The 51061-nt window shown below is 43.6% G+C and overlaps 1 protein-coding gene across 1 annotated transcript; it reads left to right on the top strand.

Annotated features, from left to right (window-relative positions):
* Window positions 1-402: 402 nt before the first annotated feature.
* GPR155 (G protein-coupled receptor 155) lies at window positions 403-50071 on the top strand. Its single transcript, XM_075529313.1, has 16 exons — window positions 403-574; window positions 5919-6415; window positions 17195-17594; window positions 23999-24164; window positions 25257-25412; window positions 26080-26163; window positions 26792-26909; window positions 30606-30690; window positions 30791-30881; window positions 31575-31785; window positions 34905-35009; window positions 36492-36628; window positions 38759-38854; window positions 42275-42339; window positions 46047-46184; window positions 48152-50071. Exons 2-16 carry the CDS (start codon window positions 5950-5952, stop codon window positions 48450-48452), a joined length of 2619 nt encoding a protein of 872 aa, XP_075385428.1. The 5' UTR covers window positions 403-574; window positions 5919-5949; the 3' UTR covers window positions 48453-50071.
* Window positions 50072-51061: the final 990 nt, after the last annotated feature.

Here is a 51061-nt window from a genome sequence, read left to right on the forward strand (position 1 = left end):
TCCTTCACACTTTTAAATTGTGTAGTAGAAAAGGACTAGGAACTGGGGGATCACAAGAGTTGGGGGTTGGAGAGGGAAAAAACCGAGAGGCCTTGGCGTCTAAATCTCTAGCGAGGAAGGTAATATTTGGTTGGGTCGGTCGGCGGAGAGCCGCCATTCCGTGGGAGCCCCCGACCGGAAGTCCCGCCGCTGGAGGCTCGCAGCTCGGCGGCCCGCGGCCCGGGGCGGGGTCCTGGGCGGGGCCAGGGCCTGGACCAGTAGCCGGTCGAGTTTAGGGGTGGAGTCTAGGACGCGCTGGGCGGGGCCTGGGACCCAGCAGCCTGGGGCTGGAGGTCGTGGGCGGGGCGGGGGCGGGGGGGGGGCGGGGCTGCCCGGCCGGCTCGGGGCGGGGCTGCCCAGGTCGCCTCTTGCCAGCCCCTGACTCTGAGTGAACGGTCCTGGGCCGCTGTGTCTGGCATCCGGCGAGGCTCGGCGAGGAGGGCTGCGGGCGGGAGATGACGGGGATTTCCTCCCTGCCCGACCCTCTGCGAGCGCCGACTCCCTCCTCGCAGCTTCGGGGCTGCGGAAGTGGCAGGTGAGAGGATCCCCTGGGACGCAGACTTGCGGGCTCTCGGCTCGGCCGTGTGGGCACCGCGTATCGCCGATAGTGGAGCACAGGCGTGTGCGCAGGAGGGCAGGAGGGCATGACCCTGCCTGGAGGCCCACGGCCTGCGCCTGCCCGTCTCCCCTTTGCAGCGCCCACCTTTGGGCCGTACGGGGCCACCCGGGAGAGCGCACGCAGGGGCAGGAGACGCTTCCCCCGGCTCTGACAGCAGTGCCGAGCGCAGTGTGGGGCTGGTGTCCACTCTGTCACTCTGGGGCTTTGCCCTGTGTCTCAAGAGTGGCTTCAGTGTCTGTCCCTCCCGGGAGCATTAGCACAGGTACTGGAGCGTTGCGCCAAAATTTCACCCCCACCGCGTTTTAATAAGCCTGGGAAGATGAAGCGACCATGTTTTCCTCGTCTCTGGCTCTTTCCACTCCCACTCTGGCTCCCCGGCGTTGGATGACTGCTACTCTCAGTGCAGTCTTGTTTGCCTACAGACGCCGTGCACCCCTTATGGTGGAGGGCCAAAGTCTGTCTCTGATGGCAATGGTAAGATACAGTGTTCAACACTACTCCCCCTGGGATTCCTGGTGGACCGTGCGCGGCGGATGCTGAAGAGTACTTTAATAGGGCCACACTGTAGCACGCTTTTGCCACGGTATAGAGGTGTGTGGGCATTTCAGGAGTAGACGCCTTTAAGAACTCGAAGCGTTCTCTTTTGAAGGTAACCCCAAACCTCCCACCTTCCCATTTCCCTTACTGTAGTTATTTACGAATTCAGGGGTTCCCTGGTGGTGGCCAATCAATGTGATGTTTCCCAAGCAGGCCTTTCCCCAGTTCCTGCCTCAGGGAGAGGTCTTTTACAACTTGTAAGAGATCAACTCGTTTGTTCTATAATGGGCCTTGTTTTTCATGTTTTTTTTTTTAACTTCCCATGGTGTGGTTCCTGTGCATTTAAAAACAATACTTAAGAAAGCGTATTTTGCCCCTCTTTAGAAAGATTGCTGTAGTTAGGTGCCACTGAGTCGGTTCCAAGGCACAGCCATGCTGCGCACAGCAGAATGAATCAGTGCCCTGTCCTGCTCCATCTTCTCAGTGGTTCTGAGGTTTGAGCTTATTGCTGCAGCCGCTGTGTCAATCCATCTTGTCCTGGGACTTCCTTCTTTTTGTCTCTGCCTCTCTACTTTACTGAGCATGTTGTCCTTCTCTGGCCACTGGTCACTCCTGCCAACAGGTCCAAAGTATATGAGATCACCTCCTTGCCTCGAAGGGGCACTCTTGTCTGTGCTTCTTTAAAAGATGAGGATGCAAAGACATTTTTGTCAGTCCTTTCTGGCTATTGATCTTGACTTCCCTGCAGTGGTTGTTTCTTGGTGCTGTGTTGGACTCCCAGGGGCCCCTGTGACAGAGTAGAACTGCCCCGTCTAGAATTTTCTTGGCTGTGATCTTTCCTGAAGCAGGTTGCTTGGTTTTCCAAAGTGCCACTGGTTGGGTGCAAGCTGCCAACCTTTGGAATAGCAGCTGAGCACTGTCTTAGTTTTTCTTTTAAATCAAGACCTTAATTGGAATTTAATTCTGGGCATTCTTACAACTATTTGACTATCACCTTCAGTGGGAAAAAAAATGCCTGGAGCCTATCAATATACTACCACTAAAAACCCACGACTATTGGATCGACTCTTACCCTTAGTGACACTCAGAGTTCTCTGCAGAAGCTGCCGTTGGGTTTGTACCACCCACCTGAGTGAGCAGTCCAATGTTTACTCAGCCGTGTCCCCAGGGCTTCATATTGATCTGCAGCTCATGGCCATGGACTCTATTCCAAATCATAGTGGGGCCACATAGGGTTTCCATGGGATTTCAAAGGCTGTAAACCTTTATAGGATCAGTTAGCCTCAACCTGCTCCTGCAGAAAGGCTGGTAGGTTTGAACCACCGCCCTTGCTGTGCAGTGTTTACCTCACAGCGCCAGCCAGGATCATAGTAGGAATTCTGAACACTCCAGGTGAAGAAACACAGTCAACTTTAAAAGATGTCAGAAAAAGGTCCCCGTTTATCCTCTTACCCTTTAACCACCAACCCACTGACTGTCCATAGCAACCCTATTCCATTTCTCAGCAATAAATTGTTAGGGAGCAGACAGCCTCCTTTTTCTCCCACAGAGGGGCTGGTGGGTTTGAACTGCTGACCTCGCTTTTAATAGTGCAATTCTTACCCATCAACACCTTTGATCCGTATCTCTTATGGGATCCAAACGTTTAACACTTTTGCTTTAAATTGTTTACCAGCTTCTTACTTTGGTATGTGTACTTGTCCTAACCAGTAACTTTCCCAGGATATAATTTGATTCTTAGTTGGTAAACTTCAATTATGTGACTATTGTAGGTTTCATATATTGACCACTCCTGTCTAATCCTGGCAGAAAATCACTTGCCCTAATCCAGACTAATTGTAAGGTGTCTTAATGGGTCTATATCTGCCAGGGTGACACAGAGCAAATTCTCCCTTACACACACCCATGTCTCAGTTCTTGATGGTCTCTTTAAATGTGATGAGGGTGTTTGAGAACCTAACTTGGGCACTGACACTTTCAGAAAGCACGAGGTGTTTTTCTTTTTGCTATGGTTATCCCAGAGTCATCGGGGGAAACTGGCAATTTGTACCATATGAATTTCAAGTTATTCATGAAAGCAGACTTGGTGTAGAGCTGTCCAAACCGTATTATGTTCAGATGGTCATCCCAGAGTAATCACAGAGAAACTGGTAGTTATTACCACATTAATTTCAAATCTTTATAAAAGCTGATTTGGCATCGAGTTGTTCAAACCTTATGCTGATTGTGTCCTTGGCAGCAAGAGGGGAATCGGATAAATGTTCACATAAAGAATCTGTTCCCTGCTTTAAATTTTTCTGAACATCTTTAGAACATTTGAACACATTTTGTGTTCCTGAGCCTGTTGCTATTAAAAAGAAAAAATGTAGACTACGTTCTCATTCAGAAAGCTAAAAAAAAAAAAAAGATTTCTGCCATGAACTAGTAATTAAAAGAATATTGATCCACTCAAGGGCAAGAGGCTTGTTGCTTTAAGTGTGTCCTGTGTGCCACAGACACTGTCCTAGGTGTTAGGGATTCAGCAGTGAGCAAAGCTGTGCAAACTCCTTGCTTCTCTGGCACTTAAGTTCAGGGAAGGAGACAGACACGAATTGATGTTCCCTCTAATGCCTACTAGGCCTGCAAACTGAGAAGAGTAACCACCAAGAGGTTATTTCTTGCTACTTAACTTTGTGCTACTGGAGAAAGAATCCTGACCTGAACTCCATGCAGCCAGGGAAGCCTTACCTGAAGAAGTGACTCCTAAACTCTCTGATCTGGAGCCTGAATGGGTGTTGACTATCTGAGAAGAGAACATTCTAAAGTGAAAGGCATGTGCAAAGTCCCTGTGGCACAAAGGAACTAATAGGGCACTGGGAAACTATCAATGTCAAGGGAACTATGGGAAGGTTGGTGGAGTGCTATCATTTCTTCTTTTGTCCTCTATCTTATACATCTTCTATCCTAACTTCTTGTTGTTATTGTTGGTAGGTGCAATCAGGTCAATTCTGACTCAAAACAACCCCACGCACAACAAAATGAAACACTTCCCTCTCCTTCAGCCTCCTCACAGTGGTTATGTTTACACCCATCATGCAGCCGCTGTGTCAGTCCATCTCCTTGAGGGCCTTCCTCTCTTTTGCTGCCCTCCCGCTTTACCAGGCATGAGCATGATGTCCTTTCCAGGGGCCGGTCTCTCCTGATAACATGTCCAGAGTGCGTGAGGCAAAGCCTAGCCATCTTCATTTCTCAAGGAGCATTCCAGTTATACTTCTTCCAACGTTGTAGTTAACTTTTTAAAAAAATTAAATCATTTTATTGGCGACTCTTACAGATATTGTTAAGTGGTTAACCAAAACAAAAAACCAAACTCACTGCCATCAAGTTGTCTGACTCACAAAGTAGAACTGCCTCATGGGTTTCTGAGAGTGTAACTCTTTACCAGAATAGAAAGCTTCCTCTTTATCCCAAGGGGTAGTTTCAAACTGCTGGCCTCGTGGATCACAGCCCAACACATCCCCACGCCACCACCAGGGCTCCTCTAGTCAATGATTTCCGTGTGCTAACTGTGCTTCCACTGTTTCGACTTGAATCAGTCAAGCGCCTCTGATTATCTCCACTTCATAGATGAGAAAAATGAGGTGAAGCACAGTTCTGTTCTTGATTGTGTTAATCTGGCTGGACTAGAGAAACAAATTCATAGACACTCATATGTGTATAAGAAAGAGCTTTAGATGCAAGAGCAATTGAATGTTGAGAAAACATCCCAGCACAATCCAGAACAAGTTCATAAGTCCAATACCAATCGATAAATTCCTCTTCAGACTCATGCAGCATGCAATGACGTCGAATGCAGGAAGATCACAGGCTAGTGGGTGGAAAGTCTTGTGGATCCAGTGGCAGCAGAAGCATCTCAAGTGCTGGCAGGGGTCTCCAGGTGACTCCTTCAGCTCCAGGGCTGTAGCATAGCTCCATGTGTCTTCTCCACAGGAATGTCTCACAGGGAGTGTGCAAGTGTCCTGCCTCCGGTGAGCTATATATCTCCTTAGCTCCCCCAAATGAGGTCATCAAGCTGCGACCTGATCCACAGGCTAAGCTCCACCCCATTCACTCTTTAGTCTCAAATTCACAGCAGACTATGTAAGTACCACACTGGCTAAGAGTTGATACGTGGACCAAGTCTGAGGAGGACCCGCTGGTCCCAGTGTAGTCGGTCACCTGGAAACTTCTGGAGTTTCCCAGTCATCTGGATGCACAAGGGCATTTCCACAGAGATGCACAAGGGCCGCATGCACTTATTCACTGCCGCAGCGCAGTCACGGATCCCTGGAGCAGACGATGGCCATCACCCAGCTGTTAATATTTGCGGTTCTCGGTCTGCTCATGACTGATACCTGTAGCAGCAGGAACTCCATTTTGAACTCCCCTATCTTCGAAAGTAAACTTAGCTTCCTCCTCTTTTTCGGCATTGAATTTTTCCTTGGTGGTACTGGAAGTATGTATGTATATTTATTTGGCCAAATGAAGGCAAATACATGTATCCTTTCAACTAGAATTCTTCTTATTGATTGTCTCTGTCATGTGGAGTCTTTCTTTCTTTCTTTCTTTTCTGTCCAGAGATTTGGTTGGAGTTGAAGGGCGAGAGAAAATGAATACCTTTCTGGTGTCTGCCGATGTATTTGTTTCAACTAGAATTTTTCTTATTTATTGTCGCACTGAATCTATCTTTTTTTTTCCTTTCCAGAGATTTGGTTGGAGTTGGAGGGTGAGAGAAAATGAATTCCTTTCCCGCTGTACCTGCCGAGAACCTCACCAGAACGCTCAATATGTCTAAGACTTTGTCTGAGGCCGTGGCGCCTGGGCTGAATTCCACCAACAGCCTCCCTTCAATGTCAGTAACAAGGCTTTTTCCCGCCTTGCTCGAGTGCTTTGGCATAGTCCTTTGTGGCTACATAGCGGGAAGGGCCCATGTCATAACGTCCACACAGGCCAAAGGACTGGGAAATTTTGTCTCCAGATTTGCACTTCCGGCTTTATTATTCAAAAACATGGTTGTACTGAAGTTCTCCAATGTGGATTGGTCTTTCCTGTACAGCATCCTGATTGCCAAAGCGTCTGTATTTTTCATTGTGTGTGTTTTGACCTTATTGGTTGCCAGTCCTGATAGCCGATTTAGCAAAGCCGGACTTTTCCCTATTTTCGCTACACAAAGTAATGACTTTGCATTGGGATACCCCATAGGTAAGTAATTCCTGACTTCTTATTTTTCAAGGTCTGAGAACGTTTAAGTCTTTTAAGAGGTAGCAAAATTTAAGCCTTCCAATAACTTAAGATTTAGTCGGTTTGGTGACTTATTCAGACCCTTCTGTAGCTAATAGATCGTGTATTTTTTCCCCTAAATTAGGATGCATTATGTTTTTCTAAAATGTCAGGGTCTGCAAACTCTTCAAACATAATCCTCACGTCAACATCACTTTCATTGAGACAATTGTGACTCATAGTGACTCTATGGGACAGAGTCGCACTGCCTCTGTGGGTTTCTAAGGCTGTAAGTTTGTACTGGAGCAGACAGCCTCTTCTTTCTCCCGCCGAGAACTTGCTGGATTCCAACTGCGGCATTGTGGCTAGCTAGCAGCTCAGTGTGTACCCCACTCTACCCCCAGAGAGCCTCCAAACATGTGATAGCTACCGTAAATGATCGTACTCTTAAAAAGTTGTGAGTCATTTTTCTAGTAGCATTCTTTTTTTTGCATTTGTCATGTATGGAAACCAAAAACCAAACTTACTGCCATCAAGTTGATTCCATTTCACCGTGACCTTGTAGGTCAGGGTAGAACTGCCCTGTGAGTTTCCAAGACTGTAAATCTTCACTCAACTACAAAGCTTTCTCACTCAGAGCTGCTGCTGGTTTTGAACTGCTGACTTTGCAGGTAGCAGCCTGACACCTAACCACTACACCACTGGGGTACCTGCCACATATGACGAAAGTTTAATTTCCAGAAGAGATCAGATTCTGATTCAAATTGTATAGAAAAGATAAGCATGCAAGTTCCCCCTGCTATCTGACCATAGAACATTCATATGAAACTTTTCATAAGCCAATATGGCGAGAGTACAGCAAAGAGCCATTTCTCATTGATTTCCATGGGGATTTTTTTGAGCATTCCTACACCCCAAAATTACCCTAGCAAGTCATCCCAATAGCCTGTCAAAGAACCCCTGACACACAGTGTCCGCAGGCACAGTTCAGAGCTGGCTTGCTTCTTGCTGAGGTGCTGAGTGGTGCTCCCTGGGGCATGGGCCACCTCATTCACTGCTTGCTGCAAATCAAATGCCACATACTCCTTTGTCCTGTTTCTAAAAGAAAAAACCGTTGGTGAAAATAGGTACGAATGCAGGTCTTAGCTAAAAGCGGAGTGGTGGTGTAAAGCAACCTTCTGAAAGGCAAGGAGTTACCTGTATGCCTGTATAAAAACAACAAGAAAAAAACAATAAACCCCTGCTCTTGTGTCTGTTCTGACTCTTAGTGAGCTGTACTCTGTGGGTTTTTCAATACAAGAATCTCACCAAAGCACATCACCAGGCTTATCTACCATGGCACCAAGGGGTGGATTTAAGCAGCCAGCCTTTCCATTGGTAGCAGGGGGAAAAAACATTAGCCCCACCCAGAGACTTTGTAGAAAAATAATCATTACTGTTGGAATGCTAGAGCCCTGATGGCATAGTGGTTACCCACCCATTAGGCTGCTAACAGCAAGGTTTGCGGTTTGGAACCACCAGCTGCTCCGCAGAACAAAAAGGAGGTTCTCTACTCCCATAAAGAGTTACGGTCTCAGAAATGCACAGGGACAGTTCTACCCTGTTCTATAGGGTCACTGTAAGTCACAGTTGACTTGATGGCAGTGAGTCTGGACTGGGGTTGGAAGCCTGGAGACTATGGTTGTCAGATACCTGTCAAGTCTGGAAATGAACCCACCCAGAACCCACTCAGGATTCTACCCTTCAACCAAACATGCGAACAATAATAATATGCAGAACAATAAGCTGTACAACGGTGAAAGGGTGGCATTTGTCCAAAAATTTAGCTCAGAAAGACAGCAAGGGCCAGGGAAGGAGGAACGGACACTGGGGACCTTAGGAAGGAGTGGGAAGATTATTGGTCCATTGTGGGCATTGCAAACAATGTCACCAAACAAAATGGATGCCAGCTGTTGATTGGAAAACTAATTTGGTCTGAACGCTCGCACCCCAACCATAATGAAAGTTTAAAATAAAAGTAGTCATTCTTACACATTCAAGAGTACAAGTTGATCAGCTATTTTTCCCTCCCTTATTTTTTTTACTATCTGGATTAATATGTATATATGTGTAATATACATGTATAAAACAAACAAAATACCTACTACTGTTGATTCAATTCTGTCTCATAGCATGACTTTATGGGACTTCAGGACCTTATAGAACATAAGTCTGCTAGGGTTTCCGTGGTAGTAAAAAGCCTCACCCACTGCACCCCTGGTGTACATGTATGTACATAGTATTTTTACATGAATATGCATTTTTACTTTATTGTTTCCCAGTTTTTGATGCCTTTGTTTGAACCTACTTTCTTATTTAAGATTGAATAAACCCACTAGGATCAAGTCAATGCCAGCTCATAACAACCTTAGAGGACAGAGTAGGACTGCTCCTGTGAGCTTGAGACGATAGCTTTTGTCCGGAGCAGACAGCCTCATCTGCTCCAACAGAGCAGCTGGTGGCTTCTACCTATGGACCTTGAGGTTAGCAGCCCAATGCAAAACCACTAAGCCCCCGGGGCTCCTTAAGAACTCTTGTTTTTACCCTTATTGACCTTTCCAGGTCAAGCAGCCCAAGTTTTTGTTTCTATATACTATGCTTTCCTGATGAAACATCAATATAACTACTTGAGATGTTCACATGTTCCTCAGAAAAACATAACTACTTGAGATGTTCATATGTCTCAAAAGGAAGCTTCTATTTTTCAGAATGCTCTTCCACGAAGAAAAGTAGCTACTCACTCCTTTTTTATATTTTAAAATTAAAGCTTGTTTTCCTTTGATAATATCATGATGTAAGGACCTGAATGTAATGGAAATAGTCATTCATTCCCTCAATGGGATCTGTTAGGGGCCAGTGACTATGTCAGCTGCCAGGTGTTCAGCGGACGACAATGTCCTTACACATATGGATCTTACATATTAATGGGGAAAGAAATGATCAAACAAAATTGAATATATCAGCAAGGTCCATGAAAAGACAAAGCCAGTGATGTAGTAGGATGGGAAGGAGGGGTGCTAGTTGAGACTAGGGTGGTCAGTGAAGGCCTCTCTATGACATAGTTTCTAATCAGACTTGAATGGAACTGGTTGGCACGAACAATTGAAAGCTACCATTAATTCTCATTTTTTTCATCCAGTAGTTTTAACCCCTTGCCTTAGCTCCCCAGAGGAGACCTGGTGGCATAGTGAGCTACGTGTTGATCTACTTGCAGCAAGGTCAGCATTTAGAAACCACCGGCAGCTCTGCAGGAGAAGGAGGAGACTGTCTACTCCTGCGAAGAGTTACCATCTCAGAAACTCACAGGAGCAGTTCTTCCCTCTCCTATGGAGTCGCCAGGAGTCAGAATTGACTTGATGGTTGTGAATTTGGGGGCTGGCGTATCTTGCCAGCTGATTTCACACTGGCATGAAAAAGAAAATTCCAGTGGACTATGTTTTTCATCTTTCACCTCCATTGACCCTCCCCCATCACACCTACCAGAAAGAGAGTAACACCTGAAAAATAACTACAAATAAAAGTGGAGGTCTGAGAAAGAGGAAGTGGGGCTTTCTGATTACATAGCTACAAATAGAAGCTAGGCATGTGCTCCTGTCGGGTTATTGAATTTTAAAATAAAAACTAGAACATGCATTATAATAGAGACTTGAGAAATAAAAAATTAAAACAAGGAGTTAATGGGTTTACTTATCAGGGAAAGAGTGTGAATAATGCAGATTCATCAAGGAACTTTTATAAGGACCTGGGAAGTGGTATCATACCATCATGTTAAGTATTTGCTAAATAAAGTGTTCACTACTCTCTTACTTTGGAGATAAACTATCAGTATCTAGTTTCATGCTAGCATTGGTTAGTAGGTTTATAACTGAATTGAACTGACATTTGTAACTTTATAGCATACTTTCTTACATACTTAGCTCATTGAAGCAGGGCAGATAGGAATATCCTGCGTTTCAAACAAAGGAGACAGGCTTATAGAGATTTATTTATCTTAGCCCAGGTCACATGACCAACAGGTGACAGAGAAAGGGCCACAAACTTAGGTCTTACGGTTCCAAATCCCGGGCATTACCTTCTACCACACAATTATATAACTAACCCATTTACTTCGTCTTTAGGAGACCCGGCCCAACCTTGTCATAGACTCCTTTCAGAGAGAATCAACGTTGCCTTGTTTTGTTTTCCTCTACATGATTCTTAAAAAAATATTCCATAAAATGAGGAACAGTGGGAGAAGACCGTGAATCCACTTCTCTAGTAAAGCAAGTTTTAAATGGACTACTCCGTCCTTTCTTTTCGTACCCTCCTTTCTTACATCTCCTGTAGTGAATCTGCTGATGTGTCCCCAGCAGTGTGCTCTTGGTGTCCCGGTGAAGCTGTTGGCTAAGCACTGGTCGGGGGTTCAAACCCACCAGCCCTCCAAGGGTGAAAGAGGAGGCTACTTGCTTTGTAAGGGGTCCCTGTGAGCCGAAGTCAACTCCGTGGCAGTGAGAAAGCAGTGCATGTATCCAATTTCCACTCTGCGCATGTGTCTAGATGTTGAGTTGTAATGACTTTTGTGTTGTTGCTGGTTCACAAGTGATAGCTTTTGCAATGTTGAATTGCAGACACTGTCTTGATCAAAAAACAATCGTCCAGGATGGGGTGCTTTCATCCCCTTGCTGCAGATTGGCAGGTATGGTAGAGAAGTTTCGGGTCCCTGCGGCGGCCGCCTGATGAGGTCATTCATTGTTGCTGCTCCCTCCATGGGTTTCCCGGCCTCTGAGGGTAGACGGAGATGGCGGCTTCCACAGTGAAGCCCTTGCCTCTCTGTTTGGTCCGTAGCCTCTCGCTCATAAAGGAGCCTGTAGGCTCTCAGGAATGTTTTGTAAGTCTGAACTTGTTTCATAACATCCGTCCAACTTACAGGTAATTCGAGAAACTTCTGGCAAAGAGGAGGCAGTTAAGTTGATGGGTTGCGAAGATAGTCTTGCTTCCTCTATGTCTATACTATTCCAGTCACAACAACCTATGAAATGACAACGAGACCGGTTATCTGTGCTCACAGAATGGACTACCGCAGGGAGTTTGCAACACATTGTTTACAAAGAAACTCACTGTTTTTTAGGACAATTCTTTCCCGAGGTGCTCTAAGGAGTCTGAGTGTGGGAAGAAACTATCTTGGGAATCTCCCAAGGTGAAATGTTGGCTCCAGCAAATCAGAATGGTCCCCTGCCTCTGTCATGAAAAGATATTAATAGGGCATAGTTAAGTCCTTTAATTTATTCTTCAAACAATGCTGATAGCATAAGTACCCTGACTAATCATAATTATGCTCTCGTGTGTAAGCTGTAAACAGAGAGGAAACGAAGCATTTAGCTATATGCCACTAAATAACAGAATGATCTCGTCTGGGTCTTTGTGTTCTTTGCTAGGAATTGAAGCCCTGCGGGAATCAAAATGGGAGCCACAGTGGGTGGCTAATTTTGCCTGTTAGTTCTTCAGAGCTATCTAATAACTCCTCATAGTGGAACATCCCCCCTTCCCACAAGAGCCTTTTTAATAAGCACTAATTAATTTAAACAATAGTTGATATGATGATCATAAAACTCCTTTCAGTTAGAGTAGGTCACTACTCATTTGTATTTTTTTAAGATTGTAAAAGCCATCCGCAGACTGGCAACAAAAGAAAAGGCCTTGCCAACTTAAAGGTGTGAGAGTTTGCAGCTCAATAAATGTAGAGCAAAAAAACCAAAAAATTACTAGATTCCTTGTGTAGAATTCTGTTCTTCAAATAATTGGGTAAATGTTTTATCTCAATTATTTGCTCTGTTCGCTCAAAGGAACTCATTGCCATTGAGCCGATGTCCACCCTATAAGACAGAGGAGACAAACCCATCCCCTTGTTGGTTTCAGAGGCTATAAGTCTCTAGGGAAATAGATTGCCTCATCCTCCTATGGAGCAGCTGGAGAGTTCGAACTGCTGACCTTGTGGTTAGCAGCTCAAGGTTTAACCCAGTATACCACCAGGACTCCTGGCTCTGCTCACTAGATTGTGTGGTCTTTCTATACCTACTGAGCAGACTTAAAATACCCCATAGTAACCTCATTGATAAATATTCAGGATATGTTGAAAAGTGTCCATGTGAATAGGAAAACAGTGGATTCCCTGATAGCAACTGGATATAAAGTATTATGTTCTAGAAAACACATCTTACAGTAAAAACTCTTTGATGTATTATTTGTTCAGCACGGTCCTCAAAAAATGAAACACCCCACCAAACTCACTGCCACTGAGTCAATCGATGCTAACTCACAGTGATTCCATAGGACAGGGTAGAACTGCCCCTGCAAGTTTCCAAGACTGTAGCTCCTTATGGGAGTAGAAAGCCCCGTCTTTCTCCCGAGGAGCTCTCAGTGGTTTGAACTGCTGACCATTTGTTTCAAGACCTCGAGTAACCACTACGCTACCAGGGCTCCTCTAGCACTAGGCTAGGGACTGGATTGGTGCCTTGAAGGAACTCAGAATTTACTGAGGCCAAATGAAAGGGAAACAAAGTGACGTGGTCCTTCAGCGGGTGGAGTGGAGGTTGTGTGGAGGAAGTGGTACCTGCGATGCGCCTGAACTAGCGGGCAAGTGTTGGCCAGGAGAGGAGCACTTTCAAGAACTCGGGCGAAGATGATCTGGTCTGCATGTTGAAGCGAGCCTTACGACCTTGGTGTTGGGGTGGCCGATGGCATCACCGGAGGATGAAGCCTTCGACTGAGAAGTGGTGAGATAGAAGGCCGGGAGATTATGTTCACGGGGGAGGAGCAACTCAGAAAGGGGCTGAGGAAGGTTGCGTGACCCTTCAAAACTATAAGCAATGTCACTGAATTGTTGAAGTTTGCTGTGTATGTTTTCAACAATCGCAACATCATTACAATGGAAAAAAGAAGTAGTGAGAGGTGAGCTGGATACATAAGGAGCTGGTTTGGGAGACTGGACTGTGAGTGTCGAAAGAAAGCTTTTATGACTGATCCTAATGGCGATGAGAGTTGCGGGGAAATTCTAACTTTCAGGATTTCGGAGGTTCTGTAGGCAAGGTGGTGCACTGGGTTAGGGGCCAGACTGCAGAGGGTGGCAGCTGCTCTGTGGGAGAAAGATGGGGCTTCTGTCAAGACGTACAGCCTCAGAAACCCCAGGGAGCGGTTCTGCTCTCTCCTGGAGGGTCTCTGTGAGACAGAATGGACTTCACATGGTGGGTTTAGTTGGGGTGTGGTAGGCAGTGAGTGAAATGGATAAAAGGGCTGCCCGAGAAAAGAACATAACTGGTAAAGCCACACAGGTTGAGATTTTTGACTGCTAGAAGTAATGCTCAAAGTGGAAGTGAGGCCCTGGTGGTGTAGTGGTTATGAGTTGGCCTGCTAACCCCTGGGTCAGCAGTTCAAAATCACCAGCTGGCCCGAGGGGCCCGTAAAGAATTACACATTTTGAAAACTCACAGAGACAGGTCTAATTTGTCCTAGAAGGTTGCTATGAGTCAGAAGTGACTCGAGCAGTGAATTTGCTTGCTTCTTTGTATGTTTGAGAAATATCCCAAAGGAGAAAATGCAAAAGATCCCGCAAAAAGTAGAAAAAACACATTGGTGATTGGCTTGCGTTGCGCTCTTAACACAATCTGAAGTGGATTCTGTGTGGTGATTAGTTGCTAGTGTGGAGAAAAGTAAATTTCTGAAAAGGGGCCATTAATTTAAAGGGCTTTCAGTAGCTCACAGAACGACTGTTGTTCTCTGTCAAAGGAAACAGCTTAGCCAGTTGAGAAAATGCTTGCACTCAAAGTGAAAGACTAAGCCTTGTCAACATATATTTTAAAAAATTGAATGGTAGGCAGCTACGCAGATATCCAATCAGAAGAAGTGCCTAATCAGAGGAAGTTCCACTTTCTAGAAATAGTTATCAAAGGTGTATTTAAAATATGAAACTTTATGAACACATGAAAGAAAATCACTAGAGCAATTGTTAGGAAGACAGCATCTTGAATTTGGAAACTGTGGGATTTGTGAGATTTTATGCCTTCAGATTTCTTCCTTAACTCTTGCTGTCTTTGGGGAACATTATCGACTTGTGGATGTGCTTACCTGAAAGAAAGGGGGTAAGAATCTTATAAAACATAGGTTTTAGCAACAAGAACAAAGTGCACGTGTGAGGTTATATAACCCAGTTATATAACGTTAATGGGACATGCGCTTAACACTAACTGAACTTATAACTCCTGAGTAAGTAAACAGATATATTTCCGTACCTTGTGTCACTTTATCTTAATGTAAATTGAGAAGCCTAATATTTTACATTTTTCACAGGATTACTTCTCTTCTTGTGAGTGATTATGGCTGTTCTTTTATCTCTTTTCCTCCCCCTTATTTTATCTTGACAACTTCAAACCAATTATGAATCCACCTTTGTAAGCATTAAGTTAGATAATTTTGGGAACCACTGCCAAAAATCTGCCTAGAGACCAGGCTATTTACCCCAAGGCTGTCTGAGCTGTCTTAATCAACTCAAGACAGGGCTTACAACCCTGTATGTCCAATTGGAAACATCTAGAAGTCTGATCCTTACCACCCACCTGCTCCCTGGAGATCCATATCATGCAGGGGTTAAGATCTAAAGTCATCATGTGTAACTAATCAAACCCTTACAACATTCCTCAATAAATCTAGCCTAGCCAGATTTGTTTTCTCTCGAGCACAGTTCTTCTTCAGTGAGCAAGTGAAGTAACTCATTTGCATTGGAGAGCATGTGGTGGATCCCTTTCATCCTGGAGGCTGCCGTTTCCCATAGCCTGTATGCCACGCAGGCAGAGTAATATGACATTCCCGAGCTACTCTAACACGACTTCAGTCCACGATGTGGCTTCTTTGAGGGCCATGCTGTCCGACTAGACTACTTGTTCTCACTGCTGACCTCAATCTTTTGCACTCTGGCCTCGGCCTTACCTCTCCCATGAAGCTGCTCCCCCCACCCCCCGGGAATTAAAAATCCCCTTGTTGTTATTTCTACAGAAATGTTTACATTACTGGAAGTTGACTTTGAGTGGTTCCTTTGTAAAAATTCTACCATTTTACACTCGTCTTAGCCCCCAGCTAGCAAAAATTAGCTTAAGTTTAACTAAAAATAGCTTTAGTTGTTTATCATTTCATGTGGTAGATGATATTCAATGCATTATATTTCTCTTCCTTGCCATCTTATTACTACAATTAATTTTCCCCAAAGAAGGCTGAGGTTAGTCTACACTAGTTAGATGGATGTAAGATATGCTATAATTGTACTTATTGATGCTTTGAATGTGAAAGTTGGAAACAAAGAGGAAGGAACAGGAGTTTTAAAATGTGGCCTTGGTGATAGAAATGAAGCTGAAGAACATGCAATAAAATTTAGCAAAATCAACAACTTCTTCCCTGCAAATTTTTTTTTCAACAATGTAAGTGACAACAGTACATGTGCACTCCACCAGATGGAATACAAAATCAAATTGACTACAGGAAGAGATGATAGAGAAGCTCAAGATTAGCAGCTAAAATAAGGCCAGGGGCTGACTGTGGGGAAAGTCCATCAATGGCTTATATGTAAGTTAAGGTTGAAGTAGAGGGAAGTTAAAAGAAGTCCAGAAAGTCAAACTACAACCTTGAATATATCCCACTTCAATTGCAAGAATATATTTGACTCTTTGAACTAATGACAGAAGCTGTGGGTTGACATTAAAAACATGATCACACAGGAGGGGGGGGAAAGGTCATTTAAAGACAGGAAAGAAAGAAATAATCAGAGTGGATGTCAGAAGAGACTCTGAAACTCGCTCTTGATGGTGGTGTGGCTAAAGCAACTGGAAGAAATGGTGACGTAAAAGAGGTGAACAGAACATGTCAAATGGCTGCTGAAGAAGACCGGGTATTAACAATGAAGTGTGCAAAGACCCGGACTTTGAAATCCAAAAGCGAAGAACATGGTCGGCATATATCAACCGGAAGAAAAAACCTCAAGCCGCACACTGCAATACTGAAAGACTCGGGGGGCAAAATATCGAACAATGCAGGAGGCATCAAAGATGGAAGAACACCCAGTCACTGTGCCCAAAACACTCAGTCGGCATTCAACCAATTCTAGAGGTAGCCACACACGAAAAAGAGGAAGACCCTCACCAAGCTGGATGGACACCATGGCTTCAACATTGGGCTCAAAATGAACTATTGTGGGGTTGGCTCAAGGCTGGACAGCGCTTCATTCTGTTGTGTGTAGGGTCTCTCTGAGACAAAACCAACTCAGCCACATCCAACAATAGAATTGAGTACAGAAAGTGTTCTACATTCAGCCGCTGTGCCTATGGGTTCTGGATCTGCTGATTCTCCCAACCGTGATCAAAAGTATTGTGTGGGGGTGGGGGGTGGGGAGGGTAGCAATTCAGTGTTCAAAGCTGTCCCTCAAAGGCCTATTAGAGGGAGCAGGAATGTCCACAGCCAGTTACATAGTATTAGGAATTATAAGTAATCTAGAGATGATGCAAAAAAATATAAGAGGCTGTAGATAGGCTAGGTGCAAATAATTTTATATGAAGGACTTGAACCAGTGTGTGTGTGTGTGTGAGAGAGAGAGAGAGAGAGACAGAGACAGAGAGAGACAGATGTATGCATAACATCTGTATATATACATATATTTTACCTTGGTAATCATTGTAAAAATAAATTCTAATTCTTGTTTTTCAGTGGAAGCTTTATATCAAACGACATACCCAGAATATCTCCAGTACATTTATTTGGTGGCGCCGATATCTCTCATGATGCTGAATCCTATAGGATTTATCTTCTGTGAAATCCAGAAGTGGAAAGACACTCAAAATGCCTCTCAAAGCAAAGTGAAAATTGTAGGACTTGGACTTCTGCGTGTGCTACAGAACCCTATTGTGTTCATGGTCTTCATCGGAATTGCCTTCAATTTCATTCTTGATCAGAAGGTGCCGGTTTATATGGAGAATTTTCTGGATGGACTGGCAAATTCCTTTTCAGGCGCAGCCTTATTTTATCTTGGTGTCACAATGGTAGGAAAGATTAAGAAGCTGAAGAAATCGGCATTTGTTGTACTAATTCTCCTCATCACCGCTAAACTGTAAGTTTTGCTTTCTTAACCTGAGGATTGCTGAAAGCCTTTGTGAGCCACTTCCTTGAGTTGTGTCTACAACCATTTACTCCCTTGCTTGAACCAAAAACTAAACCCGTTGACATCAACCCACTTTCGACTCACTGCAGCTCTGCAGGACAGAGTAGAGCTGCCCCAGAGGCTTCCTGTGGGTGTGATGACACGAGAGCAGACCACGCATTTCTCCCAAAGCGCGACTAGTGGGTTGGAATCAACACTCTTTTGGTTAACTGCTGAGCGCTTAATAACAGCACCAGCACGGTTCTCCACTCGATTGCATAGTCTAATATTAATAATCCTTCCTGTGATTTAAGTGAAACTGTGATGTTGGTATATTGTGAAAGTCACTTCTTAATTCTACGTAGGTTATTTTTTCCACTTCCTCTCAGAGGATAAAGAATCTTTCTCCACCCCTGCTCCTCCCCCGGCCCCCAAGCTTTTACACCATTTTGCATATTCCCGCTTGACAATTTTGTTTGATTATTTAATTATTTGTTTATTCAGTTTGATTTTTTAATGAATTTTGTAAGATTTCTGGGTTTTCTAAATCAATTAAGATCCTAAAGTCAAAAGCACCTTAGCCATGATAAAAATAATACTTTTGACTGCAGACTTTATTTATTTCATTAGGGGAAAGTATTCTGTAGTTTTGGGGCTGAATGACCTTAATATTAAACAGCAAACAAGCAACAAAGCATGCCAGGGTGACCCCGCCCTTCAATTAACCCCACATGCTTTTATCGGCCAGGCTGGCACAGTAAACTAGCTCAGTGACCCTGCAGCGTAGAGCAAAACTGCTCCTTTGAGAGGAGGCTGGGGCTGTAAATCTTTAAGGAAGCAGAATGACTGTTGAGTTCAAACTGCTAACCTTTCTGTTAGCAGGTAAATGAATGACTATTGTCAATCATCTGATCCTAACCTGTCCAATAAAAAGATCTTATCTTCTCATTAGTTAGTAGTTTTTCAGCTCATTTGGCTCATTAGCCAGGGAGTTATAATTTATGATTCAAGTGACATAATTGTATCATGAGATTATCCCAAAGCACATTCTTCACTATTGAATTTTAATGTATTATGAATATGGTATAAAATTATTTATTCTCAATATTTAAAGCATAATCAAAGTATTTCCAAAATAATAAATGTAAATATAAAGTGTGAGGGGTATTTAAACCAAAAACCTATCACCATCACGTCAATCCCAACTCCTGGAAAACTGCATGGACTCTCTTTGGGTTGGTGTTAGCCTCCTGGGAAGAAAGTGTTAGTGTTGTCATCACAATAAGAAGCTCAGTCCACCACTTTACTGTAAGTTTGTCATGCTATGGTGGTTGTGTGTTGCTCTGACGCTGGAAGCTGGTATTTCAAATGCCAACCAAAGGGAACGGGTTTCAGCAGTTTCCCAACTAAAAACAGACAACGAAAAAGGACTCAGCTCTCCACTTGGAAGGAAAGAGTTGCTGAAAACTTTATGCTTCAAAACATTGTCAGATACTGAAAGCCTAAAGAACGGAAGCAGAACCTTGTTGGAGTTAGTCCCAGGGGATGAGGCCCTCAGGTTCAAGAGCACTCGAATTGTGGTTAAGGAGGAGCTGATTTCTAGGAGTGGAGTCAACCATGGTGATGTGAGTTGGGTAAAACCTGTAGGAGTGGAGTCTTCAGAATCTTCATTTGCTGATGAGGCAAGAATCAAGATAAGGAAAAACAGTTGCAAAAATCTGCTAAGGATTGGAACTTGTAATGTGCAAGAAGTATGAATCTAGGAAAATTGGAAGTGGTCAAAAATGAAATGGAATGCATAAAAATCGATATTTTAGGCATTAGTGAGGTAAAATGGAGTGCTATTGGACATTTTGAATCAGAAAATCATGATTTACTATGCTGAGAATAACATAGTCAAGGAGAATGGTGTGGCATTCCTTGTCAATAAGGACATTGCCAGATCTATCATGACATACCACTCTGTCTGTGAGAGGATTATATCTATCCATCTTCAAGGAAATCCAGTCAATAAAACTATTATCTAAATGTATGCACTAGACACAAAAGCTAGTGATGAAGAAATTGAAGAACTCTACCAACTCCAGTTGAAAATTGATCAAACGTGCAATCAAGATGCATTGATAATTATCGGTGATTGGAATACAGAAGTTAGAAAGAAAAAGGACAATAATTGGAAAATATGGTCTTGGTGGTAGAAATGAAGCTGAAGATTGCATGATAGACTTTTGCAAAACCAACGACTTAATCATAGTAAATACCTTTTTCAACAACATAAAATATGGACTTCCCCAGATGGAATACACAGAAATCCAATTGACTACATCTGTGGGACAACAAGATGGAGAAGCTCAATATCAGTAGCTAAAATCAGGCCAGGGGCTGACTGTAGAACAGACCATCAATGCCTCATATGCAAGTTTAGGATAGCTGAACTTATTTTTTCAGGAAAGCTGAAGAAAATTAAAACAATTCACAAGAGCCAAAATACCACCTTGAATCTATCTCCCCTGAATTATGAGGTCATCTTAAGGGCAGATTGGATGCATTGAACACTAATGACAGAGGAACCTGATTAGCTGTGGAGGACATGAAGGCCATCATTCATGAAGAAATTAAATGCCAGGAAAGAAAGAAAAAAATGGAAATGAATGTCAGAAGAAACTCTGAAATTTGCTCTTAGTCATGAGGTAACCAAAGCAAATGGAAGAAAGGATGAAGTCAAAGAGTTGAATAGAAAATTCCAAAGGACAGCTTGAAAGGACAAAACTCAGTATTATAAAGCAATGTGCAAAGACCTAGAATTCGAAACCAAAAAGGAAGCACACACTCAGCATACCTGAAACTGAAAGAACTCAGGGAAACATGGAGAGAAAGTGGAAAGATTATACATAGTCGCTGTACCTCCCAAAAACTAGTCGATGTTCCACCATTTCAGGAGGTGGCATCTGCGCAAGAACCACTGGTGCTGAAGGAAGGTGTTCAGGCCGCACTGAAGGCATTAGCCAAAAACAAGACTCCAGGAATTGCTAGACTACCAAGTGCAATATTTCAGCAAGCTGATGAAAAACTGGAAGCACTCACTCATCAATGCCAGGAAATTTGGAAGACAGCTACTTGATCAACTGACTGGAAGAGGACCATATTTGTGGCCATTCCAAAGAAAGGTGACCCAACAGAATGTTCAAACTATAGAACAGTATCAATGATCACACAAAAGTAAAATTTTGCTGAAGACCATCCAACAAAGATTGCAGCAGTACATTGACAGAGAACTGTCAGAAGCGGATGAGGAGCAAATGATATCACTGCTGATGTCAGATGGCTCTTGGCTCAAAACAGAGAATACCAGAAAGATATTTCCTTTTGTTTTATTGACTCTACAAAGGCATTCAACTGTGTGGACCATAATAAACTATGGATAACCTTGAGAAGAATGGGAATTCCAGAACCCTTCATTGTGCTCACGAGTAATACATGGGTCAAGAGGCAGTTGTGCAAACCGAACAAGGGAATACTACATGGTTTAAAGTCAGGAAAAGTATGCTTAAGGGTTGTATCCTCTCACCATTCTGATTCAACCTGTATGCTGAACAAGAGAAGCTGGCTTATATGAAGAAGTATATGGCATCAGGATTGGAGGAAGGCTTATTAACAACCTGCAAAATGCAGTTGACACAAACTTGCTTGCTGAAGGTGAGGAGGATTTGATGCACTTGCTGATGAAGATCAAGGATTGCAGCCATCAGTATGGATTACAACTCAATGTAAAGAAGACCAAAATCCTCACAACTGGACGAATAGGTAAATGAAGAGATTGAAGTTGTCAAAGACTTTGTCTTGCTTGGATCCACACTCAGTGTTCATGGAAAAAGCAGTCAAGAGATCAAAAGACATTACATTAGGTAAATCTTCTGCACAGATGGATATTTGGCCTCCACTCAAATACTCCCTTGGTGCAAGAACAATTTGGTCTACTAACATAGCACTCTGTGATATTCACCTTCCCTGACACTATCGCTGAAGACAAAATGGCTGAAAAAATGGGTGCATAAGCAAATGTGGTGAAGAAAGCTGATGGTGCCTGGCTATCAAAAGACATAGCATCTGGGGGTCTTAAAAGTTTGAAGATAAGCAAGCGGCCATCTAGCTCAGAAGCAACAAAGCCCACATGGAAGAAGCACACCAGCCTGTGTGATCATGAGGTGTTGATGGGATCAGGTATCAGGCAGCAAAGAACAAAAAAATCATATCATTGTGAATGAGGGGGAGTGTGGAGTGGGGTCCCAAAGCCAATCTGTGGGCAACTGGACATCCCCTTACAGAAGGGTCACTGGGAGGAGACCAGCCAGTCAGGGTGCAGAGTAGCAAAAATGAAACAACTTTCCTCTAGTTCTTTAATACTTTCTCCCCCCACTATCATGATCCCAATTCTACTTTACAAATCCGGCTTGACCAGAGGATGTACACTGGTACAGCTAGGAACTGGAAACACAGGGAATCCAGGACAGGTGATCACTTCAGGACCAGTGGTGAGAGTAGTGATTCTGGGAGGGTGGAGGGACGGTGGGGTAGAAAAGGGGAACCGATCACAAGGATCTACATATAACCCCTTCCTTGGGGGACAAACAACAGAAAAGTGGGTGAAGAGAGATGTCAGACAGTGTAAGACATGAAAAAATAATAACAATTTATAAATTATCAAGGGTTCATGAGGGAAGGGGAGTAGGGAGGGAGGGGGAAAATGAGCTGATACAAAGGGCCCACGTAGAAAGCAAATGTTTTGAGAATGATGATGGCAAAAAAGGTACAAATGTGCTTGACACATTTGGATGGATGGATGGATTGTGATAAGAGTTGTATGAGCCCCTAATAAAATGATTTTAAAGAGAAAGAAAAAATCTTCTGCACAAGACGTTTTTAGAGTTTTAAAAAGCAAAGATGTTACTTTGAGAGCTAAGATGCGCCTGATCCAAGCCATCTTCCATTGCCTCCTACGCATGTGAAAGATGGACATTAAATAAGGAAGACCAAAGAAGAATTGATTCATTCAGGTGGGGTGCTGGAGAAGAATAGTGAAAGCACCATGGACTGCTACAAGGACAAACCGATATGTCTTGCAAGAAGTACAGCCAGAGTGCTCCTTAGAGGCAAGGGTGGCAAGACTTCATCTCTACATACGTAGGACATATTATCAGGAGAGACTCGTCCCTGGAGAAGGACATCGTGGTTAGTAAAGGAGAGGGGCAGCACAAAAGTGGAAGGCCTCAAAGAGATGGACTGATACAGTGGCTGCAACCCTGGGCTGAGACATTGAGATAATTGTAGGGATAGCACAGGACTGTGCAGTGTTTTGTTCTGTGGGACATTGTATGGGAACCACTGGACAGCACCTAACAATAATAATAGTTGTGTTATCGACTTTGACTTTCAAATAGAACGAATGTGTTCTTGGATTGTAATCTTTTCTTTCTAGGTCTTTGTTCTTTGTTAGGTCTGTCACTCCCTTTTTTTTCTTTTTCTTGAGTTGAAAAAAGACGATTGAGATGAATTCTCTCTTCCATCTCAGAGCTTCTCTCTAGGTGTCCTGGCAACAGTGTTCTCAACCCTGGGCCTGATCTTTTTACGGGAAACTCCTTAGCTCCATTAGCTCAGCTCTAGCTGGTAAGCTCTTTGTATGGAATCCTGACAGGCTTGTTTAACAATTGACACTACTTCTGTGAGTCCTGATTTCACTAATTTTTTTGCTCCTCCCCATTTTCAGTTCCCTTTGCTCAACCTTTTGTCTTTTAAAAAAGATGAAGGGCTAATTGTAAGAGATACTTATTTTTCTACTAGTTTTTATACTCTTCTGGAGCAGCATTATTATCATTAACAGAACCATCTAAACCTCTAATCATAATAAAAATCAGCCTTCCCCCACAACCCCCATAAAGGAGTTTAGTAATTTTCTGGGGAAAAAAGTTCTTATTCAGATTGTCAACCTTTCCCCCCCCCTTTTTAACATTTCAATGGGCCAATAAAGGAAGCAAGAGACAGCAGCTATAATTGCAACTTATACCAATTTTTTTGCAAGAAAATTATTTGTGGAACAAAAGGAAAAAAAACTCAGTGTTCTTTTTACCCCTCCTAATCACTGATGTTTGAAGTATTCTTAGATTATGGTTCCTTTGAAAATGGTTCCAAGTGGAGCTCTTGGTGTTTTCAACAAAATGTCCACATGTAGGCATGCAGATAATATGATGCATGCAAATAAATATACCTGCCTGGCAGGAGACAAGAATAGCCTCTTGGCAAATTCACTAGGGCAAACCACTGCTAATCAACCAGGGTACCGATATGTCAAGTGACTGATGCATTTCTTGTTCCTTCAGCCTGGTGCTGCCACTTTTGTGCAGAGAAATGGTGGAACTCTTGGACAAAGGCGACAGTGTAGTGAACCATACAAGTTTATCAAATTATGCGTTCTTGTACGGCGTCTTTCCTGTTGCGCCAGGAGTGGCTATCTTTGCAACACAATTCAACATGGAAGTAGAGATTGTATGTATATTTAGCTGGTTTAAGTGATTGTTTGTGTGATCTGTAGAAAAAAATGAATTTCTAAAATGCAGAAGTCAGTATTCTTTATGAGAACTTAATATCCATAAACAACCTCATTATAAGTAAGGAAGCCTCATGGGACATATGCAGTGATTTAGTCTGAAGTTTTTATTCAGCCCTGATTTTCTTTTTGTTAATGTTTTATAGTTTCGAGTGTTTTAGTGCTATATTTATATTTAACTTTTAAATTTGAAGGGGAAAAGAGGTTTTCTCCACTGAGAACTGAACCCAGGCCCACTGCTATCAAGTCAATTCTAACTCATAGTGACCCTAGATAGGGTTTCTGAGACTGTACATCTTTAGGGAGCAGACAGCCTCATCTTTCTCCCAATGAGCATCTAGGGGGTTTGAACCATGAATTTTGTGATTAGCAACCCAATGCTTCCCCAGCACCACCACCAGATGCAACTCAAACGCCAGATGCAAAATGCCACATAATCAATTGTATCAAATAGCTAACACCAATACGAATGCTATCTACAGCATTCGAGCAAATGTTGATGAAATACAACACTGGGCATTGTGTAGGGAAAGTCTGTGTCATAATTTAACATGTAAAATGTTTGCGTGGTATTTCTTTTTTCTTTTTGGAATTGCTCTTATAACCCTGTCTTTTATAAAATGGGAGAAGCTGCTCATAGATTTTCCCCCACCGATTATTGTTATAGTTTACCTTTTAGAGCCTAGAAAATAACCATCAGCCATGGAATTTCTTAGTACCCATTATGTACAAGTAGAAAACTGAGCACAGATTGGATGAGGAGCCAGAAGAACTCAACTGTTTCCTTTGAAAGAATCCCATAAAGAAGAAAGAGGGCATTGGATAGTAGACTGACTTCTGTAATATCTTTTTGCTGAACTTTGCTTTCAAAAGGGGGCCTTCAAAAAGTCTATGGAAAATCTTTCAATTCTATTCTCCACTGATGTTTAGTGCCTTAGACTGATTTAATGGGCTGTGGCTGCTGAGAGTTGAAAATAACTGGGTTCGAGTGAGATTGTAATCCTTTCCCTAACTTGATATCATTTTTGCAGATAACCTCAGGGATGGTAATCAGCACATTCGTGTCTGCTCCAATCATGTACGTTTCTGCCTGGCTACTGACCTTTCCCACTATGGACCCCAAGCCATTGGCATATGCCATCCAGAATGTTAGTTTTGATATAAGTATTATCAGCCTTGTCTCCTTGGTAAGTAAACTTCAGTATAAAAATGAGTGGAAGACACAGAATGAGTGTGAGTAGCTTGATAAAAAAGTGCCAGACATTTTTGTGGTCGAAGTAGAGAAATATAGCGTGGAAGTATCAGCCTTCTGGCTAGCTGAATATTACCCAGCACACGCACTAGGCCACTCAGTAGGTGGCCCAGAACCCCAATTCTTTTAAATATGAGGAATGCAAGAGGATAAATCTTCAAGTGGGTGATGGTATGCAGTGTTTGAAATACAGGAGCGTGGAACTTTGATTCTTGATGGGTCAATGAGGTACAAATAGAAAAGAAAAAACTTACAAGAGCGCATTGTACCAAAGTCTCTCACTAAAACTCCTTTGCTAAATAGTTGACCAGGAAACTGTGTCCCACCTCTCTCACTGAGAGAGGGCGCGTGGGACCCCTGTCAAGTCATTGGGTTGTAACAGCCCCGAGACTTCTCATTTATTATGAGATTTCCCCAGGCTCTTTAGTTTGCTTTGGATATAGTTATTTAACTTTTTTTTAACTAGACAGGTTAAAGTAAATGAAATATTAGAATTGCCTTCTAAGCCAGCTGAGGATTCCTTAAAGAGGTAAACAATGGATTATCTAATAAGTGATTATAAAGATTAAGAAACCTAAATAACGTGCCCCTTTGTTTTTAAGGTCTGGTCTCTGGCTGTTCTTCTGTTGAGTAAGAAGTATAAACAGCTTCCTCATATGCTTACGACTAATTTACTCATTGCTCAGGTTAGTAAACAGAGAAACTTAGAGCCATAGTAGAAACACAGAGAAACTTAGAGCAATATTTTTCCTCATAGATTATTCTATTATAGAGGAGAAAATTACTCTCCTGGGTTTTTCTTGTTATAAAGCCAGACGTAATAGCAAGTGCAACCAAAATTTGATCACTGTTAAATTATGTTTAGTATGTTAAATGTTAGAGTAGGTTTTGAACTATCTAATGTTGAAGCTTATAATAGCATTTGGTGATCACTTTGGGTTTTTAAAAGAAGCAATTGAATCATTAAAAACTGAACTCTCAGGTGTTATTTTTCTAGTGAAATCTTTATGCTTTCTATTATAATCAAAAGAAGTTTATCATTTTCTATGTAAACCATTACCAAACATAATGTTATTATTTAAATATAGCCATTATCTGTTTTCATTGAATAGAAATACAGTTAAAGATTTTTTTCTCAACATAAAAGTTGGATTTTAGTATACTCAGTATATAGCTGATAGTAATACCTTCAAATAAATAATTAGATTTACTGTGAATAAAGCATGTGAATGACTTAGTAGTTATTTTCTGTGGTAGTGTTAAATAGTATGGTGTTTAGATACTTACAAAGTGTTTAATGATTTTTTTCTTCAGTCAATTGTCTGTGCTGGAATGATGATATGGAATTTTGTTAAAGAAAAAAATTTTGTTGGACAAATTCTGGTGTTTGTTCTATTGTACAGCTCCCTCTATAGCACGTACCTGTGGACAGGTAAGTTGGGTCATAAGTGGAAATTTAGATCTTTTCCCCTGGCTCCTCATCTATTAGAAGTTCAGTATCTAGCGATATATTGAAAACCTAGTAGTGCAGGATTACAGGTGTCCTGTGGGCACAATGGTTGAGCAGTGCCCACTTGCTAAAGGTTGGCCATCTGAACTGACCCATCAGCTCTGAAGGAGAAAAAGCTGGCAGTCTGTCCCCGTAAAGATTGTTGTTGTTGTCACTAGGTGTTGTCAAGTCATTTCCGACCCATAGGGACCCTGTGTACAGCAGAAGGAGACACGACCCGCTCCTGCACCATTTGCCATTCTGTTTAAGTCCGTTCTGCAGACACACCAAACATGATATCTTCTTCCAGCGACTGGTCCCTCCTATCACTGTCCCAGCTTGGAACACCCCGTGTAGCAGTTCTACATAGTCACATGTGATCATTATGAGCTGAAGTCAACGTGAGCAACGGTTCAGGATCCAGGCGCTCACTCAGCCAGATACGCCTCCAAGGCAGGCAGGCTGCATAGCTCAGGTCTGTTTGCTGATGTGCACACTCTGCTTGGACATGGGGCATAGCCGCATGGTCCATTTACCCAGGACCTTCCGCTCCAGGCTGCTGTCAGCTTAGCTCCTCTTGGGAGATTCCAAGGGGGCAGGCACTAGAGATGCGCAGAGGAAGGAGGGGGTGAACACATTGTCTCCCAGTACTCCCCTCAGAGTCCAATTAGGCGGAATGAGCAGGCACAGCACTGCCTTTAGCAAATTACTGAACTTGTGGGGCCTTGCTTTACTCACATGTAACACTTGGTTACAACAGTGTCAAGTCGTTCTGAACTTTGAATACGTAGGCCTGCAAATGGCTGGCACTCAGCCAAAGGAAAGCATATGAAACACAAACAGGAAGGAAAGTGGGACCGGGGACAGGAAGAGTGGAATGAAAGGGTAAGGCACTAAGAGAGCACCCAGTGAAAAGGACTGCCTCTCATTTGAACTGGCTCCAAAAGAGCACATCACAGTCATCACACAGTGTTTAGAGTGACATCCGACACTCGTTTAGCAGCATACATTCTGAAATCTTTGGGGGAAATGCTGCCTCTGCACACACTTGACCTTGCAAAGTGACCCTGAAAATGCCAAGTGTGAGAGAGCCAGGTACCAGTTCCAGCCAGGGGCTAGAGGCAACTCTCAGGAAGTGGCTGCGGCAGCAGACAGACCTGGCCTTCATGCCTTCAGGTTCAAAGGCAGCCCCACCCAAGCAAACAGCCGGGGGAAGTGAGGCCACAGTGCCGCGTGGGAGCTCAGAGCGGCTCCGAGACAGTTTGTGCTTTGTAACAGCACGTCTTCCTTGTGTCATTATTCCCTGAGATGTCAAGTGGAAGGAGCCTAGGCAGTCTACTTCCAAATGCAGATGAACCAGCCTGATCTCTAATGCCGAGGTTGTATTAAGGCTCAATTTATAGATGGAATAAGAGAGCCACAAGCAGATCTTTGCGGCACGGTGCCTCCCGTCTCTAGGAACTCGACTCTTCAAACCTGCTTGTCAAAACCCACCCAAAGATTGTTCTGAATTCCGGGACCCCAGGAAGGGTCCCCCAACCCCCAAGTTGTCAGACTATGATGACATAACCGAATTTCAAATGTGAAGGTGTCGTTTTACACCATCCCATCAGCCCTTTCTAAATCCCCCTCATTTGCATACCATCATCATGGGTCATGTCATCTCTTATCTACCACCTGTCCCTTTTTCTCTCTCTTTAAACCCATCCACCTTTTTTCTTTTCAAATACACGTGAACATTACATATTAACTAATGCCACCCAGAGTCTCCACACGTCATGAAACACTGGCGGTCTAGTTTGCGTCCTTCATTTTGCAGATTAGAAAAATAAGGCCCCAAGAGGGTAAGTGTTGTGGCTGAGTGTTCTCTTGGCGTTGTCCGTGAGCAAGCTAAGGCTAGGGTTGGACTGCCAGACTCGGCTCACTTGACCCGCAGGAATGAGGAGCATGGCCTCCAACGGCACACTTGGGTGATTGGTCACTGGTCACCCGGCACTTTGAGGCCCGCGCCGTAGAGTGTCCAGTAGACTACGCGCAGAGCAGTGTTAGCGTAGTCTTTCTGGAACCGGAGTGAGAGTGCTTACATGGAAACCTTTGAAATGCTCAAGGGCACCAGTGGGGTTTGTATTTATTTTCAGCAATGTTGCTTAAGCTGTACAACCTTAAGTCTGGATGTGAACTCCTTAGAGTCAGCTAATATGTACAGTCAGACCAAACCAATTCACAGACGTCCTCCAAACAGAGGTACACACCCCATCCTTCTAATTGGCAGTGTTAAGACAGCTGCTCTTGCGTGGCCGACCTCAATCACAACTAGCAATGTTCCAGAGAATTACTGTCCTGGCCCGTCTTTACGGCCCTGTGCAGGACTGTGTCCTGGTCCTGTCACGACTGCTACACAGCCTCCACGTGTGTGTGTGTGTGTGTGTGTGTGTGTGTGTATTTGGTGTCCTTTGGCCTTCAGTCACCTCAAACTTGATGCAAACAGGAATATAAACCCTGAAATCATTACTGAAGATGGTACTTCAGTAATAAGGTGGGTATGCAGATAATTATCATTAAAAATAAACCAGAAAGACTTAAAGTTTCTGATGGAAAATGTCCAGATCCTGAAGATTATATTTTAGGAATCCCCAAGAGTCCTCAGAATCTGAGTTCAGGAAATATGGATAGATCTGAAATATTACTTTGCTGTGGTCACAAACCTTGGTTGCTAGTCCTGTTCTGCCCTCCACTGGTGGGGGTATGGACATTGGTTATCATACCTAGAAAACTGGGGTCTCATCCAACCCAAGAGTTCTAAGATTCTATGGCTCTACTGCTGGGCACTCAATGCCAACTCAGAGTGGCCCTGTAGGACAGAACTGGTGCCCAGGGCAATCTTTATGGACACAGGCTACCACATCTCTCTCTCCTCTGGAGTAGCTGGTGGGTTCGAACCACCGACCATTTGATTGACAGCTGAGCACTTTAATCACTGTGTTATTTCTGCATCTACGTAGGCTTTATTAAACAGAGATGTTACTTTAATAGATAATGAGATATAAGTAAAATATAAGAACTTTAAATCATTTGCATTTAATATTAAATTAATATTCTGCTGATATTAAGGCCATCATTTAGATTTGGGCATTTCCCAGTAATATCCATTGCCATGTGTGTGTGGCTTGCCTAACACAGACTTTTTTGGCACCCTCAGAGTAAATGTGTGTAATTTTTTGAATTATTCTGTCTCTGTTTTGTTTTGCTTTTATTTCAAATATACTGAGATTCGGAATACATATAGCAAAAGAATAAAGTAATTGGAGTTTATCAGAAAAATTATTTCCCCCAAATGAAACTATCTATCTATCTATCTATCTATCTATCTATCTATCTATCTATCTATCTATCTACCCACACATAGAGAGAGACAGAGAGACAGACAGAGAAGCATTCATATTTTCCCTCATTTGTATATGTGAACTCCTGATTCTTCAAAATATTGAGATGAGCAGTGATGGAAAATTCTTGGGCAAAAAAGACAGATATTGCTGAAGTGAACTTGGTGGGAGAGCAAAGAGAAAATAGAGTTCTATGAAGTCTGGTCAAAGTCAAGAGTAAATCTCTCTCTCTCCACCTCCATCTTCTTGTTTTCAGGCCTGCTGGCAATTTCTTTGTTTCTTCTAAAAAAGCGAGAGACGGTGCAAATGCCCGTTGGAATCATCATCATATCTGGCTGGGGGTAAGTTGGTCACTCTGTGTTTGCCTGCGTCTTCCTGGAAGCACCGTGCCTACTCACCCTCGCTCTCTCCTTCTCACTCCCCAAATCTTTGCTCTTACAGAATCCCTGCCCTCCTTGTTGGTGTTCTTTTGATAACGGGCACACACAATGGAGAGAGCATTGACTCAGCCTTCTTTTACGGAAAAGAGCAGGTACGAAGAGCTTATTGACAGTTTTGTTCTAGAAACTGTCTCTTTTTAGCTTGTTAATGTGCCTTGCTGTGTATATATATATATATATATATTCCTTAACATTAACTCAGAAATAAGTTAATTCTAACTTATTGCATGCCCGACATGATTGAACATCTTAAATGTGGTCAGGATTTTGCACATCGAAGTCCATTGTTTGCTGAGAATTTCCATAGGCTTGGCAGTTAACTAAGCCTCTGTAAACACACGTGTGAATTATGTTTTCTGCCCTGGAAGAGAGAGTGGTGAATTCAAAGCCGTTTCGTAAAGTTAGCAGTGGCTAGCTTTTCATAAATATAGATTTCAGAACAATAATACAACTTGGAATGCCGTTCAAGGTGGCTTTCTAAAGTTTTCCATTTGTCCACGAACTTTGGGAAATCCCCTCTAGGACATTCAGATGCTTCCAGGGAAACCTGTGGGACTGCTGAGTCAGAATTCTTCAGGGCTGTGTGTTTTGTTTTTGTTTGTAATTTCCTCCTCTGCTTTTGATATCTTATTACCCTCCCTGCTTTATTTTAAGAGCCACTGTTCTAGAATATTTAAAGCCATGAAAATGTCTTATCTATCAAAATAGCACTCTGAACCTACTATGCTTAACATAAGCCTGGTGCGGTTGTGAGTGCAGCCTAATGCCTTTTTCAACGTCGGCAGGTGATTACCACAGCGGTCACCCTGTTCTGTAGCATTCTGATAGCCGGCGTGTCGCTCATGTGCATGAACCGCACCACCCACGCTGGGCGCTACGAAGGCTTTGACCAGTCTCAGGACCACAAAACAGCAGAGCCTGGAAACACTGCTTTTGCGGAGAGCCCGGTGCCAGTAACAGAACCAGAACTTTTTACCAGTCCCATCACAGAGAGAAGTATGTGCTTCAAATATAAGGACATGCCTTTACCTATCTTAAATGCTTTGTTTCAGGAAATGCCTTTGAACAAGCACGAATGTCATGAGTGTGGTCACATGAGGGCCACAGTCAATCATAGAAAGATCTTCCCAACTCATTAATCAGGTCCCTGAGTCTGAGTCTTTTGTGAGGATCACCTTCAGGGTCTCCCCATCTTTTCCTGATCTCCCATGCCACTCCACTCTCTCTGCAGAACTCTTGCAATCTTTTGCTAACTGGGCTGCCCCGTCTCTCATCACCCCAAGTCCGATCTATTTCATGTGTAATGACCACATTCGTCTTCCTCACAGAAAAACCCAGGGGGCTCCCGTCCAAATCTGCACCTTGGGGTGCCTCTAAGTGCACACTCCTTCCCACCGCACTCGCATCCTCTGCAGCGGGGCCAGGCCCTGCTCATTCCATGTTGTGTCCACTCTCTCCCCCAAGTTCAACCCTCCCTTGGTTGCTCCAACACCTCACTTTATACCCCAAAGGGCTGCCCTTTAAAACTAGAGCGCACTGGTTTCTTGGTGAGATCATTTGCGATGACATCATCAGAACTTTTGAGTTCACTGGGCCAGTCTTCCTTTTAAAGCTGGTACTCACGCCTTATTCTTCGGTTTCTCGCTGAACATTTTAAAAACTGCTTTCCCGAAGTCTGGAGAATTTTCCTGATCATGTCCGCAGTTCTTTCCCCTTCGTCCCTTCCCTTCTGGCCTCCTCCATTTTTCAGTCTACTCCAGGCAGGGCTGGAAGACCACCAGCTCCACACATCTGGGTCTCCTTTCTCCAAGTAGCATTTCAGAATGGACCTGAGAGTCCTAATGAGGCAGTGGTTATGCACTGGGATGCGATCCACAGGACAGCAGTTTGAATCCACCAGCCGCTCCTTGGGAGAAAGATGGGGCTTTCTACTCCTGTAAACAGTTACATTTTTGGAAACTCACAGGGCCAGTTCCACCCTTTCCTTATAGGAGGACATTGAATGGGCATCGATTTGATGGCCTGGTACCAGCGGTGGGGAACCCTAAACTAAGGGTTTTGAGCCCAGAGAAGACCTTCTGTAATTTTTATACTTCCTCATTCTCTTATCTCACTGTTTCATAATTGTTTTTAATTGTCTGTGGAGCCACTCGACTGTAAGTATTTTGTCTTGGCTTGCCTACCACTGTAGCCTCAGCCCCTAGCAAGGAACAGGTTCGCACTGTGTGTGCCATACTGTTTGTTGAATGGGAATATGGTGTGCCCTCAGTCTCTGAAGTGATCCTGGAAACTTCCCTGGCAATCTGTTTGCCTCTTCACTTATGTTCCTCTGTGGTTATCCGTCCTCCCTGAATCCTGTTCTCTGTTGCTTTGCTGGTCATTCTAACACACACCAGCACAGAGGCTCAGCCTGGTCCTCTGAAACTTCAGAAATTAATCCAAAAAGGTCCACTTGCTTCCATCCTCTGGCTACATAATTGACAGAGACTCATTCTCTTTACATGCTATAGGTAGACAATGATGATCTAAAGGAGAAGGAATCTATTTAATAGGAGGTCCGAGTTTTAGTTAATGAAAGAGACATCGCCTTCTTGTGTATGAAGGAAATACATGAGTGGCTGCAATCGTGTGGTGTTTTCCCTACACCTGTCTTTGTCATTGGAATAGGCTGGCCCTTGATCGGTTCCTGGACCCTTTTATCTGAGCTGATTTAAGCCTTCACGTCTCTGAAGCTAGAAAGCTGGGTAGATGATCTCTGTATTTTCCTTCCTATTATTCTATAGTTCTATTTTAACTCTGTGACAGCATCATTATCTTAAATTTAGAAAGACATTTACAGTAGCTTATTATAGATGATCATTTTTATACTTTGAAATCTCTCTTTTTTTTGCTTTTAAGGACATTGCTTGAGAATTGAAGCACACTATCAATGAACAGTTCAGCCTGGAGCTTATTCATTTTTTAGCATGTTAATTTTAGCACAGATGATTACAGAAGTTATTACTCGATTATACTCCATGTCAGGAGGTGCCATGCTGTATGTTGCATGGAAAGTTTTAAAAGACTGTGTGCAGTTCTCTGACACGGTGGAGGAAAAATTATAGCTCTGTAGCAGATTCCTCAGTGTCACTTCTGTGGACCCATCTACCTGGAGCCGGTGCGGTTTTGGAAGTCTACATGTGAAAAGAGAAAGCACACGATTGTTTGTGTTGCATCCACGTCTGGTAGGAGACACACTCTGGGCACAGCTGGCTGAGCTTTGAGCTGAGGCTGACAGGAGTAGGCGCTTCAGCCTTGCAGACCCAGGGAAGCCTGTGGTCTGGGGAGGACATGAAGGAACGGTCTAATGCGGTACAATCCCATGCACGTGACATAGTTAGGATAGGCAAACATGTGGCTGGAGAGCAGACCAGTGGTTACCATGAACTAGAGGGAACAGAAGGTGTTAGTACTTCTTGGGCAGAGTCTCTGCTGTTTGGGGCGCAGAAGTGGTGATGGTTGCACAATATTGTAAATGTAGCCATTGTCACTGAATTGTGCTTAGGAACAGTTGAAGTGGAAACTCTGCCATGGAATATGTACTCTATTGCAATAAAACAAGCAAATGGAGAACACAACGACAGCTAAAGTGTGCTCTGGAAAGAAGGACAAGGCACTTTGCTGCACGGGGGATCGTTGGCTAGGGAGAGACGGGCCAAGTCATAGGAGCGTTCAAGTGCAGACCCAGGAGCTAGCAACAGAGTGTTAGACAGCGGCTTTGAGGAGCGATGAACTTAATGTTGTGTTTTGAGGAAATGTTCCGATTCTTGCTTCCCAAAGCAGAGCGGAAACTAATGAAATGGGGTGGGTGGTAAAGTCCCTTTTCCCCCTGGCCTCACTCGGCAAAGAGATACTGTGTAAAAGAGCTGATAATTCCTCTGGCGTTCTTCAAATGTTCTTTTGGGCTCATCACACGGGAAGACCTGTTGACAGGCATCAAGTAAAAACCTCTCCCCTTAGAATAGTTGAGACGTTTGTGTGTTTTTGTTTTGTTTTATTGTGCGGGGTTGCTTGCCCTTGTTCCCGTCGGGGTTGGTGGCTGGGGTCTGCCCTCACGTGTGATTTCGCCCATGCAGGCTGCTGTCCCTGCTCCCTGGGCAACGGCGAGCTGCGCTGCTCGTCAGCAGAGCCGGTGGCCAATGCAAGCACCAGCGACTCCGGACAACCTTCATTTGAGAAAGGCAAGTGCTACAGGGCTGCCAGGCTCTGGGCCTTCAGCAACGGAAGTCTGGTCCTCGTCCGCGTGCCCCAAAGCAACTCTCCAAGGGATCTGTTGGAAGCTGTGCTTTTGGAGAATCTGGATTCTCAAATAAGATGGGGGGATCCTATTACCAAAAGAAAGTTCTAACACAATAGTAAGAGGTAGTATTTTTACCACACAGATATACACGTGTAATTTCCAGTAAATGTTGCCCAAGTGGTGAACCCAAGAAATCTGCCCCTAAGGCCTTTTTGGCTTGGGCCTTTTTATTGTTATTCTAGAAGCTGAAAAATTTCCCTTGTCCCTAACTGACTATTTGCATTTTCAATTCATATCCTTTAAATACATCCTTTCTTTGTAAGAAAAAAAATCTCTAAAAGTAATAACCTTTTGGCATTTAAACCAAGAAAGTCAATCATACTTGCACTTTGAATTTCAACCTTTTTCAAATATCCAGGCACACTTAAGTGGAACTGCAATGCATGGTGAGTCAGCCAAGCTTATTGATATGCAAACCGGGAAAGGAGACCCCCAAAAGTACCCCTTATGAATGAGCATATGTAAACTACATTGTTGCCAAGCACATTCCGTGCCGATGTAAGAAGTGTTGTGAGAATGATAAGGAGTGATGTATGCGAATCGCTTGGCACGGCATGTGGTGCACAGAGTAAGTGCTCACTACATATGGGAAGAGCAGGGGTCGTCATTATTCCAGTGCGATTAAAACTCTCCTGGCTTCTATCTGCGGGGGGGGGGGGGATGAGTTTCATATAATAGAAGGATTCACATTTCTAGAGAAAGAAGTACAAATGTATCAGATGTTGGGCTTTCCACTGACTTCCTGATAGGAATCTCCTTTGGACATTCAGTTCACTCTTGACTGGCTTATGATTTCCGTGCACTCGTTTCTAAAGCTAATGTTTGCTTTCATCAGAGTTTCCAAGGCTCTTCTTATTTTTCTCTCTGCATACAATATGCTTAACAGATACACAAATTCCTCAGCACAGTCAATATGTAATCTGACTCAACAGCTTTTTCTTTTATTTTGCCTCCAAAATTCTCCTTTACACTTTTATGTTATTTTCTTTATTACTTATGTTGTTGATTCCTGAAGACTCCTTTAGATTTCAGAGGCATGTTAAATTTCCAGATCATATTCTGGCCACAGCTTCCACAGGGAAATCTGAGTTGAGCCACAGCCACATGCCCATCCTGGAAAGAAGTCAGTTGACTAGTTCAGGAGGAAACGCTTGTGCGTTTAGCTCTGGGCTCTTTGTTTGTCCAGCTCAAAGCCCCTCCCAAAGCAACATGAAGGAACCTTGCTCGGCTGCCATCTGAGATACGCTGCTGATTCTTAGCTGACTGCGCATACGTGGTAGTCTGCGTAGGAAGTCATTATGCATTTAACATGCACTTAAGTAAAAAGCTCTGATTACTAATTGTTGCACTTGCTGTCTTCTAGAGGATCATTGTGTGAGTCGCTGCGAGTCCCAGAGCTGCATACTAGCCCAGGAAGAAGAGCAGTATCTGCAGAGTGGGGACCAGCAACTGACTCGACATGTGCTGCTCTGCCTGCTGCTCATTATCGGCCTGTTTGCTGTAAATGTTTCTTCTGATTTTGTTTTGGGGCCATTTTGTCAAATGTTGGGTAAAAGTGTTCTCCCAACAACTGGGAACAACTGAGCTGCTGCGGCTGCCAGGTCATCGGGACTCTATCTGCTCTGGAGTTTCGATGTTTCACGGGAATGGAAGGATAAATAAATCTGAGTATTACTGTTTTGGGAGACCTACCGTAAGGTCAGCAGTTTGAGGCCAGCCAATCCTTGGGGGAAAATGACGAGGTTGAAACACTGACAGGGGCAGTTCGGCCGTGTCCTCTAGGGTCACTGCGAGTCACAATGGACTCAAGGGCAGTGAGTGAGACTGTTGCCTTGGCTTATCCCGCTTAGAAACAGTTACTGCTTCTGTGCACTCCAGCCCAGATGTGGATTCGTAATCTTGGACTGCCCTTTGTGTCTCTCAGAAGATGCCTCCCGTGAACGTCAAAGAATGATTTTCCTTTTTTAAGTCATGGGATCATTACAAAATAGAGAAAAGGGAAAAAATGGCCGGTCACATCTTTTAACTCCCTAATGCATTTCTCATGGTTCAGAACATACATTCTGATTTTTATCCGGCTTTTGTCACCCATACTTTCATTTCCATGCCATGACGTCATGCTTGCACCTGCTGCTCTAAGTGCAGCAGACATGGTGCGAGCCGGTTTGCCAGCGTCCTCTCCTTCCCGACTTGATGCGCTCGCTGTGCCTTCTCCAGATGGATCCCCCAAGCTGGGAAGCCTGGGACACAGAGTGTAAACATTTCTATGACTTTGGGTGCATTCTGCTAACTGCTGGTCCAAAAGGGCAATGCAAAAGAACTCCCACCAGCACCAACTATTACGGTTTTGTTCATTCTGTTAGCCTCTATCTTAGGCTTAACTTACTCATGAGCCATACGTTTCCGCTTCTTCAGTTTCTTCTGGGAGATCTTTTCCTTCCGTGCAGCTTCCTCTTCTGGTTTAGGAACAACGCATTTCTTCTCAGTCAGGATCACTTTCCTAAGGCAGCGGAGCTCACCCACGGATGCGTTTGTCTGACCATGTGCTCGATCAGTCCAGCAGTGGATGTTGGAGGCTTAGCTCATCTGGGTGTGCTCAATGACCTTAGCCTCCACATCTAACCCCCTAAGTTCAGTTTTACTGTCTCCATTTTTTAAGCATATGCACCAAAAATTCCGCACTCTTTTTGGACCACCGACCCTGTGTCCAGCCCTACCGTGTGGCCTGGGCACACCTACCAGCTCCAGGACTGGAATGTCAGGATGGCACACCTGGCCTCTGCAAAGTGACATCTTTGAGCTACTTGATGGCATCACAGATATGCAGACCCTTCCGTATCTAGCAGTTACGGCCTGGGCAGTTTCACGAGTGTTCTTAAAATAGACCCGAAGATTTGAACCTCTTGATTGGCATGACTTTGTGGGATTTTTCTGAGTCAAACGAACCCTGAACTAGTTGGCAGATCAACTCAGGCTACTACAAGCAGAAGAAGAGTAAAAGCCGTGGGGATATAATTTTTTATTTGATAATTTTTAAGGGAGCTGTATATAGCATTTTATTTTTTACAGTGAATTTCTTTGGTTAATGGGGGTTTCTGAAAAGAAAATAAATAGCTATCTGCTATCTTGTCTGCGTTACCAGTTATTACTATGCAGTTCTTTGCAGTAGCTCCAATGAAACTTGCCTAGAGGGAAAGTGGTAGACCATACCCTACTGGGGTGCTAGCTACTTACTGTGACACCAACCAGCACCATTGTCAGCTGCTGTTTAAGAACGAGCATCCCCATGTCAGAAACGATGCCAAGAATTGTTCTCACTGGGGAGAACTAATTTTAAAACCAGCTCCATCTTCGGTGAGCTGGCAGCCTGATGTATTATGTAAGTTTCTGTATTTCTGTCTCCTGTCTTCTTGCATCAGCTCTGATCAGAGTAGGCACTGTTTGAATGACAGCTGTCAGGAGGAGAGGTTGAAACATCTTGTTCAAAAGACAAAGCCAAGATCGGATAGTCTCTCTGTGTTCAACCCCCACCCTCAATCATCAAGTAGATAAGTTGCTGTACTGTGCTCCCGTGGAGCGAAACAATGGGCTCGCTCCATTTTAAACTACTGTTTTCTCCTTCCTTTACAGAACCTTTCCAGTTGCTTGTGGTGGCTGTTCAACCAAGAGCCAGGAAGACTCTATGTGGAGTTGCAGTTTTTCTGTGCTGTGTTTAACTTTGGCCAGGTATTGCCTTGCTGAGAACTTGCAGGAGGTTTTGTTTTTCTGAATGTGTCGGTTGGGTTTCCCCTCCTCTTCTGCTGCGGATGTTATTTTCCTTTAAATCAGAAGGGTTGAGCTAGTTAGCCAGCAGCTGGTAGACACAGCAGCTGACAGCTGCTGTCTGTCTCCTGGTAGGAGATGGATTTCTATATTGGCCAAAGTCATCAGAAAGCACACAAAAGTGTTTCCATCTCAAATGTCAAATAGCACTTTGCTTTGCTTTGGAGAGAAAGGAGGATAATGTAAGTAGGCACAAAATGTCCTATGTTCTTTGTAAACTTGGTTGTGATTGGAAGAAGTAACTTTGGGAAACTGGCTTATCTTCCTGAGCTGGCCTTTACTTGAGTCCATAGGTTCCCAAACTTATTTGGCTTCTACCCCTTAAAAAATTTTTTTTTTCACCATCACCCTCCCACCCCTACCCCTCACCCAAACAGCCCAAGCAATGAAAGACATTTGTACTGTGACCCATAGTCTTGGATCAAGTATTGATACAGGGTTTCTTTCTTTCTTTTTATTAATTGGGATAAATACATATTTCAAATCATTCCATTGTTCATTCACATCCAGCAGAATTGTACATTTGCTACCGCAATCAGTTTCCAAGCATTCCTATGTGGACAATCAAGTATTTTCTATGTGGACCCCTTGACGTCATCACCCCTTCACCCCACGACCCACTCCCCACAAAACCAGTATTCCACTTGCTGACTCTATAGGTTCATCTGCCCTGGTACGATTTTTGTAGCCTCCCTGGATCTGTCCAGTGTCAGCAGCTGGTTTAGGAACATCATTTCATCGCATTTTGATGGTTCTTGAACAATCAATTATTGAGTCTTACTTAACCCTGTAAAACTCCCAGCCATCCAGTGGGCAGCCACCCTATAGGACAGGGTAGAACTGTCCCCTGTGGATCTCTGAGAGTGTGACTCTCTACAGGAGTAGAATGTAGTGGTGTATCTATAGACATGGGTCAGGGATAGTAGCTGCCATTTCTAAAGAGTCTGCCATGGCCAAGCATTGGTTGACCATTTTACATTCATGATCTCATTTAAACATCACAACCAAACCAAGCAAAACTCACTGCCATCGAGTCGATGCTGACTCATAGAAACCCCCTGTGGGTTTCCAAAACTGTAAACTATTTGTAGGAGTAGAAAGTTCACTCTTTCTCTAGAGAAGCTGCTGGTGGTTTTGAACTGCTGACCAGGGCTTCCTTAAACAATACAGTAGTACCTGCAAAGTAAACATTATCATCACCAGCTTACAAAATAGGAAGCAAAGATTCTATGAAGAAGTAACCTGCTTGGTCTAAGGAAATGACATTAAGGAAAGTATGGTTATAGTGTGTATATGGCATTAAGGAAAATATTTTGAAGTTTTAAAACTTGACCCCATCTTGCAACCTCTTACTTATTAATTACCAAACCCACTGCCATCCAGTGGGTTCCAACTTACAGTGACCTGATGTCAGGTTTCTGTGGCTATAAATCTTTACAGGAGCAAATAGTCTCATTGTTCTCCCTCAGAGAGGCTAGTGGGTTTGAACAGCCTACTTTGAGGTTAAAAGACCAGTGCTTACCCAACAGCACCACCTGCGGTCCTTTTCCTCTGTAACTGGAGAGGGCTTATTCCCAGAGAGGTCATCAGGTTGAAAAAGCATTGTTTGTAATCACTGATTTTGCCTGTCAAACCGGAAATCACTTGCCATGCGAGTTAGTGAACATGTGCCCGTAGGCTGTTAGATCCTAACATTAGCTTCATCAAGTATTAACTGTTTTGCTTTTCTCCTGGCTGTCTCCATCTAGATCAGTTTCACATAGACAGACATGAGCATCCCAAAGGCTAATTGATGCCCGCCTTCCTGCTACTGTGGAAGATCTGATTTTCCACCTAGGAAGTAGAACTGTCACAATCTCACTCATCAAGTTGTATTGGGAAAGCCAGTTCTGAGTTGGTCCAAGACCGAATCTGAAAGCCTCACTTGCAGGACTGCATCAGGAACAGAGCCGAATGCCAGAAGTACTGCATTAAAAATGCTGCCCACGTACCTTAGGTCTCAAATGATTCAAAGGAGCAAGAGCAACAACACAAAGCTGTGCTCCCATCTGTTTCTCCCTCCGGCGAGGTGGTATCGCAAGATCATTCCATTCTAGCTGCTTGTCATTTAGAGGTGAACAAAGTTAGCCCTTCAGGTCATGTTTTGGATTTTTCCATCCCACCTCCCCCAGCTTGCACCTAGATCCCTATCCCTTCCATATGACAGCACAGCTCCCTACCTCCTGTCTCCTCAAGACCAACCAGCCCTCATCTTCTTGATCTGTGGATGATATCTGGTGCCAGTTTGCCCTGTCACCCCCACATCCACTGAACACGTTGCCCGTAGCATGAGCCAGTCTCAAGTTGCATAAAGTGAGCTCAGCAGCACATTATAAATAGCAGCTGCAGCATTCGTTCATTGAAGTTTTAGCCCAGAGATGATACTTGCACACAGTTGGGAGTATTTCATTCCTTGTTAATAAGAAGAAAGCAAAGACATGTGGCCTTGAGATGTTTTCGTTTTCCTCCAGTAAGCGACCATGTAAACCAGGCTGCTAAGCACTCAGGTGCAGTTCCTGTTGTAACTGGTAGGCCAGAGTGACGGAGGAGAGGCCCAAAGTAGCCCACCTGCCTGAGACACCGAATTCCAGAGGGCCTGCCTTGTATGTTGCATGGAAAATGTTGCCATACCCACAGGTTTGCTGGTGCTGTTAGTTAGGCGGGGACTGCTAACTGCAAGGTTAGGGACTCAAAACTACCAGCCACCGTGCCATGGAAGAAGAGGAGACTTGATCCCATAACTCTCTATAGCAGGGGTGGGGGGCCCTTTTATCTCCCAGGGGCCATTTGGATATTTATAATATCATTCATGAGCCATACTGGTCAAACATCTAATTAATTAACTCACCCTGGGTTCAATGGCTGGAACAGCTTCTTTTTGGTAAGGTGTGTGATGTTACCTGGTATTATTGATTTCTCAGGTCTTTATATGGCCCGTGGGCCAGGCATTCTCCACCCTTGTCCTAAAAAGTCGCTGTGAGTCAGAATTGGTTTGACGGCAGTGGATTTGTTTGGGGTTTGCACTAACTTTGAAGACTTCCTTAATTTCTGTCTTAAATTTTTAAAAAATCATTTTATTGGGGGCTCATTCAACTTTTATCACAATTCATACATATATCCATTGTGTCAAGCACATTTTTACATTCATTGCCATCATCATTCTCAAAATATTTGTCAGCTCCTCATTATCCGCCGCCCTCCCTCATCTCCCCCCGCCCATGAATCCTTGATAATTAAAAAATTTATTCTTGGAATGAGATCATATAACTTTTCCTTCTTCCTTAGGGATTTATTTCCTTTTGCATCTTCGGATTGGACAAACATCTAATCATCCTACCTTTCAAGAGAAGGTAAATTTCCTTTTGAAATAAGTGTCAGTAAAGGTGATGACAAAGCCAGCCTATTAAGATATTGCTATTTGGAACCTTGGGTGGCGGCTAGGTGATCACTAGCCACCACAGAAAGGCTGTGGGCTCCTCTGTGGGTTGCAGGTAATCGCAGAGAAAGTATGGGAAGAACAGTTCTAAACCCCACATTCTAATTTGCATTTTAAGGTGGATTGGTGGAGGCTGACTTCTGTCTATTCCCATTAACTACATACACTAAGATGAAAATAGAAAAATATATTTAGAAATGGGTGGGGTGGGCAGTAGGCCCCAGAGGTCTACATTTGATTGTCTTTCTCCTTCAAGAGAAGGATTCCTGTTTCCATCAAATGGACAACTTAAAGAAGACTCAAGTTTGCTTCTTTCTAAGTGTTTGGTTTTATATCCACGTGGAGGAAGAGGTCTTTGAATTCAGAGCAGAGGTTTCTTTTATCTATCTATCTATTTATTTATTTTAACAATTTATTGGGGCTCATACAATTCTTATCACAGTTCATACATATACATACATCAATTGTATAAAGCACATCCATACATTCCCTGTCCCAATCATTCTCAAGGCATTTGCTCTCCACTTAAGCCCCTTGCATCAGGTCCTCTTTTTTTTTCCCCTCCCTCCCCATCCTCCCCTCCCTCATGTGCCCTTGGTAATTTATACATCGTTATTTTGTCATATCTTGCCCTATCCGGAGTCTCCCTCCCCCCTTCTCTGCTGTCCCTCTCCCAGGGAAGAGGTCACATGTGGATCCTTGTAATCAGTTCCCCCTTTCCAACCCACTCACCCTCCACTCTCCCAGCATCGTCCCTCACACCCTTGGTCCTGAAGGTATCATCCACCCTGGACTCCCTGTACCTCCAGCCCTCATATGTACCAGTGTACAGCCTCTGTCCTATCCAGCCCTGCAAGGTAGAATTCGGATCATGGTAGTTGGGGGGAGGAAGCATCCAGGATCTAGGGGAAAGCTGTGTTCTTCATCGATACTACCTCACACCCTAATTAACCCATCTCCTCTCCTAAACCCCTCTATGAGGGGATCTCCATTGGCCGACACTTGGGCCTTGGGTCTCCACTCTGCACTTCCACCTTCATTTAATATGGTATATATATACATATGTACATGTACATATACACATATATACACATACATACACACTTATATCTTTTTTTTGTGTGCATGATGCCTTATACCTGGCACCTTGGCCCCTCGTGATCGCACTGGCTGGTGTGCTTCTTCCATGTGGGCTTATTTGCTTCTGAGCTAGATGACCGCTTGTTCACCTTCAAGCCTTTAAGACCCCAGACACTATCTCTTTTGATAGCCGGGCACCATCAGCTTTCTTCACCACATTTGCTTATGCACCCATTTGTCTTCAGCGATCCTATCATGGAGGTGTGCAGTCAATGATATGATTTTTTGTTCTTTGATGCCTGGTAACTGATCCCTTTGGGACCACTCGATCACACAGGCTGGTGTGTTCTTCCATGTGGACTTTGTTGCTTCTGAGCTAGATGGCCGCTTGTTTATCTTCAAGCCTTTAAGACCCCAGTCACTATCTCTTTTGATAGCCGGGCACCATCAGCTTTCTTCACCACATTGACTTGTTTACCCACTTTGGCTCCAGCCGTTGTGTTGGGAGAGTGAGCACCATAGAGTTCCAATTTAATAAAAGAAGGTATTCATGCATTGAGGGAGTGTTTGAGTAGAGGCCCAAGGTCCTTCCACCACCTTAATACTTGACCTATAAATATAGACACATAGATCTATTTCCCCATCCTCCTATATATATTTGCATGTACATGTCTTTGTCTAGATCTCCATGAATGCTCTTTGACTCCTAGCTCTTTCCTCCATCTCCCTTGACTTTCCTCCTGCCCTACTACCATGCTTCGTTGCCACCTGGGCTAGAGTATACCTCTTCTCTAAGCAACCTTACCCTTGATCATTTCCCACCAGGCCTGCCACTCCCCCTTCTCTACCATTTGGGGTCCCATGTTTTTCCCTTGTCCCTGGGTTTGTTAACACCACTTCCTTACCCCCCTCACCCCCCCACCCCAAGTCCCCCCGGAACTGTCGGTCCCATTGTTTTTCCTCCAGATAGTTCATCCAGCCTGTCCTATTCAGACAGACCTGTGGAGACACTAACATGCATGAAAACAAGACAGAGGAAAACAAAGCAATAGTATACAACCAGACAACAAAACAACAAAAACAAACCACTGACAAAGAATAGAACAAAACAGTTCACAAGAGAAAAGCTTGTAGTTAGTTCAAGGATCGTTTGCTGGCCCTTAGGAGCGTTTTCTAGTCCAGTCTGTTGGGGCACCACGCCCTGGCCCCAAAGTCCACTTTCAGCATTCCCTGGGGACCTTGCCACTCCATTCCCTTGCTGTTTCGCTGCACTCCCCCAGTGCTTTGCCTCGGTGTGGTGGGATCAGGTCAGGTGCAATTCCCACACTGTGTCTCCGGTGCTGTCCCCTGTATCGCTCTTAGTCACTGATTGGCATCATTTCTCATAGTGGGGCCAGCCATGTTGTTCTCTCTGTGGACTGGCTGCAGAGCAGAGGTTTCTTGGTGAAAAATAATGATGGGAGAATCATCCAACTTGAGCGCGAGAGGAAGGGGCAAGAAGTGTACCTCTTTCCACGTCCTCAATTGTGGATAGAGACGAAATGAGTGGAAACTAGAAATGCTCATGGAATGGATTCAGCCGATTGCATGAAAAATACTTGATGGCTTACACACTTTTCCGAGCACTGAAGAACTGGGAAACAGCAGCCACCCTGAGCCTCTCTCAGACGCTTCTGGAGGCTGAGATAGTAATCTGGTTATTATAAGGGTTAAACGAATTAAGCAGTACCTGACCTAAGTGTCCAATAATTGGGAGCACTTCTTTTTCTTCCCCTTTCTCCCCACCCCTGCCCCAGCTCTTCTTTCTCAACTCCTCCCCCTTTGATTACTATTGTTATTTCGATACAGTGACAAGAGTCATAATCCCTTTGTGAGGGATACAAAATATAATAAGGAAATCACTGAGCTGAAGAATTGTAATGTGGGTTTGGTAACATCCTCACCAGACCTACTGTCTGGGCTGGCAGAAACCATTGTTCTGTCCTGCAAGGACCACTATTCTCCCTGGTACCAAAATCAGAAAATGAAGAAGTGAAGTACCTTTGTGTTGCTAAAAACATAAAACATAGAAAAAAAGACTTCCTTTTCTGGAAGAAACGGACCTGGGACAACCCTGCTGGGAGGGTTTATGAAATGGCCACGGCCTCCATGGCCCTGTGGTGAGTCAGGACTAGAGTGCAGACTAGGTAGGTTTCTGCCTCCAAGACGGATGGCGTCCGTGTGTTGCTGGTGGCAGGCGGCTGGCGTCCGTGTGTTGCTGGTGGCAGGCGGCTGGCGTCCGTGTGTTGCTGGTGGCAGGCGGCTGGCGTCCGTGTGGTGCTGGTGGCAGGCGGCTGGTGTCCGTGTGTTGCTGGTGGCAGGCAGCTGGCGTCCGTGGGTGCTGGTGGCAGGCGGCTGGCATCCGTGGGTGCTGGTGGCAGCTGTAGTGCATGGCATTCTGAAGCCCCCAACTGCGAGTGGGGCTGAGGTAGAGAGCATTCTCCCTCAATACTTTTCCTTTTATGAAAAAAAAAAAAGCCCCTTACATTTTTTTTCTTTAAGACTGGAATTCCTATGGAACCATAAAGAGACGACAGAAAACAGGGATTCTCCGGTTCCTGAGGAAATAAAAATGACCTGTCAACAGTTTATGCATTATCACCGTGACCTCTGTATCCGAAACATCGTGAAAGAAAGAAGGTAAGCACATCGCTAGCGCACATTCCAGAGCACGAATGATTCCTTTTGGTTCACAACAGACCACGTGATGCGATGGTGACTCGTGTTAGTGATGGTTGCCGGCAGTAAAACATGCCCGCGGGATACCTTGGTCGTAGAAAGACTCCAAGCTCGAACTTAGCACTGCTGGATCAGAACGTTCCGACTTTGCTCAGTTCCTGGATCGGCCACTGTGGTGCTGGGCAAGCTCAAGGCTCCAAACCCTGGCTGTCCTCTTCTTTAAAATGCCTAGCTCTCAGGTGTGGTAGAATTAGATGACCAACATGTGTGCAGTCCCCAGCACAGTTCCTGGCACACGATAGGTTATGGAATTAGTTAGTTTGCCACCTTTCTGTAAAGTGATTTAAAATACTGCCTATGAATAGTTTTAAAGATTTAAAACTGCCGTTTTAAGATTAAGAAAACTCCACATTGGCACCCTCAGACATACCCTGACTGCCTGCCCTCCGGCAACACAGTCCTTGCCACTGGTACAGCTGCCTGCCTTCCCCAGGCCCAGATGGCCACATAAGCCCTGGCCGATCCTAGCGCTGGTCCAAACATTTCAGTCTCTTCAGGGCCACTTCCTCTGCCTCTCTGTGCCACTCCATGAACTGTTAGTATTCCAGCTGCCTGAGCACCACCATCAGAAACAAGTGTTATTCAGGTGGTGCTTGGGACAGGCAGAGGCTACAAATAAAAAACCAGCAACTAAGATGTCTCAGACACCGTTTGCATTATTCTGGCTTTTGCTGAGAGTGATGTGGGCAGCTGGGCACAGAAACTAAGTTACAGTATCACTAAGAGGATGCTGCTAAAATATTGTGGCGTTGGGTATTTGAGAAGACGTGTCTGCACAATAGCTTCTTTTCTAAAATTTGCATGGCAGTCGAACGTGTACTCCTTTCTGGGGAAACGTTTTACAAGTTGTGTTGCCTATTTCTCATTTCATCTCTGTCTTCACCCACCGTTGCTTTAGTCGAGCACTTGGCTTCCCGCGTCTGGGGACAGGCGCTTGTGTTCCATTGCACATTCGTAGCAAACATGGACACCAGTAATGGTCTATTTGCGGTTGTCTTTCCCTTATTTATTTGTTCCCACCTGAGGAAACCTACACACTTGCACCAGAAAGACAAGTGTTCATTAATCCAAAAGGAGATTCACAAGCAGAGAACACGTCACAACTCTCAGAATTATTACAAAGCAGATCTCACGTCTGCTGTCCTGGCCTCCCTGGCGGATACTTCAGTGCGATGGTCTTTGACTACAGGGGGTGCGAAGAGAAGCTGTGGGGGCAAACAGAGACGGTATACCCAGATTACCATGAGCTTTTTAAGGCCCTGCTTATGAGCGTGTAAAGAGTAGTGTTTAATATTCCCGCTACCATTAAGTGACTTGGTACAACGCAGAGCGGACCATGTTGTGTTGTGTGCCTTTCAGTCGATGCTGACTCCCAATGACCCTTCCGGACACAGTCGAACTGCCCCCCAGGGTTTCCGAAGCCAGAATCCTAACAAGAGACGCTATCAGGTCTTTTCTCCTGTGGAGCTACTGGAGGGCTGGAATCACCAGCCTTTTGGTTAGCAGCCGGCTGCTTACCTGTTGCCCCATCAGAGCTCCCCTGTAAGTTAGAAGAGGTGTCTTATTCTGCTGCCTGCAGAGCAGATGGGATCATAAAATGCCGCACTGCCGTGAAAGTGCTTCGACATAGACACATTTCTGTTTTCTGTTGTTTGAGTCCCACTTTCACAAGCAAGTCTGGCATAGTTTGACTTTTCTCCACTGGGTCTTTCCAGGGTTGGGTGAGTGAACAACCCCTGGATATTTGAACCTCTGACATTCTTGTAACTGCCATGCCATCTTTCCTTGTTTCCTCGCTTGTCCTCCATCATGCAGTGCTGATGCCAGGTTTACAGAACATAGGGGTGAATCATTCCTTTGACATACAGGTGTGGTGCAAAGACTTCGACGGGGACCTTCTGTGGCTGTGACCTAGTGAACTGGCTGATTGCAGTTGGCCTGGCGTCTGACCGCGGGGAAGCTGTGATATATGGCGACAGACTGGTGCAAGGGGGAGTCATCCAACACATTACCAATGAGTACGAGTTTCGGGACGAGTACCTGTTTTACAGATTTCTCCAGAAAAGCCCTGAACAGAGTCCTCCTGCTATTAATGCTGCCACCCTCCAACGGGAGCGATATCAAGAAGTTGAGCATTCGTCCCCACCCTCACTTTCCCCTAAAACATAAGTGACAAAAGAAAGAGCCCCACAGGGAGGCATGTTCCCCTTCCCAACCTCGCTGAGCCTCATTGGCCTCTTTTGTAAAATGGAGGGATTTGGTGAGCCGTGTTCCCACCCCACACCAACATTCTATAATTTCACGTGTACTTAAAACCTGCAAAAACCCAATCAAAGTTTAAAGTTCTGATAATAAACATGATTTCTATAAACAATACTAATCATGCCAACATTTTGAAAGTATTGCTTTCTGCAACTGTTTGTTATGATTTCAAAATCAACATCCAATGAACCATTCCCTTCAATTGCCAATTTGACAAGTGTACTCCTGACAGTAAAAGAAACTTAAATTATGACAACCTTGCACTTATTAATAGCACCTGCTAAACAAGAAGTTTAATGATTCCAATAGAGGCCTTCTTATTCTTGTTTTTCCAATTTCTTTGTTAAGTGGTACACTTTAAAAATGGAAGGACTATTTTTTCAAAGGTTCAATATTTCTTGCTTTTGTGCCAGAGTATAATCTGTGCCATTATAAGGGAGGGGGAAAAGCACCTCCAGGAATACTGTTATCACAGCAGAAATATAGTCCATTAATTTTTGTATCATATCATTTGAATAGATTTGCTTAAATTTTGTTAACAAAAGTACTACCATTGATGAATTCTTTCTAGTGTTTACACAGAGCATCTAAGTACAAGATAACCCAATTACTTATTCCCTATTGTCAGGGGAAAATAGATATATAGTTTAAGTCAAGATTTTCAAATTCTAAGCTTAATATTCTTCTATTACTTTTAGAATTTAGTCTTCTTTAAGTACCCATGTAAAAAATAATATAAATTGTAAAGTTTTAAAAGATTGGCCTCAGGTAAGTTTATCATCAGTGAATTAAAGAGAGATTGAACTACTTAAACTTTAATTACCTCATTTAGGTCCCATTCACATAACCTTTGAACCTCTATTTAATCTACTTACCTTTCTGTGTTGGTATTAATTTATGTGAAACACATTTCTAACATTTGTTTAACATTTCTCTGATTTTTAGTGTTTTCTATGTAAAAGCCAATTAGAAGAGAATGGATAAAGTTAGTGTCGTTAACCCTTTAATGCAAAAAATATAATTAAAAAGGAAACCTGCATGGAAGCCTCACATATTTAACAAGTAAATGACATTTTAGTGTATATTAACTTATACAGTTTAAAATCTGATCAGGGGGTGGGGATGTTTTTAAGCAGACTTGTCTTGCTGAGAAGCTGATAGCAAAACCCAATGCTGGCTACATTATAACCCTCACCAGGTCTTTGTGTTCTGCGAGAACTCCTCCAGTTACTGCAGTAGAACTGTTCATTCGCATGCATGCAGGCGACTCAAATGCAAACGGAGAATCTTGTTTTGTAAACAAGTCATATCATGTATGTTCTGTGATTTGCACTGAAGGGAACCTGTCGCATCTTTCCCCCTGGGAGACACTAAAAGCGCTGGATCAGAATGCTCTGCAGTTTCAGAAACTGCGGACTTTTAGGAGATGTTTTTAGAATTCAGGATATGCTCATTTTATGAAATGAAAATGTTTGTAACTATTTCTCACCGACGATGCAAGTTTCTCAATAAAGTTGTTATTTTAACTTGTGCTGCCAGTATGTTTTCTCTGAGTTCTCTGAATAATTCAAACGTCATCGTGGCGGTCTTGTCTGTCATTTCTGAACAATTTCTGAAGTGGCTTTCCTAAAGTGGTCCTGTGAGAGGGGTGTACTGTGCCTTACCCAATGGTGCATTCTGTAAATACATTTTTTATGAATGAGCCGGCATGAGAGTGAAACCCTTTTCACAAATGTAATTATTTCTAAGGCACAATTTTGAGGATGAAGTTTTATATGGAGAGATGTATAAAGTAAATGATCATTTTCTATTCTGTTTATTGAGTTATTCCCTTGGTTGGTACACAAAGTCATGGGTAAAAAATAATAGCAGCATTTAAGGGCTGACAAAAAGAAAACTTAATTTTAGTGACTATATTTTTATTCGTAAGACAGATAAAATTAAAGTATTAAAACCAATAAATGATAAAAGACATTAATTACTATCACATGTACTTGTAGCTTAAATACCACATTGAATTTACAGAGTGTATGTGTCTTCTGAATAGCTGTATACTTTTTTTTGCCTATTTTTATAATAAACTCTTACCCTTATGTAGAAGTTATTCCAAATTTCCATGATGGATCAAGGTAACAGAATGACTTGTCCAGGCAGAGTATTAGCTGTATAAATTCTCTCTTGGTACTTGGTCATTTAACACATGCTAATTTAACATCCACTATGAGCCCTGGTCACACATTGAACTGCTAATTTCAAGGTCAGAAGTTTGAACCCACAAGCTGCTCCCTAGGAGAAAGATGAGGCTTTCTGCACCAGTAAAGGTTTATGTTGGCCTCTGAAACCCAAGATGGGGCAGTTGTAGTCTGTCCTACAGGGTCATAAGGATGCAGAATCAATTGTTAGCAGTGAGTATATGTCACGGAGCTTTAAATGGCAGACAGAAAAATAATGAAAAAGGAAAAAAAAATACAATTCCTGATGTTATAGAGGAGCCCAGGTAGTGTGACAGGGAGGCA

Source organism: Tenrec ecaudatus, chromosome 13 (assembly GCF_050624435.1).
Source record: "Tenrec ecaudatus isolate mTenEca1 chromosome 13, mTenEca1.hap1, whole genome shotgun sequence".
NCBI lineage: Eukaryota > Metazoa > Chordata > Mammalia > Afrosoricida > Tenrecidae > Tenrec > Tenrec ecaudatus.

Excerpts from the sequence above, each read along its gene's own strand:
- GPR155 (XM_075529313.1), top strand. The coding sequence starts at position 5,950 with ATGAATTCCTTTCCCGCTGTACCTGCCGAGAACCTCACCAGAACGCTC. Across the intron at positions 30,691-30,790 it reads ATCATCATATCTGGCTGGGG|AATCCCTGCCCTCCTTGTTG; the intron begins GTAAGTTGGTCA and ends TTGCTCTTACAG. Across the intron at positions 30,882-31,574 it reads TCTTTTACGGAAAAGAGCAG|GTGATTACCACAGCGGTCAC; the intron begins GTACGAAGAGCT and ends CAACGTCGGCAG.